Source organism: Amphiura filiformis, unplaced genomic scaffold (assembly GCF_039555335.1).
Source record: "Amphiura filiformis unplaced genomic scaffold, Afil_fr2py scaffold_25, whole genome shotgun sequence".
NCBI classification, from domain to species: Eukaryota; Metazoa; Echinodermata; class Ophiuroidea; order Amphilepidida; family Amphiuridae; genus Amphiura; species Amphiura filiformis.
Genome location: NW_027305489.1, coordinates 161,337 through 233,425, shown reverse-complemented (window position 1 = coordinate 233,425; position 72,089 = coordinate 161,337). Strand labels below are relative to the sequence as shown.

At 36.9% G+C, this 72,089-nt stretch overlaps 1 long non-coding RNA gene across 1 annotated transcript; it reads right to left on the bottom strand.

Moving 5' to 3' along the window:
• Positions 1 to 39,898: 39,898 nt before the first annotated feature.
• Positions 39,899 to 51,151, bottom strand: LOC140143682 (uncharacterized). The gene is made up of 4 exons (XR_011857783.1): positions 50,266 to 51,151; positions 46,269 to 46,368; positions 41,505 to 41,590; positions 39,899 to 40,017 (listed from the first exon to the last, which is right to left on the bottom strand). It is a non-coding gene; the product is annotated as an uncharacterized lncRNA (long non-coding RNA).
• Between the last annotated feature and the right edge of the window lie 20,938 nt (positions 51,152 to 72,089).

Genomic DNA, 72,089 nt, shown 5'->3' with positions numbered 1-72,089 from the left:
AGGTATGACCCCCCCACCCTCCCCCCAAGTGGTGTCACATGAAAGAGAAAAACGTAAAGAATATAATAACAATATTTCACCACCGGGGTGACATTCATTTTCACCGGGTCAGTATTCATTATGCCCTGTGGGTCCTTTTGATATCTCCAAAATGTCAAGAATTTAAATTTGACACCCAAGGTGTGTCAAATGTTAATGAATGAGAAAAAGTAAAGAATATAATAAAACTATATCACTATATGACAGTCATCATAAGACCCGGGTTAACTATGTTCATATTTTGGGTTCTTTTCATATCTTGAAATGGCAGAAGGTATGACCCCGAGTGGTGTCACATGAAAGAAAAAAGTAAAGAATTAAAGAATATAAATATTTTCACCATCAGAGGTGACGCTCCTCATAAGACCTGGGTCAATATTCATATTTTGGTTTTACATTAAATATCTCGAAAACATTACTTATGTAGGGGCCTACTTAAAATACTTTAAAAATCTTGACATTTCATATTGAAGTATTAGGCCTATATGCAAACGTTGCTATTCGATCCCTTAAGTACAGTGAATCAAGTGTTTTTGCTCATAGAATAGCCTAACTTTTTTACAAACGAATGCGCACATACTTATTACCATGATTACCAATTCGAAGCTAAAATATGACCAGAAATGGAACTTTTCTTCACAGCTATACAATGTAAGTACATAGGCATAGGCCTATCAACAGATTGACAAAGTTTACTTCGAGGACTGTTTAAATCTCAAAAATAAAAAATATATAATTTGCCAAAAAATTACACAGTCACCATTTTCAACCCTTGACCTTATTTTCAAATTGGCTACTTGAAATGCCCTTTTTTTCTATTCGCCAGCTGTAAGTACCGGGTATATAATTGATAATGGTATAGAGTAGGCCTACATGATATTATGGTACAAAACATTGTCTTCAAAATTACAATGTTGTCCCAGCAAACCCGGGCAGCAAACACAAAAACGTTTCAAAACGTTTCAAACAAGCTATATTTTGGGGTTTGGTTTAGATAAAAACGGTTTTTTTTAATGTTATTAAAGTAACATTATAATGTCGGACCAGGGGTCATGAAACGTTTCGTTTGAAATTCCTATGATACAATATATAGGCCTAGGCCTACATGTACAACAGAGCTTAAATACAACAATGTTTTTAAAATGTTTTCAAAATGTTATGTTATTGTAAAATATTTTTGCAAACATTTGTTGCCAAATATTTTGTCAACACTTAATTAAATAACAATTTTATAACCTTTTTGTGGATGAATTCGAAAATGTTTTGTGTTTGCTGGGATAGGCCTAAATACAACATAATCTAAACCCGACACACAAGGGGTTTCTTCGCGCTCGCGCTGTCGTGTTGTAGCATAGCATACGGGATATAGGCTTACGGCTCGTTTAGGGTACGACTCGTTTGAGTCGTTTCACACAGTGTGGGCTCGTTTTACGTTCATTTCATCAGAAACATACCGCCCTCTATATTCGCGCTACATTAAGTACAGAAAAATCTTGTCGTGTTGCATAGCATGTATACGGGATATAGGTATAGGCACGTTCATTTCATAACGCGTGTACCCCGGGCGTGTGTGAGAAGTATTTTTGTGATTCTAGCATCCTCTTAATGTTTGAGTAGGCCTATATCCACAAAAACGTTTATTCCCAAAATTTCAGTTGAATTATGCATGATGAGTAAGCATATGGCTCATTATTCCTACATAGGACACCCCCGCTGTAAGTTTCTTTGACGTTATTTTGCTTAGTATAGGCCTACTAACATGCTAAATGAATCTGCAAGTAAAGTCACTGAATGAACCCTAAACATAAATTGACTTTGTTTTTAAGAATAGGTAAAACAATAAGTGATAATTGAAAGTTGCTATTAAAATGCAAATTATGTTCGACTCAGGAGCAGTGGTGTAGCAGTATAGTTTTACCTTGTTTAATGGTTTAATTATCAATATTTTGCATAATACGCTGATGGGGCAGGTTCGCCCTCCAGTTTGGGGTAAGTCCGCCCTGGGGAGATATAGGGCGAACATGCCCCATCCTCAAAAGAACGAACGAGCCCCTTGTACTGCACATTTTTGTATTTTCTTCAGGGTATGCAAAACACAAATCGAATAAGGAGATTATAACTGCATTAAATCGTTGACAAATCCCATATGTTCCCAATACAGATTTCCATTAAAACCATCTGTATTTATGTATCAATGATAATACAACATTATGAATGCAAGAAAAAATTACGTTTTGGTGTAATTTTTTTGTTTTTGCTTCAGTTCGATGAACACGTCCCTATATGTCGCGTAGCTAATATGAGAAGTTTATAATGACCTATGTCACCTAATTTTGCCATCACCAAATTCCCTGATAGCCGTAGTGCTGAGAAACAAGGGGTGGGCGAACCTGCCCCTAGGGCGAACACTCCCCGCTCTCCCCTACCCTCTGAAAAGTGCTGGCTTTTCGAATTTCCCGTCCATCCCTTTAGCACTTTTTGTATTAACTTTTCTAATGTAGGCCTATATGGAAGTGAAAAGTTACATATGCCAAGTACACGTAGGGCCTACACATGAAGTAACAAGAAACAAAAATCCCCCGAAACATCCACACGCATTATGCTCTTTGTTATAGGCCTGCATGTAGGAGTTATCAGCGATAATGTCAAATTGCTTCATTATTTTGTGACATTCACTTTTTGTTACATAGGCCTATTTCATGCAAGCATGTAGCATTTTTTCCTTTTTCTTTTCTTTTATACTTTAGTTTTTGCTAAACCATGCAATAGGCTATTCCAGAAAATAGATGCACACCCCCTATAGAGGAGTTCGGATATCCGGACTTTTTGTCCAGTCGTGACTGTTGGAAATCCAGACTTTTAAACTGCCCAAAGGCAAAAAATTCCGGCAGAAAAATAGTTCAAAATCAGAAATCCTCAGTTTGAGAGCTCATTTTCAACATTTCCGTGATATTTCCTTCATTTGATTGGATTTCCAAGCTTTTTCCAGTAACATTGTAACTGGAATTCCAGTCGTTTTCAGAAAGCAGACTTGGAAATCCAGACTTTTCTTTGATTAAAAATTTACTCCTCTATAGAGGGTGTGCACCTATTTTCTGGAATAGCCCAATGGTCTTAGTCTTTCTCACGTCCTTACTCAGCAATGCCAATTAGGTTAAGAAAATGGGAGCTGTTCCAAATCTATACCTTACACAGAGTGGGCTGACATTTTTTAGATGTACTAGTTCACCCGTATAGCTGTGAGAGTAATTTCGCACATATATTCCCCTCATATCAAGGATTCCACCCACCAAGTTTGAGTCCAATTGGACAAAGTTCGAAATTTGAACCCTCCGTGATGATCTTTGACCTCGGTTGACCTCAATTTTATTTCGGACATGTATTCCCCTCGTATCAATGATTCCACCCACCAAGTTTGAGCCCGATCGGAGAAAGTTTGAAATATGACCCCTCCGTAATGACCTTTGACCTAGGTTGACCTCAAATTTTATTTCGCCCATATATTCCCCTCGTATCAAGGATTCCACCCACCAAGTTTGAGCCCGATCGGACAAAGTTTGAAATTTTGACCTTTGACCTTGACCTCCGATGACCACGAAAACCACACGGTCAACATGCTTTTTCTGATACCTATCCATATCCGAAATATCGGATCGATGCGTCGAAGCACGGTGAAACGCATAGCCGGACAGACAGAGAGACAGACACACACACAGACTTCGCTCATTATTTTAGTATAGTAGATAATATCTTGGACAAACATTAAAATTGGGTATCGCTACAAAATGTGTCATAAAAACAAAGCGGTAAATGATAATTCCTTGATTTTTTCACACAAGATCACTAATGGATATGTTATTTATGAAATGTTTTAAAACCTAAAAAGTTCAACTCGGGATAAGAATGGATTCTTTCTCTATTGCACTTGTTTGACGCATCCTCTATTTCCCCAACCGGGGGTGACACTTATCATAAAACCCGGGTCAATATTCATAATTATGGGTACTTTTCTTATCTCAAAATGCCAAGATTTTTTTTTTAGATTGCCACCCTGCATGGTAAACTGGCTGCGAGAGTCGAAGCGGTGCCTGACGGAGGTGTGTTTGTGCTCAAATATATAATTTCAGGCAGCTATAGCATTTTGGTATCAAAATCGATAAAGAACCAGTCGTTTTAGGGAACAACCCAAAAGTTCGATGAAGCCCTATAAACGAAAGTCCTTTCGTTAGGGAGGGAGGGTGTCAAAAAGTCCGATTACATTTGTAAAAAAAGTAGTTAAAACATCGGTCAAAGTTGATCTTTTTAATGATTTAATAGGCCCTAGGCCTATATAATTTCTGAAATACGACATTGACATTAACAGTGATTGCTTCAAAATAATTTTGAATCAGTACTCGCAACCTGTAATTTGTAAGTTCATTTTTTAATCAGCTGTACCGCACCTTGATTCTTTTTATTTTTATTTGAAAGTCCAGCAAGTCATAATTTTTTTCGTGCCCAAAAGGTATGAAGAAAAATATTTAAAATAATAGAATATTGGTTTCTTCCATAAACGTGATCAATATCATTGCATTGTTGCACTCCTGCATGCACATCCCCATCCACCATAGCGACGGATGAATCCGGGTTTGAATTTTCGATATTTGAAAACTTACGTTAGACGTGAGGGGGGAGGGTGTTAGCCTTTCTATCGAAAAAACCTTTCGTTTATAGGGGTTCATCGAACTTTTGGGTTGTTCCCTTATGCATGATTAGGCCTACTGTATGGTATATTGATCCATATAAGGTTATAAGCCCGGAGGATATAACTGGCATTCATTTGGCGATTTATCTTGGGAACTAAAGCATGTTTCTTTGAAACTTCAATACACTATGATCCTGCCAAGACTCAACACTCATCGAAACTCATCATCCCTACCATGCGCGTATTTGGGGGGCTTTGCGGGGCCATAGCCCCCCCCCCTCGGGGGTAAAAGCAGGGGCAGCCAAAACGAAAGGGCGGCGGAAGAAGAAGGGGCAGCCAAAACGAAAGGGCGGCGGAAGAAGAAGGGCGGCAAAAACGAAGGGGCGGCAAAAGAATTAGTAATTCTTTGCTCTTCACTTTTCAAACCACCGGGCTTTTCGGAAGCTTTTGGGGAAGGGCGGCAAAATTGAATTTTCTTCAGCCCCGGGGTAGGAAGCAACCACGGTACGCCACTGCCTACGTCAAAAAACAATCACTACTGATGAACACAGCTTTATTAGGAAAATGGGGTTACTACCGGTATTTCATCATAAATGGGTCTTGTCAAATAGTGCACTGCTGAATATAATACGGCCGGTAGCTAAATGATGTCATAGGAGAGTGAGGCTATTTTTTAGCCTGCAAAATTGTTTTACTGAGGACGAAGAAAACGCATGTTAAAACAAATGAGATGCTTGGCTTTTTTAGTAAAACCCCAGCACATTTCACACTGTGCATCAGTCTTGCGTGTATACGCTTTCCAGTCCCGGGAACTTATACGTTATGAATATTTTCTGATATTGGCACGCTATAACGGGACAAGAACAAATAATAATTTTCGACTCGGGAGCTAAAATTCTACCCCCATTGTCCCCAGCACCTTGTATATTAGCTTTTCTGATGTAGGCCTATATTATATGGTAGTGACAAAGATGCTAAGTTTTCAATTATACATGAAATAACAAGAAACACCCACCCCCTCCAAACATCCACACGCATCATGCTCTTTTTACCGTGTTTATATGCTATTAAAGTTATATAAGAGTTATCAACGATAATGTCAAATTGGTTCATTATTTTGTGACATTTACTTTTTGTTACATATTATTAGCATGTAAGAATGATCCTTTAGGGCCTATTTTTCCCGGAGATCTCCCTTGCACCTCCTACATGAAATAACAAGAAACATCCACCCCCTCCAATCATCCACACACAATGCTCTTTTTACCGTGTATATATGCTATTAAAGTTATAAGAGTTATCAACGATAATGTCAAATCATAATTTTGTGATATTTACTTTTTGTTACATATTTAGGAATTCTCCTTTAGGGCCTATTTCTCCCGGGGTCTCCTTGCACCTCCTCATCAAAATATAAAAGGTCATCTTATTAATAGTTCGTCTCAAAACCCTTCCCAAAGTGAATGCTTTTTTACTTTTTTAAACTTTAGTTTTCTTCAATCTGTGGGATGAGCTTATTTTTTATTAATATTTGGGGGTATAACTAAATCTATATTTTTTCCACTATACTCGAAAAACATGTGATATACAGTACCGTTTACGGTCCTTCAGAGAACCTTTAAGGGTGCTCCAAATTAAAGAACCTTATTGAGAAGTTCAAGAGGAGGGTTCTCCTGAGAGAGAAAAAAGGTTCTATTATTTCTTAGAGTGTACACTACTCCTCCGAAGAACTAAGTGATTCCGTTAACTTGATCGTGTTTAGCCAGTGGCGTATAAGGGTGGAGTAACTCGCCCGTGGGTGTGCTCCGGTGGGTGGGGTGAGCGGTGGTGATGGTCAGGGTTTCATTCAGGTCTCTGCAGTGGTTTTGGTGACTGGGGTGCTGTTGGAGTGTTTTTTCGTACTGACCCTGGTGTTTGCCTGCTGGTATGTCTTGGGCTCAGGGATGTTCTTTTTCCATTCTTGTACAATGTATGTCCCTGTACATGTGTTCGGATTCGAAAAACCTGGTTTTCGATTTAAAAAAAACCAGGTTTATCAAATCGAAAAACCAGGTTTTGCAGTGAAAAACCAAGTTTATCGGCGACAAAACAGGTTTATCGGTCGAGAAACCTGTTTTTTCGCCAAAAAATCACGTTTATCGACGAAAATCCAGGTTTTCTGTTTGATATGCAATATACCGGTACTTGCCATATATGTGTGTTTGTGCTCAAATACATAATATTTCAGGCAGCTATAGCATTTTGTATCAAAACCAATAAAGATATCATGTCATAGATATCCATGAACATTTGATTTGAATCCCAAAATTTCATCTGAATTATGCATGATTATATGGCCTATTTCTCCATATAAAGGTTATGTGCAATAATTATGAGCCAGGGGATACAATTGGCATTTGGCAAAATGTATCTTGGAAACAAAAGCATGTTTTTTTTAAACATATGCATGAACCTGTCAAGACTCAACACTCATTGAAACTCATCATCATATGGGTCAAAAACAATCACTACTGATGAACACAGCTTTATTAGGAACATGAGGTTACTATTTCATCACTGGTCAAGTCAAAAATTCACTGCTGAATATATATAGGTAAATGAATCATGTCATGGGAGAGTGAGGCTACTTTTTAGCCTGCAAATCCACCATTTCAATACTAAGCATCATCCTGCAAAATAGTTTTACTGAGGACGAAGAAAATGCATGTTAAAAGCTCAAAAAACAGCACCAATACACTGTGCATGGCGACAGTGCTTGCGTATATCATGTATTGTATCTATATCGTACGCTTTCCAGTCCGGGAACTTACGTTATGAATTCCTTGAATGAAAGTTGCGATATAGGCTCCCTAATTGACATGCTATAATGGTACAAGAACAAAATTAATAATAATAGTAATTTTTGAGTGAATGTTCATACGTGTTGGTGGGCAGTCATTCAACACAAAAATAATTGAGACTAACCTCAATATTTCGACGTGAAGACACACGCTCAAATAGATTAACTTATACGGCCGACCAAAAAGTTTGTAACAATTCACTACTTTTATCTTGGTGTAAAAATTCATATAGTTCTTTAATATGTTCAATTTCTTTCATCATGTTGATCGTTGTTGTTTATAATCTGTCTATAATAGCCGTTTCATAAATAGGCCTACAGCTCTGTGATATGGCCACATAAAATTAATTCGTTTCATATCCATATCTTTTTTGGAAAGGGAGGAGGAAGGGTGTTGTTGTGTGTGCAGGGGTGAGTTAGTTTGACGTTATGACATATTTTTGCCCAGAAGTCCAAGATGACACCCATAAGTGTGTCGTTTCCGCTTATAATCTGGGGTTTGTGTCCCTTATCTGGGTTTAAACTGCCTTATCTTAATTGGGTTTACATCCCTTATCTCTAGGGATAAGGCGCCTTATATATGTGGTTTAGACGCCCTTATCCGGGGTTTACTTTCCTTACCTGTGGCTAAGATGCCTTAACCTTAGCATATCGCAGGCTAAACCCAGATAAGGCATCTAAACCCCAGATAAAGCAGTCCAAACCCCAAATAAGGCGCCTTAACCCTATCCCTAATAAGAACGTAAACCCCGATAATGCATCTAACCCATATAAGGTGCCTTAACTCTAGATAAGGGTCGTAAACCCCAGATAACAGTCGTAAACCTCAGATAAGACATCTAAACCCAATAAGGCACCTTAACCCCAGATAAGAGACGTAAACTCAGATATGGCATAAATCCCAGATAAGGCGCCGTAAGCCAGATAAGGGACATAAACCTCAGATAAAAGCAGTCCCAACCCCAAATAAGGCCCTTAACCCTAAATAAGGAACATAAAGCTATAAGAGAAGTAAACCCCATAAGGCAATCTAAACCCCAGATAAGGCGCCTTAACCCCAAGGAACGTAAACCCCAGATATGGCATCTAACCCCCAGATATTGGCGCCTTAACTTCAGATGAAGGACGTTAACCTAGGATAACACAGTCTAAACCCCAGATAAGGCATCTTAACCCCATACGGCGCCTTAACCCCAGCTAAGAGACGTTAGCCCAAATAAGGCAGTCTAACCCCAGATAAGGCGCCTTCCAGCAGACAAGGGGCGTAAACTTCATATAAGGCATCGAAACCCCATGCCTTATCCGTCGATAAGGGTCGTAAACCGCAGATAGAACAATCTAAACCCCAGATAAGGGACGTTAACCCCAGATAAAACTGAAATGACATACCTATGCCTCCATATCCATTACTGAAATTTAAAGCACGTTCTAACATCCTTCCCTAAATGGCAGAATATATAGATGGAATGAGGGCATGGACAAATCTTGTTCTCTTTGTAAAGGGAGCATTGAAGACCTCAGACACTTCCTTTTCACTTGCAGTTCTCTGAATAATATTCGTTCTGAAGAGTATTTAAAGCTGGAGCGTGACCTCGGTGACCGAAATCTAGAGGCCCTTTGGCAAACATTCATTGCAGGTGATTTAGATATAAAAATATGTTTCATGTTAGGTAGGCCCTACCCCGTAAGTTGGGAAGAAGGTGGTAATTGTTTCGATATATTTTGCAAATCCTTGTTAAAACTTGCGTGGACATATAGATCATCGATTATTAAGGAAATATCTTTTTGTATCTCGAGTGGTGTCAAATAAAAGAGAAATAAAAATAAAGAATGTACCGGTAGGCCTACCCCCCCTCCCGGTATTAAAATTACTTTATAAATTTCCACACGGTGACACTCCTCATAAAACTCTGTTAAAATGCCTATTTTGGGTCTATATTTCAGAATCCCAAGAAGGTTCGACCCCCGGGGGACAGTGGTATATAATCTGTTCTTCCCTGGTATAATACAATAACATGGTTCAGCTATGGTGCGGTAACCGCTAACAACCCGACAGGAAAATTTCATGGATTTAGAGAAACGACTCAGGCAAAGAGGCAATTATTTAAAGATGGATGCTCACGAACCCACACGTAAACACTAACCGTGATGGAATAATAATGCTGCAAAAAGGTGTTAATATTGCAAGAGCAACTACAGTTTCGAATCGAAGGTAATTATTTGATCTAAAATATTCTTAAAATGAATTCGGTTTCATCATCAGCGATGAATATTTCATGAAATTGTACATTACTTTGCACCCAAATCCGACCCAAATTCTGTACTTGTTTCCCGAGCTCTGCATTGCCATTGACTTGTGATTGACCGTCCTGGGCAACACATGAACAAAGGCAGCACCAGCAGTATGAGTTTCAAATCTTTCTGAATTTTTCAGAATTTTGGGCACTTGGTACACCTTCTTTTATCTGGTCTCGTATGTAAGTAAATAAAACGAGACCCGCCATGCATGTACTATTAACTATGCACGGCATGCCGTGCAGACGGGCTGAGTGCTGAGAACAAGATCATGTCAGAAATTAATATTTTGTTCTGGGTCTGATTATTCGGACTCCGGTTCGGACTACCTGCATGTTAACATGGCCGTGGAACCATCTTGCCACAGAGATGCACACTATTCAATATTAGACTGAACAGCTGGTAAGCTTACTGTCTGTGTGTCATTTGATCGAGAAACCTGCTATCCACGATGACACGATAGTTACTGTGTGGACAGAGATAGAGCATGGAACTATAAATATGAGTCACACTGTAATTTTTCTAATGCATTCTTCTTCCTTGTAAGTGCCTCCCTCATGAGTATTATTGCACTGCGTACAGACAAGCTGTACTTATTTTTTACTCGGGAACCTAGAATAGATGAGTGTATTTTTTGAAGTACAGTCAACAGTACCGGGATGATCCCCTGCTCTTTTCGAATAGCCTGTCCATACGTTCTTTAACATGCACACTACATTAATGTGAGAAAATATGCATGTGCAGGACTGACAACAAGTGTACACCCCATTAAAAACATTATTCTTCATTAAGTTTAATGATACAGAAATTTGTTTTGATGACTTATCTTATCTGTATCTTCAGAGCAGTTTGCTCATTTTATTTGAAATTAGGCTAATGAAAAGAAATTATCAGTTTCCCGTCACCGGCCCTCATAACTTTTTCATTTTTTTTCAAAACTTTCATTATTTTCATATAAAAGTCAATTATCTGAAATTGAGATGGAAATAATTAAAATTGAAGCTCTCAAAATGTCTGATATCCCCTGCTGATCATAATCAGCAGTTTTTCTTAGTTGTAGGGGTAGAGGATGTAGTAAATAATGAAAATTTAAGGATTTACCTCATAATGTTTCTAGTGATTACAAAAAATTGCAAATTTAATTCTGTTCATATCAATAAAAAACAAATTCAAATCATTCCTCATTCTGTTGCAAAATGTCTGTACTGATGATCTAAGCATTAATACCTGTTTTGAGATGGTCTGTTATCAACAATAAAGGTAATAGGAATAGCCATGTAAATGAAAGTTTTGAATATAATGAAATTTTCCAAAATAATGAATAATGAAATCATTCACTGAAAAAAATGTGACGGGAAACTAATCATTTCATTTCATTAGCCTTAACCATAATTTGCTGCTGTGTCATTTGACCAACTTTTTGGGGCACTGGACATACCCATCGCCATTGGCATTGTTTACTTGAACAGAATTTCCATTGCTTTTACGTGGTGTTAGGCTTCTTTACAGAGGAGGCTTAAAGGGAAGCCCGCCAGAGCAGTTCTTCTGGGAATTGAACCAAACCTGCCTGGTTATCAAATTAATTAATGACAAGGTTATTGCTGAATTTGACAGGTGCACTAACATTAAAACATCAATTAGCACTTGCCAAATTCTGAGATAACCTTGTCACTGATTAATTTGATAACCAGGTAGGTTTGGTTCACCCAGAAGACCTGCTCTGGTGGGGCTTCCTTTAAAGGCATTCCTACAATGCACTATGATTGGGAAATTTGATCAATATAACCTAATTTTAAAGGCAAAGTCCCCATTGCACACACACAAAATGGTAATTTTAAAACTGCAGCCAACAAGCTAATAGTTGAGACTTATGACTGATATTTGATTTTCTTACAGGAAACATTCATATTGTCCCACTGCATTAATTTCATTCCTAAGTCTCGATGTTTTGAATGTTAAATAATAGGATGAAAACACCAGATATTTGCACACAATCCCAATGCAAGGTATGATCAACATGTATAAAAAAAAGCCAGACATACAGCTCAACTTACCGTACTTTTGCCTAACCAGACAGTCCATGCCAAAATTGTTACTACACCTTTACATTTCATCGAATCTCTTTTTGATGTCTGTCATTTTGAACATCATACTTGAAATATGTATGCTATGTAGAAACTTTATTTTGAATTTCATAATTTGCATATTATTAGCATATTTGCAAGAAAAACATGAAAATCAATAAATACCTATATTTTTCACAAGTTCAATATTTTATTAGAAATTAAGCATGTAGGCCGTTTGTTATGACTTGATGAATGAAACTGTTAGACAGATTTTGATATTTTTGCTTATTTTTCCTTTTTTGCCCCAAAATGTGTAAAAATCACAATTTTTTGGATGACCTATATTTTCTTTGAATATTTATCAAATTTCTTAATTTAGGTATAATACAGTGCAGAAAAAGATGTCAAAAAATCTGTTAAAACAGATTTCCAATAAATTGTTCCATTTTCATTTTTGGGTTAAATACTAATTTTCATGCGCTGGGATATTTGAAACATAAAATGAAAACATGCCCATTGCACTTTTTCCTCAAGATGTACTATAATATCAAGGTTACGGATATATTATCATCCCTTCTTATCTTCACTGATCCATCAGATACATATTGTTATGAATGATCAATGAAAAGGTTCAGAACTGGGCTACTAATGGTCTTGTCAAGTATCTATAGTTATTTTCATGACTGTGTCAACTCAAAAATCATGCAAGGTCGAATGTAGGAAAAGTATGATCAGTTGAGCTGTACAAGGTCAGAAACCCCATTGGGTTATGGGAATGCCTTTAAACATCCTCTGGCTTCTTTATGTGGTGCCATGCTTCACTGATTCCAACCAATTTGAGATTGACCTGGATTGAGGATAGACTTCTCGATCAAGTGTGTTTTGTGTGTGACATGCATCATAATGATATTAAAATCATGCAATTTATTTCAAGTACCCCATCCTTGAAAATGTGAGGCTGTAAGCTGGGAATACATAGGAATTAACCAGTTGGTAGGCTCAGGTGGAATGAATGAATGTGTAGCATTTTGGAACATTGTGTAATTTTCCAACCCCACACAACCCAGGGATTGGCAATGGTAACTGTAAAATAGCTTCAAATTTGTTCACCAATAGCTTTTGAGGCTAGAGTCTTGAGCTATCAAAATCTAGTAAAATTTGATGAAGCATGACACTGTGTTAGCAAGGGAGGTTCTGGTGCTAAAATAATTGCACCTCAACTAAATTATAGACTGAACCGGGGTTCAAAATAGCTAACATTTGCTCTAAATCATAGGCTGTTGAAAATAACCGACCTTTGCTCAATACTGGATACAGTTGATTCATCAAAGTAACTTTCATCCAAATTTTACATTTTAAATGGAATTTAAACGTGCGTTGCAAAAATGTCACCGCTGATCAAAGAACACGATAGCTTGAGACTCTAGCCTCAAATGGAAGATGGATACTTGTACTGGTCAGCGTGAGTATTAAATGCATACAGTTGTCTCTTGAAATAGCTGCTCACCTATAGTGTAGGCCCCTATTTTGATGAAACTTAGTTTCATCAGTTTTTGGGTGAAGTAATTGTAAAATTTCGTAGAATTACAATGAATGCAGAGTCTGTGTCATGATGTGTAAGGCCCTACATCATACATGCCCTACTGGCAAATGCTGGGGAATTTCAATTGAATGAACACAGCTCTGCAAATGACTGTATGAGATCCAACTGCATCATATCTGTGCCTATTTCAAAATACAACACAAACACATAACCTTGGAAAATGCTAAAGCAAGTTGACATGGTCGAATTATGTCCATGTGACGCACACAGTGTACGCGGACGCTGTTGTGCAACTGTGTTCATTCAATTGAAATTCCCAGTAGCTACCCCTGGGTAGCTACCCATGCCAGACATGCATACATCATTTTGTATGCCTTGCCCAGAAGAATGGCAGTCCTTACTCAGTCAGATTGACACAAGTGCCTGTAAAATGAGCGACATACGTCGAGCTTTGTGTTTCCGCCAAGAGCACAGATCAATACCAACAATTATTTTTATTTTTGAAAAATAGCTCTTTAGCAAGTTATTTTGTGTAGCATCATAGCAAAATATACTTGTAAGAGAGTATAAAGAGGCTGTTAAAAAACACTGAAATGTATTCATTGTTAGGCCTACAGTGTGGGGGTGGGTGGGGTGTGTGTGTGTGGGGGGTGCATGTTAAATTGCATATTAAGCCTATGTTGAACATAAGTGTCCTATCCTACAAAAAAATTGCTCTGCATCAGATAAAATTGCACCACAACTTCCAAAATGAGGCTAAAAGTGCACCTAAAGGTAAAAACAAAACAATTTGAACACAGCATGTTGCTCATAAAGAATATTATTTTATTTTTGCTTGATTTTGACAGTGAACTAAAGCCAAGGACAAATATGTTAGTGAAGAAATTGGAGGTGATGTCCCAGCTTTTCTGCAAGCCATTTGGGTGCAAGAGCCAAACATTTTAAGAGAAGATTGAGAAAATGGGAGGTAAGAGCATTATACATTCATAACGGTACAAATATACAAACTAACAAAGTTCTCTCTCACAAGTTAGGTCTTCATAGTATGAACTTTCTTTCCTGAAGGAACCATGTCAACAACTCCTAGAAGAATTGCTATCTGCCTTGAAAAAGTACATACTTTTTGCCATTCTCTGTGATTCCTTTTCTTGGATTGGTACCAGATAGAAGTGATATTACCACCAAAAAGTGACATATTAATAAGTGACATATTACCACACCATGATTACCACCAACTAGTAACTAGTACCATATGTGACAGTGTTGGAGGACTCCTGACAACCTTGCCTGGGGGGCACTCACATGTTAAGGTGGCACGGGTATGTGCGGCGCTCAAGGGTCCCTTTTTCAGGCTCTCCGGCAGTTCCTTAAGCCCCACATTTGGATCTGCTCCAGTTCTTTGAGCCTCAAACTGACAATTGTAGCTCATAAAGCTCAAATTTGAAATAATTTAGAAATTTTAGCTCAACAGCCTATAATTTGGCCCTAATTTCAGTTCTTCAAGCCCCTATTTTGCCTGAAAATCAGTTCTTAGTTCCCAAGTTATTCAACGCTACCGCACACCCCTACCAAAATTTAAGTTGAGTGCCCCTGGCTTGCACTGGCTTCCAGTTTGCCAATAAGTACTCATTAGTACTGTTTAAAATCTACTGTTTATGTTCCTGCTCGTACCTTCAGCTCGCTTTTCTGACAGTAACTGGCTCGCTATTCCAAGACATAGCTACAGAATCAGTGGCAAAAGCAGATTTGACATTGCAGCTGCTACGGCATGAAATTCGCAACATGTGAACATAAAATCTGCCACGACTCCATCCCTGTTCATGTGTTTTCTTGAACTGTTCCCTTGTTTTTTTACTTTTTTTTTTTTTTTTTTGTAAGCGCCATGGTATTTTCTGGTAAATGACACCATAAAATACCTGTAAATGTAACTGTAAATGTAACCAAAGAAATGTTTGATATAAAACAGGGTTTCTAGCCATTCAGGAATTTTCAAAAATGGGAAAAATCAGCGGATTTGGTTGACCCAAGAACATGCAATTGTTTTTTACCCTTTAGCAGAAATTGTTGTGCAGAAAATAAAGTGTCATGCAGAAAACGTGATATCATAATTTTGCAACACACAAATTGAATGCGATACAGTGTGCATACAGCGAGATGCACCCAAAATGTGTCACATCATAGTGAACCAATTTGACATGTTTGTAAAAGAATAGTACATCATTTATTGATATGCGAAGAAAAGTGGTATGACTGAAGAGGATGAACCTTAAATTGTATAGAAGTTCAATTTAATTGGATATTCACTTGTAGGTGTCAAGGATATACACAAATCTTATTCCACGCATTCATACACCTCAATGGCAACCATTGAAGGGGCCATCCCACCTAAAGTTTGAAATGGTGCAGGCTTTACGGGAATTTTAAACTGATCTATCACCTGTGCGATAAAAGGATGTTGAAAGTTTACAATGCAATACAATATATAATAGATGACTATTTTGAAGCAGCGCTTTTCCACCCAATTGGGCAGTTACAACATCAGTTTGGTGTGAATGGTCCCCTGTAATGGCGGAATGAATTCTGACCATTATTTGGCTCGTCGGAATATTGTATAATTGGAGGTTAATGAATGTAATGATTCCATAATACATGGAATGTTGGGGAAAGGTTAAAGGTCATTGTGCAAGGTGACTTTCAAAGGGGGTTGAATTTCCATAAAGTAATCAAAAATACACAAAAGTTGTGGCGATCAGAACAATCATGAGAATGGCAAAAAGATGAAAAAACAATGTAGGATATTGGATCGCCTATGGGATCTGTGGCATGGAGGGCAAATGACCCCCCAAGTCAGAACTCTTTGTTTCAAGCCCCCTGTTGCTTATAGCCCTTGAAGCAAAAAAACTCCAAAATTGGTATCTCCAAAAATTTGACACATGCTTTTCACAAAGGTTAAATTTTGAATGCATAGCATAACTTTGTTGATCCCTATAAGCAGTGTTGGAAAGAAGTAATAAGTCGCAGTGTGCAAAGGGTCTCTCACAGCTAAAACGTTTTGATATGAGTAATCAAAAATACACAAAAGTTGTGGCGATCAGAATACTGGAGGCAAGAAGGGGGAGGGGGGAGGAGGCATGGGGGGGGCAAATGCCCCCCAGTAAGAACTCTTGCCCCCTGTTGCCCCCCAGAAAAAACCCAAAATTAAAAATTTCCACTTTTTACGGTAATTTTATGAAACTTTGTTGATTTTGCCCCTGAAATTCACTTTGGCCCCTAATAGAAAAAAAACACTAACCTGTCTATTTTTTTGTTTGCAGGAGCAATGTCTCCACTGACATCTTGGACAACAATAATGAGTTACCTTTTGAAGATACCACTACAGATGGTCAATAATGAGAGTTCAGAAAGTCTTCACATGGACCTCCAGGCTCAACGCACCATCATTCAGTGTGAATGTTCTGTTAAACTCTTGGTGAGTGCACTGTGTGAGTTTGATGTTGCCAGAAAGATAACCTCTGGTGCGTTTGTAAAACCCTATGAATAGGGACTTTTGTGTGCATTTTTCCCACTAATTGGGGACTTTGCTACAAGTGGTGACGTCCCCAGTTGTAAAACTTGGGCTAGGGCTCCATGGGTGAAAATGTAAAATAAAGCATTACAACTGGGGTCTTTTTAGGGATAGGGTGAGGTCCCTGTTGTACTAAACTTGAAAACACACAGGTCCTGATTGGTAGGAGTTTGGCACATAAAAGTCCCCAGTTGAAACACAACTCATAAAAAAGTCCCCGATTGTCAAAAAAAGTCCCCAGTCGGACACACATGTATGGGGTGTATCTGTGTGTGTATCTGGTTTAATAGCATTCATACATTGGTCTACCAAAAATAACCATAGAAGCTCATAGTCAACATTTGGATACATAGAAACAATTCAAATCTTATGTTGCAACCAAAATTGGGCAATAGCTGCATTATGGGAACTTTCATGTATTGAGGATTTCTCTGTATGTATTATCTGTATTGTTTAATCATTTCATTTCATATTTCAAGCAGTAAATTATGTATTTTAAGTTAGATATTAGAAGATTCATTTACATTTAACAAGAAATGTTGGCCAGATTCATCTTGTCTTTGATGTTGTGAGCAGGCTCAGTTTAATTAATAGAGTTCTGCATATTACTTATACTCTGTTACATATGCATGGAGAATATGTACCTTGCTTTACAGTTTATTCTTTACATTTAGGTTTAGTTTCATTTATGATATTTTACTGTATTGTTTTTGTAGAAAAGTCAAGACTACAGGTGAAAACAGCCTTGTTTGTATTATGCATCTGAGAAGTTAATGAGGACAAAAAACACACCTTGATTTCACTCAAGTGATGGCCTCAGGACCAAACTGTGCAACCAGATAACTGAGTGTGCTGAATCTGTAAGTAAAGTTAAGGGTTACCACTATGTATACTTTCAGTCATCTGGGATTTGATCAATTAGTAGATAATTAAATCTGGTCAACCAGAAAACTCACTTTTGATTAGATGGAATCATCAACGCTATGGCCAAAACCTTTGGCCTTCAGCTGGGTGGATGATTTAGGGTCATCCGAGGTCAATCGATGAGGAAGTTGCTTGATGACCTGATCCCAACCATGTGACAGATTAACTCTAATGCCCCCGCTCCTGTTGAGGGACGGTTGTTCGCCTCGCACTCCACACTGCTTCTTTGACTCCTCGTTCAAACCAACGGGTTCATGGTCCAAAATAACAACGTCGTCAATGTCAAAACTGTGCCCGCTGCCATCAGACAGCTGAATCGTTGCCACTTGAAATGGCACGTCTTGTTGGGACATGCGACTCTGCAAGGTTAGTGATTCCATCTAACCTAAAGTGAATTTTTCTGGTTGACCAGATTTAATTATCTACTAATTAATTAATTAAAGTTAAGGGTTGGTAATTTACGGTGAATATCATAATTTAAAAAATGGGAAAAATAAAGAAAGCAAATATTTTGAGAGATGTTGAGCATTGGGTTATTCCAGCAATTAAGTGCACACCTCCCAAGCTTATCCCTCCACAAAAGTCTGAATTTCCAGTCACGAATAACCACTGCAAAAACCTTGAAATCTAAAAGGCTTTGTTAAAAGTGCAAACATCCAGGAAATTTAACCACTTTCATCTTGAAATTGCATGGAATTCCAACCACATTATTCTACACAAGGGTATATGTCACCCATCACATAAAAAAGCAACCACTTGGCTTCAGAAATGAAAAACGGAGATTTAAACACTATAGGATAAACTTCAATTTTAAATGACACCTTGTTGAAATCAGATACATTAAACATCTAGGCTTAAGGATGTCACAAGGATCATTGCATTTAAATTTCAGCTCAATTGAAGCAATTTGAAAACTTGACCTTTGACCCCTTTATTGCCCCTTAATGACCTTAAATGAATTTTAAAATATGTTCAACATGTATAGAATGTCATAAGGATCATTGCATTTAAATTTCAGCTCAATCTGAGCATTTTGGAAAACTTGACCTTTGACCCCTTTATGACCTTAAATGAATCTTACAATGTTTTTAATGACCTTAAATGAATCTTGACAATGACCCCTTAATTTTTCAAATCAAATTTAGAATGTCATAAGGATCATTGCATTTAAATTTCAGCTCAATTGGAGCATTTTGAAAAACTTGACCTTTGACCCCTTTATGACCCCTTAATGACCTTAAATGAATTTTAAAATATTTTTAAAATGTTTAAGATGTCATAAGGATCATTGCATTTAAATTTAAACTCAATTGGAGCATTTTGAAAAACTTGACCTTTGACCCCTTTATGACCCCCCCTTAATGACCTTAAATAAATTTTAAAATATTTTAAACACGTTTAGAATGTCATAAGGATCATTGCATTTAAATTTCAGCTCAATCGAGCATTTTCGGTTAAAATGACCTTTTTTGACCCCTGTGACCCCTTGGATGACCTCTGACGTAAAACAACCAATAACTTTTGTAGCCAGCTACCCAATACTGCTTGTGACTGAGTTTGATCAATTTACCCACACAATTTCCCTTTTTTCAGGAGAAATACACATAAAAAAAAAAAAGTGTCAACTTGTAATGTAATAATTATTCTCTTCGAATGGAGATAAACTTGTTTTTGCAATAGATCTGCCCTTTAATTCACAATTATATTGCACACAAGATCTCATATCTGGTTGCCAGTACCGAGATGGTCGCTCTGCACAATGCTCTGAGAATTGCATCATGTTTTGTTGAATATTTTGACTTTTTAATATATATGTGACGGTCATGTCAAAAGGAGACACTTTTGGGCAGGATTGAAAATGGAGAAATAGCCAAAAATCTGCCCGGGGTGATTTTTTACAATTTGGGTTTGTTCTTGTAATTTGTGATGTTATTAATGTTAAATATATTGTCAGATAGTTTCAGATCGAATATAACTGGCATCTTGTATTTTTGAGACATTTTCAAGGTAATTCCTACTCTCAACATTGTCAATAATATTTTAAAAGGCCGATATCCCAATTTCCAATTTTATAATACCATAACTTACATTTAACTCAGCATCTTCGCTTAGGAATGTCTGATTTCATTGGGGAAAACGGCATTGTGGAGCAAAATATCTCTATATGTAAAAACCTTAAAATTGATAACCTGCCCAAAAGTGTCTCCTTTTGACATGACATGTCACATATATATTTGCATCATGAACATAGTATTATACTCATACGAGCTATTTTGTGCAACTTGGGAACATATTGCATTTAGCACCCATGTATTTCGAGATGTACTCAATGATAGCTGGTTCAAGTTTGCGGTGCCACAAACCACTCTAGTATATACATAGCAGATAAATGCAGAAGTGCTTTTGCAAAAGATTTGCACATCAAGGGAAAGAAGGAAGGTTGCTATGTCTGCCAAGCAGGAATTTATCCAATCTGAGATAATGATCATTTTCTGCCCAAGTTTTGTTTCAGTTCTGTGAATCAAGCAGGGCTCAAAATACTTCTTGATGATGAGGGCTATTTTGATCTGATTTCATTCAAAGTCCACTGGCTGGTAAAATCACGTGAATGTACTATTATGTGAACAATTTGATTTCATTACTGCATTTTTCTGTATTTTATTGCAGTGCCTCAGACTAAGGAAGAAAATGATTGGCTAAACGGGCAATGGATGACATTCAGTAAACTACCAGAAACATAGCAGGTGACATCATGGTCTGAAAAAAACTGAGAAACTTCACACACAGAAAATTACACACACTGCGTTAAAACAGTTTAACTTTAGAAGATGACCTATTTATAAAGTCAATGACTGTGCAGTGTGCACCAATTGTTTGAGGGTATCGTGAAAAATTAAAACCTGAATATAATGCAGTCTAAAATGCCAGATTTATTAATTATTAATATATAAAACCAGAGCGGTTACGGTACCACAGCTGAACCACAGGCCTTTGCAGTATACCACTGTCACCCGGGGGTCATACATTCTTTGGATATCTATTATCTAGATATGAAAAGGACCCAAAATAGGAATATTGACCCGAGTCTTATGATGAGTGTCTCCCCACAGAAATTATTTTCACATTCTTTACTTCTTTCTCTTTCATTTGACACCACTCGGGAGCTCATACCACCTTGGCATTTCGAGATATGAGAAGGACCCAAAATATGATTATTGACCCAGGTCCTATGAGGAGTATTACCCCCAGTGGGAAAATCGTTTTTATTATATTCTTTACTATGTTCTCTTTCATTTTACACCACTTGGGGGTTCATACCTTCTTGGCTTTTGAGATAGGAAATATGAATATTGACCCGGTCTTATGTTGAGTGCCACCCCAGTTGGAAAAATATTTTTATTATATTCTTTTTTTTTTTCTCTTTAATTTGACACCACTTGGGGAGGGGGGGGGTCATACTTTTGTGGCATTTAGAGATATGTCCATTTCAGACCAAAAGGTTAGTCAGTCAGTAAGTAAGTAAGATACACTAATGTATGCTGATACTATTTCATGGTTCAGCAAAATATGGTACAGGGTGTATCAAAATGATTGGTACCCATAAATATCCAGTGAACATGGCCAAGTCTGCTACATCAAAATGCATCATTACATCTACATGTACCTTGTTTGTAGATTTGTGTCATTAAACAATAAATTGTAGTAATTTCAAGAGGCTCTAATGCTGAATGTGGAAGAAGCAGGTATTTGATTAGACTAACAATCTGATGGGTCCCAATCATTTTGATACACCTTGTATGGATTTCTTCATAATATTAAAACAATAACTAGCTAACGAGGAAGAGGAGGGCCATGTTTAATTGTTTTGTCTGCATTTCCACATTTACGTGCAAATTTTTTGCAGACTTTTAGTAATTAACTGCATGACTCTATGAGCTGGTAAAAAACCCTGGTAGCCAGGCCCCCCCTCCGCCCTTTGCTTAACCCTAACACGCCTGCGTACTACAGAATACTACTTGATATATGCGCTGTTTGTGCATGCATCCCATGTGGTGTGATGATAGGCACGGTTTTGCTGGCCAGCGAAGCCCAAGACCCATGGCAAAGTGTCGCCGACCCAGTGATTGGCATGCGAGGGGGTCTCGGGTTCGAATCCCACCCAGAGCAAACAAATTCTTTCTTTCTTTTCTCTCTTTATATCTTCCTTCTTTCCCTTCCCGTTGTCAAAAAGCCCCTGGCGGGTTAGGGTTAAGCTACCAAATTGAACACTGATGTTTGAAATGTATAAAGCTGCTTTTACATGGAGAGTTAAAATACGCAGGGGTTTTTCACGTCTGGTCTAGATGAGTTATGAGTGCTGCGTTGAGTCTGTTTCACATCTGGTCTAGATGAGTTATGAGTGCTGCATTGAGTCTGTTTACAAGGAGCAGTGAAACCCATGGTTAAAGTTTGGATGAAAGTTCAAAGTAGATTAAGGGACAACCATCAAAATTTCCTTTTTTGTTAAGGGGGTACTACACGCCTGGCCAATTTTGAGCATATTTTACATTTTTCTCAAAAATTATAGCGCATTGGTGACAAGTAAGATATGTATATTATAGGGACAAGGACTACAACTACTGCACTGAAAATTCAGCAACTCAAGGCAAGTAGTTATTGATTTATTGATCAAATATTGGTTTTCCCTCATTTTTGACTGTAACTCCATAACTGTTGTCTGTGCTGAAATAAAATTTCCAGTGCAGTAGTTATAGTCCTTGCCCCTATAATAAACATATCTTACTTATCACCAATGCGCTATAATTTTTGAGAAAATGCAAAAATAGGCAAAATTGGGCAGGGTGTAGTACCTTAAAGTAGAAAATGATTATTAAAGGAAGGTGACCTGAAATAAAAAAAAAATCAAATTATTTAAAACTTGCGTATAACATAAAATGTCATCCCTTTCAAGCACTCATGCAAAAAGAAAATGTAAATGTTTTTTGTAAATGTGACTAAAATGGAATTACCAACATTTATACAGTGTGATACTGGTAGTCTACAGTGTTTTTATTAATGTAATATAATGTAATATACAGTGGCAACTCGTTAACACAAACCCTCTTAACAAGAAGTTCCTGATAACAAGAAGTATGTTTTACATTCCCAAGCATACATTTCACATGTTATTAGAACTGGATAACACGAACTCTTGATAACAAGAAGTAAAATTTGAATTCCGCACAACTTCGTGTTAATGAGTTTCCATTGTATTTATTTCAAGTAAAGGCCCTATTTTTCTCAGAAATATTGAAATTAGAAGTTCCAACTGCTGGATTTCGAAGATAGACATCATTAAAAACTGCTGATGGATTAGTTGGACTAATCAGCACCAATTTGGATATACAATTTGAATGTTAAATTTCAATGTCTATGAGAAAAATATGAGCTTTCATCTCATACCAAAATTAGCATTTTGATGAGGTAAAGTGGAGGATGAGATTTTCAATCAGGTTACCCACCTTTAAAATACTGTTTACTTTGGACTGAAATTTTGGCCCAAAAATATCAAAATTTTTGAACTTTCGTTGAAGGTTCGTTGTCTGTGTGGCAGGTTACATGGGAACAAGTGAACACGGAACAAGGGCACACTCCACAAGGGAACAGCCTATGGATACTGGGCCTAAGCAAGTAGGCCTATTCACTTCTTGTAAGGTCTAAATAAGATCATTGTCTGTATTTTACTCTACATTATATACCGGTAATAAAGTAACTTGATTGTCCTATGAACATGCATATGGGATATGAGTACTCATTTAGAGGTCATGTCTTTCAAATTCAATGATTTAAATAAGAAATATAGCCTATATTCATCCTTACTTTTTCTAAATAGACCAACGTGCTATGTTTGCCATAATATTACTACTGTGGGTGTGATTGATAGCTTGTGAAATATCCTGATAGAAAATTTTGAAAAACAGTGTGAAATTGGGCTAAATTACCCCAAAATGGGCTGAAAATCAAGCAGAACAATTGTGTAAATTTTTGCCATTAAAAATTATGAACTCAGGAAAAATCCAGAAGAACAAACACATGTATGCCCTAGCTACTCTCTTATTCTTGGGCACATAATCAGATTAGTGCCCTCAACCGACCAACCCTAATTTTGGAAATAAGAAAATGTGCCGAAAGAATACCGACCCTATTTTTGGAAATTCCTGAAAAACTTCCCTCCAACTTGGTGGTTAGGTGCGACTTGGTCCAAGCCAGAGCAAGTTTGCATTTGTTAGGTTGTCCAAGTCAAATGAAATTTAAAGTTCAGATTGGGCTGTAACTCGGGAACTGCAAAGATCATCCGAGGTCAAAGGTCAGGTTAAATTTATAGTTGCTTCGATTGGCCTGTAACTCAGGTAAAATGAACCCAAGACTTGGGGAAACTGCAAAGGTCATCTGAGGTCAAATGTCAGGTCGAATTTAAAGTAGCTCCTATCAGCCTTAACTCGGGAAAATGATCCCTGACACTTGGGGAGTATCCAAGGTCAAATATTAGGTCTGCTCCGATTGGGCTGTAACTTGAGAAAATTGATACCTGACACTTGGGGAGTATGAAACCGCAAAGGTCATCTGAGGTAATTGGGCTGCTAACTTGCTGAAAATGATCCCTGACACTTGGGGAGTATGAAACCGCAAAGGTCATCCAAGGTCAAAGGTCAGGACAAAATTCAAGTTGCTCGATCAGGCTGTAACTTGCTCAAAATAATCCCTCGACTTCTGGGAGTATGAAACTGCAAATGTCAACCCAAGGTTAAGGGTCAGGTAGGGCTCAAACTCGGTGACAACAAACCTCATGACCAGGGGTACATTTTGGAACATTTTGCAGGAGTCAGATCAAAGGTCATCTGGGGGCAAATCTTAGAATTGCATTTTCAGGAGATCTGTATGGAGCCCATGGCTCAAACTCGGTGACAACAAACCTCATGACCAGGGGAACATTTTTGGAACATTTTGCTGGGATCAGATACCTCCAAAACACCAACATGCCCCAGCTAGGTTTGTTTTCTAGTATGTAATAATATATGGAACACACTTATGGGTGCCATTTGAATAAAAAGCTTATGAAAATAGTATGGAAACCTTTAAACATGCAAAATTTCCTGCTCGCTGCGCTCGTAATATATCAAAACCATTAACATTTACAAACTGGGATATCAAAAACATCTCAAAATTTGTGCAGTATTTTCCAAGCGTTTGTTATGAATGAACTGAAGGACACAGGTACTGCTTGAGCTGGCTTCACTGCTAAAAATGGTCCAACGTATGGATTTTATGTGTAAAAAGTTCGTGTTTGATCCATGTGTTAGTTGGATGCACACATTGATAAGCTTTGATGGGAGGATCATACAGGCTGTATCAAAATGATTGGTACCCATACGTTTTCATGTTTATTGACAAGCCTGCATCTCCCAAATTGGATCACAGTAAAATGGCCTTAATTTGTAGTTTATTATCGCTCACATTATTTGTCCACAAATTAGGTACATCTATGTTGCATTGTGTTGCGCAGTCCTGTCCATAATCCCTGAAAACTGACGGGTACCAATCATTTTGATACACCCTGAGCAAGTCGCTGCTTGTCTAAGGAACTGATCACAAAAAGTAGGGTTTTGGGAACTAAAACGTCCCAAGAACTCAAAAATGGAGGTCTTCAGAACTAATAAATATAATTATGGTTAATGAAATAAAGCACTGGACACATTCTTTTGCTTTGATCTACTTTATATTCAAGGCACATTAAAATCAAGCTGAAATACTGAAATGCTATTAGATGATAAGAATTTGACTTTGTCAAAACATCATCTTCATAATTTCAGCTTCAGACTAATGTTTTATCATCATCATCATCATCATCAAAACCCAAAATAAGCAAATCTCTTCATACTTTATTTATTTCCTTTCCTTATTTTGTAAACATTAGGCTTTGTAACAAGTAGCCTAATCATGTGTAAAAAAATAAGTACATATTTAGTAACTATAATTTACATGAGGAAACACATTAGAACATATATACATACATATTTCAAGTATTTTATTTGATAAGTGCAATTATACAGGGTGGTCCAAAAAAACTTTACCCAATTTGAAAGGTTCAGTTTTCGAGTTTTGAGCAGCTATTCTCAAAAATGTTACATATCTTAAAAATATAGCTTTCTAAGAATATGTGGAAAAATGAGAAAAAGAAGCCAAAGTAACAAAATGGCAGCAGTTTTATGTCAGAGGGTCGAAAATCACCTTGTCCACACGAAATTCAATGGGATGTATCCGATTACCAACAGGGATACACTAGGCATGCATATTGGTAAACAACCTCCGCTTGTCATTCAAAATTTTACATGCATGAGCTTAATTTTTATAATCCAAGATATTAATCCTCACAATTTGATTGCATATTGTGACTGTGGATTTCTAGACGGGCTTTCAAGGTGTCAAGATATGGCAATTTACAATACAAGACATGATTTTTGGCAGAAGTATACTTAATAACAGATATATTTTTTGACTTGTCAGAATCCCACCCAAACCTATCATAAGAAGTACATGACTATTAGTAACTATTATTATGTTGAATAGATGTGAAGGACTGAGTGGACGTAATAGAACTGGCGAACTACTGCCTAATACTCCATACTCAAGCTATATAATCATGCATATTTTTTTTTTTTTGGGGGGCTTTGGGGCAATAGCCCCGGGGTCAAAGCAGGGCGGCAAAATCGAAGCGGACGGTGGGAAGAAGGGCTGCAAAAGAGTCGCCCCAGACCAAGGTGGGGTTTGGAGGCCAGCTCCCGGGGAAGAAGGCGGCAAAAGAGGGGTGGAGGCAGAAGAAAGGCGGCAAAAAGAATTAGTAAAGAAAAAAGGTGGAAAATGTGAAAAAATTGTACTATACATCAAAATGTGTTGCTTTTGAAGGTAGCGCCTATAAATCCTTTTTTTTTTTTTTTTTGGCTCTTCACTTTTTCAAACGACCGTAAAAAAATTGGGGCAACCTTTTCGGGCTGTTGAGGAAGGGGCTTTTCTTCAGCCCCCCGGGGAAAGGGCGGCCACGGTACGCCACTGATAATACGCAACAGTTTGCCTCGCATGGCGTTTCAAATTGTTTTTGCATATTTTATGAAAATCTTTTTCAGAGTATTGTGATTGATTTTTTAATTTCATATTTCTTTGTCAATCACGGAATTGAAGTTCGTGTACATTATTGTATCTAGCATGAATAGTAAGGATTAACATCTTGGATTGTAATTTATTCATGCATATAAAACATTTATTACTTTTGAATGACAAGCCGAGGGTGTTTACCCATTAGCCCTAATGCAATGCGGATAGTAATTGGGTACATCCCATTGATTTATTGCGTGTGGACAAAGTGATTTTCGACCCATTTTTAGACAGATATATATTTAAAATATGTAACAATATTGGGAATGACTGCTCTGAATTCTGAGAAATTAAGCTTTCAAAGTGGGTAAAGTGCTTTTTGGACCACACTGTATGCAAAATACAGAACACCACATAAAGCTCGCAGAGCAGGCAGCAAATTCAAAATCTAATTACAAGCAAAAAGTGAGAAACCATGGAAAGCACATGAAAAGCAAAAATCCAAACCATGGCAAAGAGCAAAACCCATAGCCAAGCAAATGGCAACCAGAAGAGCGAAAACTAGCTCTGTGCACAGACCAGTGGTGTAGCGTTATAGGGGCACATGTCCCCCCAATCAATCTGAAATTTTTAAAATCCCATAGGAAAATTGCAGAAAGACGACTTGTACCCCTAATCAGATCCGTGCCCCACCAATCATGGTCGGTGCCCCCCCAATGTGATGGCACACACTACGCCACTGGCACAGACATGCATTTGCCACACAAATTTTGAGCCAATGGCAGCACTGATGCTCAAATACTTAGCAATGGCTTTGAAATTCAACTATATATGCCTTTTTCAATTGTTCATGAAGGATGTGTAAGTCCGGTTTTCTATGTACATAATGACATACATACACACATACACACATACGCCACTACAGTAATATTGAATTTTAAAAAAAAATTCCCCAAATATATTATTGTTATATTTAATTCATCCAGTAAAAAATATCAGCAGACCTGTAAAAAGGCAGGCAAACCTGCTTGGCCACTTAAAGGCACACTATAGAACATCTTAAATTGTGATATGATCTGGTCCATGGAGGCCAAACACGGCAAATTTGAAATTGAGATATGGAGTAACTAGAGCAGTTACCGCACCATAGCTGAACCATGGGCCATTGACAGCGGTTTCTGAGAATTGAAAAACAAGAAAAACATGAAAATTGAAGGAAAAAACTGGGGGAATCCACATTGTCATCCACTACCTTGATCTCAAGGGCTTAACACCCAAGCAGGTCCACTAAGTCGTAGTGACCACACTCGGAGGTTCCTCTTCGTACAGCATGAAGTGGGCTGTCGAGTTCAAACGTGGAAAGGAGAGACTGGAATACAATCCCTGCCCAGGAAAGCCAGCCACCATCCCCACAGGGTCTAAATTGACAATTCTTAGAAACTGCTGACTGTCAAGGTTCAATTGTCTCTAACAGAAAAACTAGAAAAAAAAAAAATTACTTCAAACTTTCTGTGTAATCATTCAGTGAACTGCAAAGAATATCAGTTAACAACTGTATAGCTCATCTTCTACCTTAGGTCACAAACTTATCAATTGCCCTCATATCTACTGAAGATAGCACATGAATACAAAACAATCAAAGTGCTCTTTAGCAGACAGCACCTATATGGCATACAAACCGATCCAAGTGTTATCTTCAATAGATAGCATATGTGAAATACAAAACAAACTATGTGCTATCTTCAGTAGATAGTATTAGGTATGTCACAGTGGCTGCACAATAATTCTGCTACACTGTGCATGCAAGCATAACAGTGAATTGAAAAGGGCGCGCTTCAAATTTGGCAAATTTTAGAAAACATCCATGTCGATAAATGAATTTATTCATATGCTTCATTTATCCAAATTGTTTAAATTTTTAATATATGATGTGTGAAACCTTTCCGAGGCTAACATCGGGTCCTCAAAAATTAAAAATTGTTTTGTTTAAGAGCTACTGCCTGTTTTTATGGATTTTTGAAGATCGCTCATAAATCAGTAAATATAGGCCTATTGAAGTAAAGGAACTACCACCATTTAGCTGAAATACTAATCTTTCTTAGCATGTAAATTAATTCCGTCGACAACAAATGAATCACTTCCCTTAAACCAGTTGAAGCAAAACAATAATCAATGTTTTTTTTAGGGAGTAATTTTCCAAACCACAATAGCTCTAAGCCATTGTGTGTGTCCAAGGCCATACTATTTTTTTTTATTCTGTACAGTAAAATTGCTGTTCACTTTACCGATTGTCCTCCCATGTTAATCCAGATGACAAAATGTTAATTTAAAGTCTCATTGCAACTGAATTTTAATTTTTACTTTTCGGACTTGGCTTTGAGTAATGGTGACACATACCATGTTTACAGTAAAAATGAAAATTATATTCTAGACACCGTCAAAATGTCAAACTTTTTATTTTTTTGTATTGTTTTAAATAATTAACTGCAGTTCATTTATTCAAGCTCATAACAGGATCATACTTAAAAAATTATGATGAATGAACAGACGTTCATTAAATATTAAAAAAAAACCTAAAATTACTCATGCCTAATTTACATAATAATATCATAAATACATAATTAGCTGTAATTACCTAATTTGCATAATTAATTACTTTTTGTGTATTTTTGTTATCAATTGAAAGAACGTTGTATACATATGTGCAAAAAACCCGCACCTTTATATCATGTACGGTTTTCTATTGGCATCAATTTTGCATATTAATTAGCTGAACTTAGTCATTTTTTGAGATTTAATTTGTCTGCAGATTGGCCAAAATTGCTAAAATAGTATATTTGGTTAATTTATTATGATTATTCAATGATAGATTTTTTAATTTTGTTTTCTGTAACGAAGTCAGGAAAGATAGGCATTTAACATGTGATATTTAAATTAACGCTGCTTTTTCAAGCAAGCGTCCAAATATACCTTCAAAATCTCGAAATGTGCCAATTTTGTCATTACAGCCATTTGTGGCAGGATTTCATTCCATCTCTACGAGCATCTTTAAATTGACACTACATCACAATGCATTGACCGATTTTAATTCTGTTTTTTGATTTTGATGCTTTAACCCTAACAGAACTAGGACTCACTAAAGCTCACTATTGCTCTGCGTGCACGGATTCCACGAGACTTGATTAGACCAAGTCATATATTCACCTGTGTAGCTACATGCTGGGGATCTTCAAGCGTCCACCGAGGGCTGGGGGATCGAGGTTCGAATCCGGGGGTGACTTTTTCTTCATCTTCTCTCCTTTTTGTTCCTTCTTTCCCTTCCGATAGCCAAAAAACCTCGGGTAGGGTTAGGGTTAATAAAGCTCAATAATGTAGGAACATTAAATAACGTGTTTCTGCTGCATTATTTTTGAGGTGATATGCCTAATAGTATGCATGTAATACAAAACAACAATCTAAGTTATGATCTTCAGTAGTAAGCACGTGTGTAATACAAAATCTACCTGGTACGTTCTATCTTCAGTAGTAAGCATGTGTGTAATACAAAATCTACCTGGTACGTGCTATCTTCAGTAGATAGCACATGTGTAATACAAAACAATGTAAGTGATATCTTCAGTAGTAGATTGCATATGTTTCACACAAAACAATTTAGATGATAATATTAAGTGCTAGTGACAAACCAGCAGTGGCGTAGCAAGCACATTTTCAGAGGGTGGGCAAATAGGGGGAAAGGGGAGCCAACTTTTAAGGGGGGGCAAAGATTGACAGAAATGGTCAAAATGAAGGAAAAACTTATCTTCAGTAGATAGCATGTGTAAAATACAAAACAAACTACAAGCTATCTTCAATATATAGCATGCATGTAATACAAAACGACAATCTAAGTTGTGATTTTAAAATCTTATCGGGGATATGTTCATTCAAGTGAAATGTTTACTAAAAGGCCATGTGTCGTGAACTAATAATAGCAAAATTATACATTTTCTGAAAGAGGAAAGTCTAATCTTTCCCAAAATAAAAGGCAAAAATATGGAGTAACTAGAGCGGTTACCACACCATAGCTGAACCATGGGCCATTGAGAGTCAGCGGTTTCTGAGAATTGGGGGGAAATTCAGCCAATCCGCAGTGCCATCTACTACCTTGGTCTCAAGGGCTTAACACCCGAGCACATAATCTACTGAAGATAGCACATGTATACAAAACAATTGAAGTGCTATCTTTAGTAGACAGCACCATTATGGCATGCAAAACGATCCAAGTGTTACCTTTAGCAATTATTAATTGAGGTGTGTGATAAATAAAAACTTGTGAGGAGTGCTATTTTGTGAATCATGAGTGTTAAGCTTAAAGATTAAGGAGTGTGATAAATCACACTCATTTAAGGAGTGTTGTGGAGTGAGATCACACTCGCACTCCTTAAAACTCAAAACCTGCTTTAGTAGATAGCATATTTGAACTACAAATCAAACTATGTGCTACTATTCATTTGTAAGCACTCTTTAGCAAAGTCATAGCTCATTGAAAATAGTAACCTTTTGCACAAGATTTGCAATTTAAGAGCCAGTCTTCCTTATTATGTACCAACTGCGATACAAAAAATAATTAAATTTTCTCTACAAAATTATATTGGTACATATTAACACCAACAACTCACATGTACAATATGAGCATGCACAGCACTCTCATTCAGCTTTAAAAAATCTTGAAATTTCGGCCTCTCTGAGCCTAATGGCAAACTTTGAGGGGCATAACATCTTGCAAATCATCATCCCAACCTGCGTTTTGCATTTTTTGAAGTACCAAATGGTTACATCACAAAAACCAAGAAAAAAAGTTCTTGATGGCGCATAAAAACAACAAATCCAATGTTTTGATGAAAAGCGCCCTCAGGCAAACTTCAAAGCATCATAATGGGCCGCGCCATTGAGATCCCAAGTCGGAACAAGTTTGTAATTAAAGACCTTCATGGTAAGTTTCATTTTCCAGGAGAAACTTTTTTGGCTTTTGTTGTCGCACAGCTTTTATACAGGTAAAGGGTCAAAATTCCCTATTTTCGGGCATTTTACGCGTGCCTTTATTTCTCAAGGCGTCAACATCACCTGACTTTCAGAATAGCAACTCATTAAAGAAGGCATAATTTCTGTCAATTAATATAAAAATTAGCTTGGAATCTCTTGATCTTCATATTTTAATGATTTTTTGAAAATTGACTTAGCCTCATTGTGGAGGTCAATTTGACCTCAATTCCTTTGAACAATGATGCGCAGCGTAATGTGGGCTTTTTACTGCATTACAAAAAGATACGCCAACAAGATCCCAATTTCATTTTTCATGATCTAGCTTCTTAACTGATATAATAGAGGTCAAAGTTCATACTTTGTGCCAAATTGGCATTATATTGCCTTATGTGCAGCATAATATGGTATAGATGATAAGAATTCTGTACAGACTTTGTCAAAACATCATAAACTGTATCATCTTCATAATTTTAACTTCAGACTAATGTTTTATCATCATCATCAAAACCCAAAATAAGCAAATATTGGGTGTATCGAGGTGGAAACTGCATAGATGCATTTATAAGAGAATCGTTTTCATAGTCAAACCTGTCTTCAGTAGATATCATGCATGTAATACAAAGCAACAATCTAAGTTATGATCTTCAGTAGTAAGCATGTGTGTAATACAAAATCTACCTGGTATGCGTACTATCTTCAGTAGTAAGCATGTGTAATACAAAATCTACCTGGTACATGTGTAATATAAAACAATGTAAGTGATATCTTCAGTAGTAGATTGCATGGGTTTCACAAAAAACAATTTAGATGCTAATATTAAGTGCTAGTGACAAACCAGCAGTGGCGTAGCAAGCACTTTTCAGAGGGTATGCAAATAGGGGGGGCAAGGGGAGCCATCTTTTAAGGGGGCAAAGATTGACAACAATGGTCAAAAATGAAGGAAAAAACTAATCTTCAGTAGATAGCATTGGTAAAATACAAAACAAACTACGTGCTATCTTCAGTAGATAGCATGCATGTAATACAAAACGACAATCTAAGTTATGATTTTAAAATCTGATCGGGGATATGTTCATTTCAAGTGAAATGTTTACAAAAGGCCATGTGTCGTGAACTAATAATAGCAAAAATTATACATTTTCTTTCAAAATAAAAGGCAAAATATGGAGTAACTAGAGCGGTTACCACACCATATAGCTGAACCATGGGCCATTGACAGTTAAGCGGTTTCTGAGAATTGAAAAAAAATCATGAAAATTGAAGGTAAAAACGGGGGAAATTCAGCCAATCCAAGAAAGTGCCATCCACTACCTTGGTCTCAAGGGCTTAACACCCAAGCACATAATACCCTTGTATCTACTGAAGATAGCACATGTATACAAAACAATCAAAGTGTTATCTTTAGTAGACAGCACCATTATGGCATGCAAAAGGATCCAAGTGTTACCTTTAGCAATTATTAATTGAGGTGTGTGATAAATAGCACACCTCAATCTTGTAAGGTGTGCTATTTTGTGAATCATGAGTGTTAAGCTTAAAGATTAAGGAGTGTGATAAATCACACTCCTTATGATCATTTAGGAGTGTTGTGGAGTGTGATCACATTCGCACTCCTTAAAACTCAAAGCCTGCTTTAGTAGATAGCATATTTGAAATACAAATCAAACTATGTGCTACTATTAATTTGTAAGCACTCTTTAGCAAAGTCATAGCTCATTGAAAATAGTAACCTTTTGCACACGATTTGTAATTTAAGAGCCAGTCTTCCTTATTATGTACCCAACTGCGATACAAAAATAATTAAATTTTTCTAAAAATTATATTGGTACATATTAACACCAACAACTCACATGTACAATGTGAGCATGCACAGTGCCTTCATTCAGCTGAAAAAATCTTGAAATTTCGGCCTCTGTGAGCCTAGTTTACAAATGGCAAACTTTGAGGGGCATAACATCATCATCCCAACTCATGCTTTTGCATTTTTTTTGAAGTACCAAATGGTTACATCACAAAAAACCAAGGAAAAAAGTTCTTGATGGTACATAAAAACAGCAAATCCAATGTTTTGATGAAAAGCGCCCTCAGGCAAACCTCAAAGCATCATAATGGGCCACGCCATCGAGATCCCAAGTCCAAACAAGTTTGTAATTACAGACCTCCATGGTAAGTTTCATTTTCCAGCAAAAACTTTTTGGATTTTGATGGCTTACAGAGTTAAAAATAAAGGTAAAAGGTCAAAATTCCCAATGTCATGAACAAAGACAAGGATCCACTTTTATAAGTCATGTGAATGATCCACTCCTGCCTAATAACGACACCATCTTCAGTCAGGATACATCCAAAATTAGAACATTTCCACTTTTTGCAGCTATTTTGCACAAAATTTGTTGATTTTGCCCACCCCTCTTACTGAAATTCACTTTGCCCACCCCTGAAATTCACTCCCCCAATAAAATTAATTGTGCTGTCACTGACCATGATAGGTGAAACCTGGCTCAAGAATCAATTTTGATCAGAAGACAAGGACCCAATGTCATGAACAAAGACAAGGGACCCACTTCATAAGTCATGTGCATGATCCACTCCTGCCTTATAAGACACCACCTTCAGTCAGGATACATCCAACTGGAGGAATCACCAATCATCATTTTGATGATGCCCATCGATCATGATCAGTGGCGGAACTACAGGGGGCAGGACGGCATTTCACCAAAATTAGAACATTTCCACTTTTTGCAGCTATTTTGCACAAAATGTGTTAATTTTGCCCACCCCTCTTACTGAAATTCACTTTGCCCACCCCTGAAATTCACTTTGCCTCCCCCCAATAAAATTCATTGTGCTGTCACTGACCATGATAGGTGAAACCGTCAATGGCAAGTGAAAGTTTTGGTTTTGTTCAAAAGAAACCTTTCATATTGTCTACCAATAACCTTGATGAATTTATTTATATAGCTAGCACCTGTGCTATCTTCAGTAGATAATACCTGTTTAATACAAAACAATCTATCTATATATATATATGGTCATTTTCACGGTAAAGGGTGCAACTTTAGATTTTTAACATTTTGATCCGTTGTGTTCTAATAAAGCCACAGAATTCCATGATTTTTGGCCACATAAGTCATCTAGTTAGCAGCTACCTTGGGTAGCATAATCATCTTCGGGAGTTACTGCGTTCAGTTTTAGCAGGCTTAAATGTACCTAATATTGCCATTTTGAAAAACTATAAAAAACAGTAACATTTTTTTTTTTTTTTGTGTTTTCTTCAGTTAGTTCATGGATAATTTTTCTTATCCTGAAAGTACGGTCATATGTTCAGTAAACACTGCCACATTAGATTTAATTGTGAACAGCCCTGTATTTTTGAGAACCGGCTTTGAGATTTGTCGCTTCGGAGGCTTCATTTTCCGTCAACAATTGTTAACAAACTTTGTGGGTATAGCTTTGGTTCATAATTCTTGGTTATTTCTTCACTTCTTGATTCATAACAGTTGATATCTTAACTTGAAATGGGTAACAAAAATTAGTCGATTTGCAAGCTTTTAAAATTTTTATAAAATCTTGACTTCAAAGAGCCAATTTTCCGTTAACTTTTTTGAAGCCTCCGAAACAAACTCTTCAGCAAGCTTGGGCAAATATAAATAAAAGAGCTCATCCAATCTATTTATCAAAATGTAGCAAAGTAGATCCTCAAGTCACTTGTTTTTAAATCGTGGAGATATATATCACCGCTTGAAAATGGGACCCAATACAAACTTTCCGTTAACAATTGAAGCCTCCAAACAAATGAAGCCTCCAAACAACAATAAGGTTAATTATCATCTATGCATATCTAAATTGGTGTGTTCCATATTGATATCTGCATTGTAATTGTTACATGGTATGTGCAGAATGTCATAAATTTAAAAAAAATTGATATTATGGTTAATGTTTGAAAAATATACTGATATTGCATGTGTCTAACAGGAAGAGAATCCAACTCACTCGTGATTAGCTAGTGTTTTTCATTAAGTATGCAAGGTTGTGCATTTGCATTGTATTTTGAAATAAGATGGGGGATATGTTCATTCAAGTGAAATGTTTACTATAAGGCCATGTGTCATGAACTAATAATATCAAAAATTATACATTTTCTGGAAGGAAAAATGGTATCTATATACAGTAGTAGGGCAAGTCTTAAGCAGTCCAAGCAGTATTCTTGTACAGTCCTCATCTCTAATGAAAATTTTGTGTATCATAACGATACATCAACTTGGTGCAACCTTATCAAAGTTTACAATTTTAGATGAGCCATTGCCCCCACTTTGCACCAATAAGGTTGTTTTTCATAGGTGCTATGGTTTTGATGCTACATATTTTGATGAGAAGCTACTTTGTGACAACTTTGTGATAAAGTTAAAACTTTATTTTGTTTTCAAATTTAAAAGAAGAAAATATGATGCAAAGTGAAAAGTGGCAGTTATGAATGTGGTTAATGACTTTGCATCAGGTATTTTGAGGGTATTGTAAAATATCTAAACATTGTGCTTTGCACTGCTCCTGATATTTTTTGATTCCAAAGCACAATGTTTTAAATAAAATTATTTTACAATACCTCAAGATGAATGATGCACAGTCATTAACCTCTAAACAAAATGGACTATATTCAGTAGCACCTGTGTAATACAAAACAATTAAGTAGATAGAATCTGTTAAAATAATAACATATGTGATGCGATCAAGCAAAATCAGTCGGAACTCGAAATATCGATTTTGAGATATAGCCACACAAAGTAAATATTTCCTTTTGTTTCTGGTTGCTTTGGAAACTCTTTAGTTGCTCATATCTTTGGAATTGGTTGTTCAATTTCAATGCTGTTTTCTGCAAAATCCAGATTTGTAAATGTTTTTACTATCCTATAAGAAACAGAAAATTTAATATTTCCAAGTTCCAACTGATTTTGCTTGATTACATCACATATTAATAAGAAATTACAATATTGCTATGATCTTCAGTTGACAGCATGTGTGGAATGAACTACTTGGCATAGCTTCAGTAGATAGCATACAGACTATCTTGATAGCATATGAAACATACTTAGCATTAGCTTCAGTAGACAGCATGCAGACTATCTAACTGCTACTTTTAGTGGGATAATTTTGAGGAGATGAGTTTACAGGAGCTTGCAGTGATTATAGTTCTGTTCTAGACTATTTTAGTCTCAATTCCATGAGACTATTAAAACCGAACTACCAAGCAGCCCTATATGAATATTCTTATGAACGCTTCCTTTCTTCCGTATAAGGTAGGCTAGCAAGTGGATGTCATCAAGCGCCCATCACCTCTATGGAATTCTCTCTTTTGAGACAAACAGCTGCACCTCTTGTGTTCGACGATTGTGATTTTGGTATGGCTTAATATGATCACCTGTGATAAAATGAAGATTTATGGAAATTAAAATTAATAAAATAACAGCTCAGTGGTTAGCCCATCTTTCTTGGAATCATCAGGCTTTCAGTTCAAGTCTATCACATAACACAATACATAATATAGGTTTTTTACTCTTGTTACTCTCGTTAAGAGTTTAAGTAATGTTGTTTGTTTAAACTTGCATTTAATTAACAAAATTAAGTTCTTGATTTGAGATTAATGACTAGATATGATTTTTATTGTAGTTCAAATGACAAATTTCAATGTAATGCTGTTTATTTTTTTCCTATACTGATACAACCTCAAGGTGGAGTGCACTGTGATGGAAAAAAAAATAATGTGCAAGGGTTATCAGAGTTTGATTGACTGCTAGTGTTAGAAGTAGGTAAGCGCAATAGCTGCCCTGTGAACATTTTGGCAGTTTACACACAGTACATTGTACTCATACTTCACATGGCAGCTATTGCACTTACCCACTTCTGGCACTGAGCAGTCAATTTGGCATTTGAACATCAACAAACTTGTTTCAAACAAGCCCCATACTAAATAGGGACAGGTACTAGGTACATGTAGCAATCAGTAACTATTGATGTGACGGTCACATATTCTTTATATTTAAAAAAAGGTGAGGAATGGCATCCTGGGCAAGTTTGGCAAGAAATGGTGAGGTACTAAATTCCAGCACATTTTGTCTGGAATATAAGTAAAGCACCCAATTAACATCATTGTTATCATGTTGACTCAATTGGTCATAACCTTCCTGGGCTGTCTGGCAGGAATTACTGTAATAAAAATTAAAATTGTTAATGACCAGTCAAGATTAATAGGAAAATATTCACGGGAAAATTTTCTGGACATGTGATACCCATGGGCGCAGACATATTAGCATTATGGAATGTAACCCCGAGCACAGCGGGTGGTCTTCCAATGTATTTGAATAGGAAGAATTTAACTTCTCCTTGGATGCAAAATAAGTTACTTGTCCGAAGTTTATAATATATTATAACAAGAGTTTCCGTAGATAAATATTTTTTTCCGTAGGTAAATATTTTTGAAATTACGTTTTGATGATATTGTGAAGAAATCAATAATTTTGCAATGCTCTAATTTCTATCAAAATCGTGCCAAAACTAATTTTTTTCAATTCAAAATAACTAAGACTTGAATAGCGAGGTCACAGCCAGGGGTCAGAGTCAGAGATCAGGCTCAAGGTTACACTTACATTGATACGCATTGGTCACGTGTCCAATTTTCCCGTGAAAATTTACCTATTAATCTTGACTGATGACCAATTGAGTCAACATGATAACAAAGGTGTCAATTGGGTGCTACTTATGGGTGCACACCACCAAATAGATTTCCTATTCATTTATGTGTTAAAAGGTATGGAGGAATTGATGCTTTCTCATTGTTAACCCTCCTGGTTCATTCAAAACACCATTTTACCTAATGTTTATGATATCTTCTACAATATAACCAACAAATATTGGGTAGGTAAGCAGCTCAATGGTTCTTACAATAAAAACACTGATTTTTTTTTACCAGCCATTTACCTTGGTGGTGTGATTTGGTGGTGTGGAATCTGCAGGGTTAAAATTTTTTTCTTAAAACCCCATTTTACATGATCTGCAGCCTTTCTCAACATATCTTGACCATTAAAAGTGAAATTATTCAAGTTTAAAGCCATATTATAACATTTTCAAACAAAATAGATTAGCATTTCTTTGCCATAAAATGTTAGCTTTTACCATCAGATATATCCCCTTTTATGTTTCAGCCGAACAACTACGGCAAAGCAAAGAAAATTGAATTTACTACCAGCGCACATGTCGCTTATATACGTATTCACTCCTTCGGTCGTGGTTGTGGTACGACCCTTTGTTGTGTATATCACCGTCCCGCACGCCGTGTACGTAATGTGTGTTATGAACATTGTGTATGCGTTCGACTAATAATTCCATCGTAATAATAAACCGCCGGTTCCGGCCTTTTAATCAAGCTCTCTGGTTTTGAGAAAACTACAGAGTCTTGATTTTTGCAGGGTATATTGGTTTAATAAAGTACAATTTAATCGTGTAAAAAAGGAATTTTAAAAATTCAGTGAGGGAGTCTTCCTCAGCAAATGTTATAATATGGCTTTAAGTATTGATGCCGACTCAAATTAATGCAGCATGTGTATTGCTAACCATGTGCTATCTACTGAAGATAGTAACATTAAGATATGATAATCAGGCAGGGCCTAATTTGTTGCTTCTCAGCCTTTCAGATGTTTTTAATTGAGTCACAGAACACATGTTAAAGTTGAAACAAAGATTAATATAGCCATACCTATTGTCAAGTAGGCAAAGTGATAGTTCAGTGAGTTGGACTTACCCATGAAACACAGCATCCCTTTTTAAAGGCTTTTCTTGTTTTGGCGGTTTTCTTGTAAATAGTCAAAGGGATTTTTTCTGTAACTTCATCATGATGCCAGATGGTCACATACATGGTCATATCTGAAAAAAAACAAAATTGAAATCAGACAGATTACTGCAGCTGCATTAATTAAACCAAACTCGGTCATGTCTCAGAGTCAGTAACTAGCACCTGGCCAGGCTACTTGACAAAACCCCAATTTTTCAGGTTAGGCTTATAGGCCTTAATTAATATCTTGTGCAAGAAGAATGGTCTAGACTAGCTGATAAATAATTACATGTACTTGAGCATGGTAAGAATACTTTTTCAGGTAAGCTTAAAGTTTTAATGTAATGATTTCCTTCAAATTTTAAATTTGAAGGAAATCTTTAACTTTCAAAATTCAATCTGAAGCCATTTTTGAGCATATTTCCAAATCCTCATATCTAGCCCCCCACCCCCATGTAATGCAAATTAGCAAAAAAACTTACACCAAAACAGACAAATCTGGTTATATACTATTCCACAATTTGTATTTTATCTTGCTCAGTGATCTACATGTACATGTAAATATAGTGCATCCCACACAGTGTTTCTAGAGTGTCTGTCATACATGTCAAATACTATTAGTTATCCCCTGTTTGTTCATGCAATACGAATGCGGCCTCGTGTGATACGACCTCAAAACCAGTGATATTTTTCGTCTTGCATTTGAACAGACAGGAGGTAACAAATTTATCATTCAGTATACATTTAACACAAATAAACACAAATAAATACATATAAATACAATAAATAAATAAATAAATAAATAAATAAATAAATAAATAAATAAATAAATAAATAAATAAATAAATAAATAAATAAATAAATAAAAAAATAAATAAATAAATAAATAAATAAAAAAATAAAAAAAATAATAATTAAATAATACCACAATCATAAAGTGATCAAGTTATAGGCCTACTCCAAACTCTTCAATGCATGCTTTACAGTTTTCTGTCATGCAACTACCGCCAGGCCATGTAATACAGTGCGCTTAGTGCCAACGTAGACGACACTTAGCACCTGACGTGAGGTAGCACGTAATTGTTGCCTCTACGCATACTGCCGATCAGCACAATACAACGCGAGTATGCAGGCCCGTTAATTACCGGTACTGATTAAGAGCTGAATAATACGGCTATATATTGTACGGTAATTTATGAACGCTGAACAATACGAAATTATATTATTTGGCTATTAACCGATGAAATGTTGTTATTCATGTCTACTGAATGATAAAGGGTCATACATGATCTGTAGCCTTTCTCAACATATCTCGACCATTAAAAGTGAAATTATTCAAGTTTAAGTATTGATGCCGAGTTGCCGACTAGAATTAATGCAGCATGTGTATTGTTAACCATGTGCTATCTACTGAAGATAGCAACATTAAGATAATTATGATAATCAGGCAGGGCCTAATTTTTTGTTTCTCAACCTTTCAGATATTTTTAATTGAGTCACAGAACAAGTTGAAACAAACATTAATATAACCATACCTATTGTTAAGTAGGCAAAGCAATAGTTCAGTGAGTTGACTTACCCATGAAACACATCATCCCCTTTTAATGGCTTTTTCTTGTTTGCGGTAGGTTTCTTGATGGCAGATGGTCACATACATGGTCATATCTGAACAAAATAAAATTGAAAGCAGACAGATTACTGCAACTGCATTAAACCAAACTCAGTCATGTCTCCGAGTCAGTAACTAGCACCTAGCCTACTCCACAAAACCCCAATTTTTCAGTTTAGGCTTATAGGCCTTAATTAATATCTTGTACAAGAGGAATGGTCTTGACTAGCTGATTAATAATTACATGTACTTTAGCATGGTAAGAAGACTTTTTCAGGTAAGCTTAAAGCCTTAATGTACGATTTCCTTCAAATTTTAAATTTGTTATTATGCACTTAAAATGCTAAAATAATGCTAATAATAATTATCGGGAAAGGTTTCTGTCCATTTGAGCTGAAATAACAAGGTAAAGTGAAATAAACCCTGCTGGTTATTATGGCCGTTTAACATGCAGTTATATAGGAGGACATAATGTCATAATTCTTGAATTATGACATTATGTCGAACTTTGCTCTGATGACCTACAATTACAAACACAACAAATGTGGCTGATTCCATTTAGGTGCAAGTTGGGACATGTGTAAACATGACAAATATGCCAAAAAATCAGGTGTTCCACTATTCCACAATCATGACAATTTGTATTTTATCTTGCTCAGTGATCTAAATATAGCACATTGCCAGACAGTGTTTTTAGAGTGTCTGTCATACATGTCAAATACAGGGTACACACGGCCAAATAGAGTTCCTATTCATGTATGTATTAAAAGATATGGAGGAATTGATCGTTTTCTCATTGTTTTCTCCCTGCTTCATTCAAAACACCATGTTACCTAATGTTTATGATATGTTCTTCCATATAACCAACAAATATTGGGTAGGTAAGCAGCAGCTGCAAGCTTGATTTTTCACAGTGACATGTTGAAAACTATGTACATCCTGTCAATCTTACAGCACACTGATTATATGTAGTGACGTCATCTGGTGAAGATCTCGAGAACAAAAAACGTGCCTCAAATTTCATAATTGTAACAAATGTAATCTTTTTATGCTTAGATATTGAGAAAACCATCCACAAAGTACAGCTATCACAAAGATAGGCACGTGAGCCTTAATTCTTTTGAAATCAATCCCGTGTGGTTCTTACAATAAAAACACTGATTTTTTTACCAGCCATTTACCTTCATGGTGTGATTTGGTGGTGTGGAATCTTATATTCCAGACAAGGGTATGGATGTGCTGGATGTACCTTGCCTTTCCTGCCAAACTTGTCCAGGATCTGAGCAAGACTTAATCTGAGCAATTCCTCGCCTTTTTTCAAGGTAGTGAAATGATGCCACTTGCACCCACATCTCATATGCACAGTTTGTCCCTTACATACCCTGTGTCTTGAATATCTATAGCCCACCAACCATGTGCTTAAGAGGCTAGGAAATATTTCCAATATCTCATACCCTAGTTTGTATGCCTTTATCTAATCTTGCCCAACATGACAACTTACTATTAGCACTTAACCTAGCCAAGAGTCTATCCAGCGTAGGAATTGTTTAGCCTTTTTAGAAACATGTTTGTAATTGGCTTATAGCCATCACATGCTGACAATACACATAACTGATTTGGTTAATCAAAACTAGCAGGTCGAGGTCAGGCCTCATCACAAAAGGCCTCATCATTCTGTATAGAAAACTGTGTAGCATGTTATTTACTTCAGATAAAGTTCAATATAACTACATTGCACAAAACTAAGTCTATTATCTATAGTTAATTGAATGTTTATTAACGCTTGTAATAACCCATGTGTATAAACCTGTATAATATTGACAAAGACAAATATCCCTGACACCCTGACCCTAACAAAAGCTAGCAATGAGTTAATAAAATTCCTTTTAAAGGAATTTTTATTGGGTCCCAATGTGAGCTTGGTTGTGATGTGGTGAATTTCATGGTCTTTATATTTGGTATTATTATCTCTTGCAAACCTGGTGACACCTCATTACAGAAATCAGACCTGTTGATAGGTTGTAAGAGGGATAGCCTTTTCCAGGCAACGGATTGGGCCATATATAAAGAAAGTTTTGCTACTTTGCAACGCAATAAAAACCTTATGCAAAATGAGATCCTGTAGGTGGCTCCCGCACAGTGTCATCGACCCTATATCTTCATGGCAGAAATCGCCATGGTAGGTTGAATCCACAGCCACGATTGGCCATTTGGTTCAGACCTTTGAAGCTCTTTGAGACGAATAATTAGTCGAGGGACATGACTTAGGCTACTCACAATAGCCGGGTAATCGATCTTGGCTGTGCGTGAATAAGCTTGTATACCCCATTGAGGTCAATGGTCATCGACTTTTATACTGCCTAGTAGTGAGTGCAGCTGTACTACACGTTGTAGTCCATACAGGACCAACGCAATATAAAATTAGAGTTTTGGTCCGATTTTGAGTTCAAAGCGCACGGCCAATTTTCAAAGCGCATTCTAGCGACCATCATATCTGTTCAACACATATTTTCAAGTGTATGAGACCACATCTGGTTTCTTGAGAAAAATTCATTTACGGGAGATATTCATCATTTTCTAACTCGGTATCCGAAGATTTTCGTCTGATATCAAAATCGTGCATAGCAATTCACGTGTATCGATCACGTGTATTCATTTTAATGTCTCTGCTGAACCAAATAATTATTAGCCAGGCTGTGTCGGTGTGTCCCGAGGTGGCTTAAAAAACTAAATGCAAAATGATGTTTTTAAAAATATTGTTTTCCAGAGTCAAGACGCAGGTATCATTATTAAGCCTCATATCACTTATTTATTGTCGAATAAGTGCAGAGTAGGTTAGATGTGAATATTAAATGTTAGATCAAAGTACATGTACTATACACTTGATCCGTGAACTTGTCTTTTTTAAAGACAAATTCTTGTATGGTACCTTGTCTTTTACCTTTTCTCGCCTAGCCTCGCCAAATATGAGCACTTTCTTGTCTTTGTGGGTTTCTAGTGTGTTTGGTCTGTACTGGGTCTGTAAGCTGTAGCCAGTACAGTATTTACTCGTGGTGATGTTGCATTTTCAAAGAGGGGGCATTTATTAGGTCTTTTTCACAACAGTAAAAATAGGTAGGCTTAAAAATCACACCAAAATGACTAACTATATTTGGACTTCTGGTTCAAATGTTTGGTTGAAACAAATGATGGGGCATTGATGGGGGGGCAAAAAATAGTGTAAATACGGTCTATAATATGTTCAATATCTAGTTGGAGCAAACATCACTTTTGTGCAGGTGGTGCCCGTGGAATGGAGGGGCTCAATAATGTTAAAATTGTAGTGGACTTATTATACTGCAATAAGGCCAAAAAAAATAGGTTGTTTGTTTGTCCTCCACTGCCCGCTCCTCAGATCAAGGCCTGACCAATTTTTTTTATAATTTTTTTTTTATAAAAATAAGTAAAATTCAACTTCAGATTTGGAGTATCTCTGGACCTAGCTAGAGCTAAATACTAAGATCTTTCATGGTTGAAAGTAAAAAAAAGCCCCCAAAAACATGTTGTGTCTTCAATATGCAAAGTTATAGCTTGTGTTCATGTCATAGTCTATTATTTTTAGTGACTTCAAAATACATTGGATATGAAATCATTAAAAGACTATGTCATGAACACAAATTATAACTGCATATTAAATACACAAAATGTTTTTTTTTTAAAGTCTCTTTCAAAGCTGTGGAGGACAAACAAACAGTTATTTTTTTTTGGCCTAACAATTGATTTATGTTAATATACGCTAAATACCGGATAATCTGGCTCACTATAAACACGCATTATAGAGTAGTGAAGTAAAAATAGTCCTATAGTAAAATAATAAGCTAAGCACAATTTTGATTTCATCATCATCATCAGCCGTATTCAGCCCACTGCAGGCCCGGTCCCGCACTCCGTGCATCCGCTGGGTATTCATGCTCGTCGAAAATTTCGTGAAATAAGGGATGTTTTCAGATGAAGAAACGCGATTCGCGAAACACACAAAAAAGGTGTGCTTTTTCAAACCACTTGTTCGCGAAATTGAAAAAAAGGGTATTTTCGTCGAGAAGCCTATACGCGTTTTTGCCAGAAAAGGGCATATTAGAAATATCGTTCAGATTTTAGCGAAAATAGGGTATTTTGAAGGGCAAATAATTCATGAAATCGCTAAAAAAGGGGTGTTTTTCCTTCTAAAAACTTCGCGAAATGAGATGCAAAGGGGTGTTTTAAAGTTCACCGACAAGCATGAATACCCATGGATGCACGGAGTGCTTGGGGACCGAGACTGCAGGGCTAAAGCCTCCCAAGTTGGCACCAAAGTTTCCTGTCATTTGACTTTCTGTCTGCCTTGGTATCATTGCCCAAATCAATATAAAATTCAAATAACATGGTGAATTTTTTAACATGGTGAAGTACATGATTTAGGCCTATAATTATGTCAACAAAAATTATAGTTGATTGTATGAACAACATAACTCCTTTTTCTTTCATGGCAAGTTTCTTTGAGACGCGAATCAGAAATTGATAATATAAATCTTAATGACCAATAGTCTTAATGACCCATTTTCCTCTTTTTTGGACAATGGTCGAGGTCCAATGACCTTTAACCTTTTCCCATCGCTCCAACATGATATGGAATCTACATTAGTATCAGGGAGCACAGAGATTGCCCGGGGAGAGATTGCCCCAACTGCAATACTGGCTTGCTTTTCAATTTCTTACCTCTGGAAACCTCGAAGTCTGTAACTTGTTACTTGTGATATACTGCCATTTCGGAAAAAAGCTCTCTATATACTTTCCTTCTACATTAAGGTTCTTCTAGCTGTAAAATCAAAAAATACAAATTAACAAAGAATAATGAAGAATTAAATTTTACACTCCTGTGTAATAAAATAAAAGATCTATTCCTATTACTTGGCAATTAAAGCAATGTTCAACAGTTTTAGTCACAGGTTTTAAGAGCCTATGCATATGATCCTAGTCCCAATTCTGCTACTTAAAAGGAAATATGTTACTCCTGCTGACCCCTATAAGGCCTATATACATGTACTGAAGTTGACAAGGACTTACAAGCATGTCCACTAATTCAACGTGTTCCCGGCGTAAAGTTACGCTAACAATGATAAAAATTCCACAAATATTTTCGCTACTCCTACAGCGTGTCCACACCTAGCCTACTCCTAGCACTACCGATCCACCAAGCATTCACTTCTGGTCGGTGTAAACATCGACTACCACTTCCAGTGTTTCTGTGACCTTTTTCAACCACGCAATATGTAATGTCTTAGTGCCGACCAACAAAAGGTGAAACTTACACCGGGTGTCAGGAGTAGCAGTGTTTACATTGCAACTTACACCTGGCGGAGGGTACACCCAGCTTGCTACTCCTGACTTTTGTCAGGAGTAAATCGCCGATGTACGCGCTTGGCGGAACTTACGCTGACCATCGCTCACACTGCCACTACTCCTGGCAACGCCTACCGCTACTCGGCCAAGTTCCGCCGGGCGACGTCGGACAAAGTAAACACAAGTAATAATCATCCTTTTCAGCCTATTTACAAGTTGACCTCAAATGACCTTTGACCTTGAATACCACCATTACATGCAAGCTCTCATATTGAGATTTGGCTCAAGTTTGGTTGCTTTTGGATGTAAACTATTCATTAGATACATGTACCAGATTTTTTATTTTCAGCCTACAAGTTGAATTGTCAGAGCTAAACCAGATGAATTTTCGTGTCTTTCTTGTTCTTTACTCACATAACTGGGTATTAATCAAATCAAAAAGGGCAGTGGTTCAGCTCTTCTTCTTCTGTAGTGCAAAATGGGGCAATTTCTTTCTAGCCATGTTATAGAAAACTGGTGAAACTTTGATGACAACATGGTGTTGTTTTTTTTCTGAAAATTGTCCTTGCTATCCACAGCCCGTAGCCAAATGTCTAAGGGCGCACCACCAACTTGCTATTATGTAAATTGTGTAAAAATCGAATTTTGACAAATAAAATGGGGGCTAACTCATCATATTTTACAATATTGCTATAACAAGTTTAGCCTACTTTTATACAAGTGACTAACTTTGGAATTTAGAGTGCTCAAACCCATTACATAAATATATATATTTTTTTTTATAAATAATATCTAACTTTACGAGTGCATTTTTAATTAATTTATTTTTTTAATCTTCCAAAATTTGAGAGCTTTAAATAATTAGCAAAAAAATATTTGTCTTTTTTAATTGTCACTGTGCGTGTCAACTTACATTAAAGGAGGATTTTGTGATCCTAGCATCCTCTTTTTATGACATTTTTCAATAGATATCTACGAAAAAAGCTTATTCCCAAAATTTCAGTTGATTCCAATTTTGCGTTTGCGAGTTTATATGCATGATTTAGTGTATTACACTGCACTGCTCCATAGGCCACTGTTGTAATTTCGTTCTGGTACATACCAGTTCGAAGGAAATTCAAATTTGGTGATATTTTGGCTAAACAAATTAATCTGCAAGAAATTTTTGGTACATAAGGGCTGTGCAATCCCGGTGTACAATAATTATGAGGCCGGGGTAAATTTCAAATGGCTCGCCAAAATCGCTTGCCCCTCTCTCGGCCTGCCAAAACTTGCTTGCCCCCTCTCAGCCTGCCAAAAATCTTTGCCCCCCTTTAAATGGTCTATGTACATGTTGCGGCGTGAGCGAAAGCATGAAAATTTGCATATTTAAGCGTTTCCAGAGTGTCCCCACGCCTTTTTAGAGCGTTTTATTTAAAAGGCGCCCCAAGCGCGTGTACAAAAATCTCTTGCCCCTCTCAGCTTTGCCAAAATTGCTTCCCCCCCTTCGACTCACCAAAAATTTCTTGCCTCCCCCAATTTTACCCTCCCCAGGGCTCATAATTATTGCACAGCCCCAAACATGTAGCCAAAGGTACAGTGAGTGGTATAAAATCACAACTTTTTTGAGAATAGTGGGTGGATGAGGCTGTGGATCACAAAATGCCCTTTTAATGCGCTGTTCTCTGCACGCCATAAATGTATCAAGTAGGCTGTAGGCACAGCACCTGTCACTTAATTGTGCTTAATTGCGTGTTGTGTAAATGCGCATACTTTGGTGAATTTTACACTTCGCACACATAATGTTAATCGCACAGAGCGCATATGCACACATCAAGGGTGGTTTCTCAGCGTGCTTACAGCGCACTGTAACGACATCACTATCAGACGGACGTGACATGAACAGTGTTGAACATGATGCACATTAGACTAGTACCGTACTCAAAACCCCACTCTAGGCCAGGCCTACATACAGTATGCATACGCACAAGGCAAGCTTGAGTCAGCAAACTTTGTTTATGCATGATTGATATAATATATTTCCAATTATCTCCCTAAGGTGAAAAGTAGTCCCTATAATATTTTTGCAGTGAACCTTTGAGCGAGCACATATTTTAACCGTGAGGCCTACATGGCGATGGCGTAATTACTGCATTGAAATGCACTTGCCCTGTTTGCTGCTGAGGCAATCTGCTGTTGCAGAGTGGAAATTTATGAATGAACTTTGCACCGTACACGTTTTTGGCTCTGACTCTGCAACATCATGGTTGGTAGTACGTGCTCGTCAAATGTTTACTGCAAAATAGGCCTATTATATACTAGGTCTAGAGAACATGACATTTGTGTTGCTCGGGCCTATTAGCCTTCATGTGCTTTACAGATTATTCCAATTGAATGAACACAGCCTGACATAGGCATAGCGTGACAAATTTGTGCGTACACTGCGCGATATACGCCACCATGTACGACTGTTCATGCCTAACGCGGACCCATCCATGCCAATGCACTCATGATTGGTTGGTATTGTATGGTAATTTTGGTATCCATTGTGCGCTTCGACCGCTTTCGTGTTGTAGTTTGAAATACGCGATATAGGATCGCAGTTGGATTGTGTACAGCTGTTGAAAGCTGCATTCATTCAATAGAGGCTGTCAGCGTGACGTCATACTCATCTATGCCGCCATATTGTGGGTACATGCTGCGATGGTCCTTCGATCTCCATGCGTGATGATGCATGATAACAGTTTCATGGCAAGCTGCGCCCTGCGCGTAGTGTCCGACGCATGAACACACGTATCATTTGTACCCACAAGATGGCGAAAGGCTGACGGCCTTAATTCCCAATGACCAATAACATGAACAAGTGGAATAATTTGAGATATGCTTTTAAATCTCAACTCCCTCAAACAAATAGCTTAGCCTTAAATAATTGCCAACTGCATCGAGACGACGGCACTAGTTTTCTGTCGCTTGCCACTGCGACAAGCGGCAGGCGTTTCAACCATTGACAAGCCTTGATTGTGTCCGTTTGTTTGCAATGCTTGGCGTCAGGCGCCACGCCTCTCAGCGGCAAGCGGCAGGGTAGTATGAAACCAGCTTTAGCGTGGTTAAGTTGTGTGCACATAATTTTATGCGGCACATTGATGCCCGCATAAAAGTATGTACACGCAAGTAACGCTCTGACGCGGAACACGCTAAACTTCAAAGCTAGTGCCAGTGTCTCGAGGTAGATAGACTATGACGCATGCATGCCGGTGAAACTAAAACCATGAATGATGAAAACAATTATAAGTAAAGCCATACTGTGTCTGTGGTTATTCCTTCATCATACTGTACACACTGGTGCAGTTCATGTGCAGTGTGTGTTGCTGTTATTTACAAGGTGTATACTTACTTTGCTTAAATCAAATCTATACATGGTTACAGATTTGAAGTCGCCATGTCCGTACATACACATGTACATGCATGATGTATCCTGGAGATATTTATGCCACTGAGCAGCGACTTCTGAGGTGTGTAGAGATCAGTGCTTCTGATTCAGAACGTGACGTCGAACGGATCTATCCAAATAACATGGCGGGTGCGGGTTGACTATTGTATACGTTCTTAATTGATTGAGGATTTCGCTGTTTAATTTGAAATGAATTCTAGATGCTTTTACAGCCATTGCATATGTTTAAAATTCTACAAAAAATGTTTACAAAAAATAAATTTTATAAATGATTGAAAAAAAAAAAAAATGTTTATGCAAAAACATAAAAATTAGGCCCCATGAAAATATTACGGCAGTACGGGGAATTTCGAAATCATCAATTTGGCGACACAAAATATCGGGAGTTATTGATAACAACATCATCCCAAAGACAGACAAATAAAACCTTTTTATAATCAAATTTGATTTTTTTTGTGACATTTTTACACACAATTAGTATTTACAGTCGCTCAAGTTAATATATTGTATCGTAGTTTCTCAATAATAAAGGCCACTTTTAATGATATCATCGAATTTCATATGAATGCCCTAAGTCGCCGTCTATACTTTGAACGTAAATAGTATTTAATACGCATTTTCTAATAAAACATTCTTTCTTCCTAATTTCTTGAAAAAAACCTTACAAATACAAGATAAAATCTTCGAAGATAATGACATTAGTTGGCAGAAGTAACATGAATGAAAAATAATAGAGATTACGTGAGATACACGGAAGTGAAAATTAGGGCATATGCCTTAACTGCTAGTCAACTTACAAATCGCGAGTTAAGGCATTTTTGAATGCCCTAACTCGCTATTTATAATAATAATGATAATAATAATAATAATAATAATAATAATAATAATAATAATAATAATAATAATAAAAATAACAATAACAATCTTTCAACATTTCTGTCAAAATCAATTGGACTTTTTGGGGGATTAATTTACATGACATAACGCAAGCTTATAAAATGACATTAATTTGACCTTTTTCGATAGTCGCTCCTAGTGAATTTGACACAGGCTCAATAATAGCATGATTGTTAAAGGGCCTTTGTGCACTCTGTTCCCTGTGAGCCATCTTACACTCAGAACACTATTGGCACCCTTGATATTACAGAAAAGAAAAAAGGTACGAGACATTTCTCTCCTCTGTATCCTACACAAAAACAGATATGCCATAATTAGAAGTACCAGCCAATAGCTGTCTCGTTTATCTCGGATTTAATATCAAAAAATAAGAAAAAGAAACGTTGATCCAACATTCAAAAGGATTATATTGTGCCAATGGATGCTCTATTTATGTGTACACAAATCGTTCCCGAAAACTAGCGCCGCGCTTTCCATTGACTAGAAAATGCAACTTTTGATATCGTTTTAACAAATGAGGTCTTAAAGGGGGGTAAGGTAACCCTATTGGTTTTGGATATGGATTGTCTTTAAAACTACAGAATAATATCAAATATCGTCCCCTTTATGCTGCTGCGTGAAAAAACGAGAGCATTTTCAGCGTAAATGTAAATAAATAGCAACATTCGCAATCCAATACCTTGGTATGCGTGAATTGCATTCTGGGCAGGCAAGCAACAACAACATGTGCCGTAATTCCCTTCGTCATGTGCCGTGCGTGTGTGGTGCACTTACATGACAATCAAGCTCCACTAGTCACGTTCCGATACTGTGACACTAGTTTTAATAATTATAATAGGCCTACCACTAAACACAACCAGTTTCGTCTTTATATCGTTCATGATAGATTTTTGTGTATAAATGATGGCAATAGCCATGCCATTATCGACGAAAACAAAACAGACCTGACGACAATGCTGCAAATGCACGTATTGAACGGATTTTTTTGTTTTTAACTCTTTTTCGTACCATTTCAGAAAAAAAGGAAACAAAATATATTTCCTCTTGCAATATGTACATTTCAAATGAATTAAAAAAACTTTTGGTTACCTCATGGGTAAAACATAACGCGCTAATCAACTGAGCTATTTGTCCCGCTTCGTTCATAATGGAATTTTTTGATCTAAATACTACCGCCGCGCCGTAAAGCTGGAGTCTCCCGGGGAGTCTCCTCAGCAGTTAGTGTGGTTCGCTCTTTTCACAGAATGTGAATGACGCGAAACAAAAGTAGCTGTTGAGGAGACTGATTATTCGTTCATAATTCCCTACCCAGAAATCCGACGTACATTTTAGTATTTAGAAATTGGTAGCCTGTACTGTAAAGGCCGATGTTTTTCATGATTTCTCCGGAAATAAAAATAAATAAAAATGTTGGTATTTATACAGCGCCTTTCACATGTGAACATGTACCAAAGCGCTTTACATTTATTCCGCCGTCGTTAGAATATGTCAGCTGCCATACAATGCCCAAGGCATGCTCATACCTTTGGGCGGCGCTCAATGGACAGTATTCATAACAGCTCCCCATTTCACACCTGGGTGGAGAGAAGTGATCGAGATAAAGTGCCTTACTCAAGGGCACAACACAATGGCGTCGCCGGGGCTCGAACCCGCAACCTTCCGATTATGAGTCGTAGCCCGTTCCGCTCGGCCACCGTGCTCCCTAATACATCGACTTGGGGCGTCAAATTTCAGGATAGTAATGAGAAAAATAGTATCTATTATGTGATTCCAAAACCTCATCAACAATGAAAAATATCGGGGGGATGATATACTGTCGATCGGGTTACGGACCTTTAAGTGAGAGTTAATGGGTATAGGTATCGACTGCTTATTTTGATTTTGACATTTATGTCTATTTAGGATATACTAGGATGAACATAACTGGGGATGACATGATTGAGCCGGCAACTTGTGAAACCGCCCTGCCGTATGGCATTTTCCAATATAGTCGGTTAGTTTTGTGGGGTTCATTATCGAACCCCAACGGTTTTAGCTTGTATTTATATTATTTATCAACTGTTTGTTTGTAATATTTCAAGCGTTTTAAAATTTCAAAATAATCCCATTCAATTACACGGTTGACGATGAAAATTTACTGAATTTAGAGAATGCAATGCGGCCACCACCTGGAAGCAGGTTGAATTATAAATATTAGCACAAATCCGAATTACAGCTTTTTACTTTGAAATTCATTTTCTTGGCCAAAAGAAAAGCATTACCAGTAATTGTCACAATTTTCATAGCGACTGATTTTACGTAATAATAACAGCCTGAACAAACTGCTTCCAACAAATTGCCTGAACTTGACCAGTGCTCATTTTTGGTTGATTTGCGTACCAGTATGATTGGATAATTTGAAAGTACACGTTTAAAATGTGCCTGCTTTCAACAGAGTTGAACAGCGGCCATTTTGGATTTATGGAAATAAGGCACTGTTCCATTACGGGGATTTTCAGGGACTTTTGATGTGTTATTATGTATGATTTTCTGAAATGGTGATTACATGGATTCTGTTGCAATTAGTGGTGAGTGAATGCCTACATTGACCGGACTACTAAAGGACACAATGGAAATTATCTGCATTCCTTGGATTAACCGTTCTGGCGTAAAACACGCAATCAGTTTGACATTTGGAAGTAAACTAAGATGAAACTAAAACAGCACTTTTGACAAAACTGTCATAAACGAAACACTTTGATTTTGACCACGGAGATGAGATAAACCTTCAATTACTTATTTTTAGGGTGTAGAGCTAATAGTTTGTCCACATATTGTATCCTGCACCAAAATATGAATGAAAAGTTGCTGAGGTCAACTGTCTTGCAACTGAAAGCACAGGAAGACCACCAGGGGTGACTCTCCAGGCATACTGACGCATAATGGCGACATCAAGTAGTTTTGTATCCCTCACGTTTTATAAAGTCGAAGGAATAAATATAGTGTACGTGGCTGGTTTATTGTGGAACGATACCTTTTATGTGCAGTTTATGGTCTTGAACAAAAATATTGAAAGAGAAAAAGTTTAGGTTTTACTCACTTAGTCTGCCACTTTGGTTACATCCCATTAGACATGCATGGCAAGTTGATGCATTTCCTAAAAAACAAAGGAGAAGAAGAAAAAGGGAAGAAGGTGGGAAACAAATGCGAATATTTTTTTTCCAACATATTCATATTCAATAGAGGCCTTGCATGTGACGTATCATCCCGTAAATATGGCGGACTCATGCATTCACCAAAAGCATGATTGCAATCTACCGTGACAGTTCGTCTCACACACATAACCCTGCACTACGATCAAATAGGTTGATGACAACATTTGATTGAATGGACTGCACTCCGCCATAACTACGGTGAAGGACACCGGCTCAAATTCTTTGTTTGGAGCCAATCGATAATTTCATGCAGGGCCTCTGTAGAGGTTGTGCATATGACGTATTATATCATACCGTAAATATGGCGGAAAAATTCGGATGCCATTTTTGCAAAATGGGCTTAAAGCGTCAAAACAAATGCGGGGTTGAATATAAAAGATAGTCCGATCAAGTTGTACCTCAAACTCTTTCTGTTATCTTCATCTAAACAAACATAATCAAAGGTCGCACATCTTGATAATGATTGGTTAACGAGTTACATAGTAAAACAGGTAAAGGACCGGTAGCATAGGGTCAACTTTCAAAATGCTCCGATTCAAGCCAAAATTGTGTCAAATTATTTAACTTGACCAAGGAACAGAAAGAAAAAGGTAGTTATGCATTGCTATTGACTCTCAAACATTTTAACGCCAGTGGTATATAGGGTCACGCTATTAGCGTCACATGCTGTTTGGTATAATCCCCAGAATAACGGAAAAAAATTCTGTCGCTTATACATGTATTAAATAATATGTATGATTTTAGCTGCATGTTAATCGGCATAAATGTATCATAAATACTTTCTGTAGGCAAAGGTATACGTATTTACCATGATCTCATAATAAAATGCAGCTTATGTTTTGGTTATTTCCACACTGTATCAATTGATACAAACTTTGGTATCAACCAAAATAACCAAAACTCGATTGTTTATGACATTTCTCATTGATGAAAAGCGTGCAAAATACCGATTTTCCACTATTAGTTGTCTCAAAAATCTTACCAGATTTAAAGGTTTGTAAACAAATAACAAAATTATGACATGTCATGTGACTCACGTCACTGAGCAGTGTGATGTGCCCTGAGTAATTTAATTTAATGATTTATCTTTGTTTACAAGTTACATGAGTGATGACATTTTGGGGGAATTCCCCTCTCAAATTGAGCAAAACAAGTTGAATCATATCTAATTTGGAATATTTGGAAACCCCCCTGAGGTTGTAAAGTGATGTAATGGGATTTCCCCTCAGGAAGTGATGCAATGAGAAAGGTGAATGTTATAATTAAGGCTTGGGAATTCCCAGTCACATTTGGCTATTAATATTTGGGGATTTCCAACTGCTTGGTATATAAGAAAAGGTAAACATATTTCTTCACAGTTGATAGTGTTGATCTGGGCTAGCTAGCTAATATGCTTACAGTCCAATTCCTTCAAAGAAAGGAAATTGCTAACCAGAATTAATTTTATGTAGTCAAAGTACTACTATTTGCCGGTGTTGTCGGAGAAGATCTAGAATACGTCAAAGAACGTACTTCTTCCAAGAAAGGAAAATATATTCTTCTGCCGATTTGCTGAAGTTTGGTTAAAGGAGCAACACAACTGTCAAAATAAGTGGGGACAACTGCATAGCAGTCCTGCTTCCTGAAGATATAGTGTGAAAGGTGGAAATAGCACCAAGTTTGGAGAAAGCAGCGCAAGGATTAAAGAGATTTGGAGCAAGCAGCTCAAGGAGTCAAGTTTGGAGGAGAAAGCACCGCAAGGAGAAAGCAACGCCATTTTTGTGTGAGGATTTCATACGCGAGGATATTCATAAACTCAAGTGTTCACTGGACTTTACTCATTTTCGCAGGAGGATATATATATACATCAGCCGTCCAGAACATTGCAAGAACTTTATGGTCACCAAGAGGAAGAATGCTGGCTAAGTACTAAATAGTTAAAGAGTGATTATATTTGATTATTGTGTATGTGCATTTGTTATATATTGTACCAATAATAACGTGCTTTCAATTAAAGACTTAGATTTTGTTAGCTTAACCAAACAGTGTATTTGTGTTGTGCATTCGTGTGAGTTCGGGTAAAAGGTGATTTTGGCCTTGAGTCAAGTACGACTCGTAAGAAAATTGGGGCTCGTCCGGGATGTACACTGTAAAAAAGTTGACATTAATATACTGAGTCTTGAAAGTGAAAGTACAGTATGGCAGAGTTCAAAGCAGAAGAGTTTCTTGAAACCATAAATTGGGAGAAGTTTGATGAGTTGAAGAAGCCTGATTTATTAGCATTTGCCAAACATTATAACTTGAAAGTAAAGCAAGCTACAAGAAAGCAGGCAATCAAAAATGCCTTGATTGATGTTTTGGTCGGGGAGGACATTTTTGATGAATCCTATTTGGAAGAGAAACTTGAAGTAGAAACTGAAATTGGTGGGGACTCAGCATTTAAATTGAAAGAGTTGGAAATTCAATTAGAAATGAAGAAAATTGAAATGGACCAAAAGAAAATAGAAATGGACCAAAAAGAAAAACTGGAAATGATCAAGAAACTAGAAATGGAAGAAAAAGCACGACAAGAAAAGATGGCACTTGAGCACCACAAATTAGAAATGGAACAAAAGGAAAAACAAATGGAAGCACACTTGAAACAAAAAGAAATTGAAGAAAAGTACAAGTTTGAACAAGAGAAGTTGGCAAAGCTAGGTGACAAAATACTCATCAAGTTTCTCCTCAAAGTCAGGGTTTGATGTTACAAAGTATGTAAAGCTTGTGCCTAAATTCAAAGAGAAAGAAGTTGACGAGTACTTTCAACATTTTGAAAAGGTAGCTACAAATTTGAAATGGCCTCCAGAGCATTGGACCCTACTGTTACAAAGTAGTTTTGTGGGGAAGGCCAGGGAAACTTACTCAGCTCTACCAATAGAGAAGTGTAATAATTATGAAGAAGTCAAACAAGCAGTTCTCAAGGCCTATGAACTGGTGCCTGAAGCATACAGACAAAAGTTCAGAGATTCAAGAAAGGAAGCAGATCAAACCCATGTAGAATTTGCTAGAGTAAAAGAACAAATGTTTGACAGGTGGCTTGGTTCAAAAGAAGTCAAAGATGATTTCGGCCAACTTAAGCAATTGGTTCTTATAAAAAAGAAAAAAAAATGTGTCCACGCTGACATTAAAACCCACTTGGATGAAAGCACTAGCAAAATTAAGACGCTAAGTGACGCGGCGACAATGGCGGACGACTATGGCTTAACTCACAAATTGAATGCGAGAAGATTTAGTCAGAACAGAAGTTATTCAAACAGGTTCAGCCATAATCAACCTAGAGCAAATCAGGGTGGTACACAAGAAGGAAGATCTCAGTCTAATCACAGATCCTGGTCTAATTCACAGCATAGTGCTGGTGGTAGAGGGACCCCATGGAGTTCAGGTACCAGAGCAACAGGTGGGACTGAATTTAAATCCCAATTATTTTGCAATTTCTGTAAGAAACCAGGACATACAGTGACCACGTGTCGGACCTTAAAAGCCAAACAAGATGCACAAAAAACAGCAGCAAACTGCTAGTAATACTGTAGGATGTGCAGTGTCACTTGAGTCAAAGAAACAAGTCAGTCAAATCAAGAAACAAGAATTCCCACAAAAGGGAGGTGACACAGACAAGGTGTGTGAGGAATCTGAACCATTTGTGTTAGAGGGAGTGGTATCACTAGGTGATAATGGTAGTCCAAAGCCCATTAAGATTGTGCGAGATACGTGTTGTGCACGGTCTATGATTCTGGAAGGAACTTTGCCCTTCAATGAGGATAGTTCAGCTGGTAATGCTTTGATCCAGGGTATTGGGATGGAAATACTTAATGTACCTGTCCACAAAATTAACTTGACATCTGACTTGGTTTCTGGTCCGGTAACCATAGGAGTTAGACACGAATTGCCAGTCAATAGAGTGTCCATGTTGCTGGGAAATGATTTGGCAGGGGGGAAGGTTTTTCCTGACCCAATAGTCACAGATAAGCCCTGTTTACAGGATGTTAGTAGTGAGGAAAAGGAGATATTTCCTGCATGTGCCGTTACACGGACAATGAGTAAGAAAGCCTCATTAGAAACCATTGAGGACAACCAAATTGATGACTTAGGCTACAATTTGGAAGACACATTTGTGTCAAAGTTGAATGAGAAAGAAGATAAACTTCCTTCTCCAGGGGATAAAAATACCCCTAAAAATGACACAGCCTCTGAGCAAGAACAAATTGGGGAAACATTGAGAGACCCATTAAGTCATGGCAAGCTAATTCTGGAGCAACAAAATGACCCAGAACTCAAAGAGATCAATCAAAGGGCATTGACCCTAGAAGAAGCAGAACAAAATTCTGTCTGTTTTACAAACAAGATGATGTGCTAATGAGAAAATGGCGGCCCCCTGATGCACCTGCCGATGAAGAGTGGAAGGTAGTGCACCAAATTGTGGTACCAAAAGTATACCACACTGAAGTTATTAACATAGCACATGATAGTCCCATGGCAGGGCATTTGGGTGTTAAGAAAATTCATGAAAGAATTCTGAGACATTTCTGGTGGCCCACTCTCAGAAAAGATGTGTCTGAATATTGCAAAACATGTCACATATGCCAAGTAGTAGGGAAGCCAAATCACAAAATACCTCCTGCTCCATTAAAGCCAATTCCAGCCTTTGATGAACCATTTAATAGGGTTATTATTGATTGTGTAGGCCCCCTACCAAAGACTAAGTCAGGTAATCAGTACCTTCTGACAATTATGTGTGCGTCAACACACTTTCCTGAAGCCATACCCTTGAGAAATATTAAAGCAGTGACTATAGTGAAAGCTTTAACCAAGTTCTTCACATTTGTGGGGCTCCCCAAGTCCATACAGTCAGACCAAGGATCAAACTTTACTTCTGGAGTATTTCAGCAGGTCATGTATCAATTAGGTATAGAACAGTATACTTCAAGTGCGTACCATCCAGAATCACAAGGTGCACTAGAAAGGTTCCACCAAACTTTGAAAAACATGATCAGAACATATTGTTTGGAATTTCAGAGGGACTGGGATGAGGGAATACACTTGTTGTTGTTTGTTGCTAGGGAAGCTGTTCAGGAAACCTTAGGATTTAGTCCTTTTGAGTTAGTGTTTGGACACACAGTGCGCGGGCCCTTAAAGTTGTTGAAAGAAAGTGGCTCAATGAGAAATCAGATATCAATTTATTGGATTATGTCTCCATTTTTAAGCATAGGCTTAACAGAGCAACTGATATCGCCAAAGAAAACTTGAAACAGGGTCAGGCCAAAATGAAACAATGGTATGATCAACATGCCAGAGAAAGAGTGTTCAAACCAGGTGACAAAGTTCTAGTATTGTTTCCAATTCCAGGACACCCATTACAAGCCAGATATCATGGCCCATGTGAAGTAGAGTCAAAAGTGGGTGAAGTAGATTATATTATCAAGACTCCTGGTAGACGCAAGAGCAGGCAGTTATGCCACATAAATATGCTCAAAGAGTATGTTGAAAGAAGTGACAGTGGCATTCCAAAACCTGTGTGTACAGTAAAACATGCTGATAATGTAGATAAACATGCCGATTTAGACAAAATCGCCAATCTAGACAAGAGTAAAGATGACAATTCTGATGTCACATTTGACCAGGATAAAGAGCTGGAGCACAAAGAGTATAATGTAAAATTGAACAATTCTGATGTGCTCACTAATTTGGACTCAAAGTTAGGTCATCTTTCTCAAGATCAACAAAGTCAAATTGCAAATTTGATTCACAAATTTGACAATATATTTCCTGATACGCCAAGTAGAACAAATGCTGCATTTCATGATGTAGATGTTGGTGATACAAAACCAATCAAGCAGCATCCTTACAGAGTCAATCCATTGAAAATGGAACATCTCAAAAATGAGATTAATTATATGCTAGACAATGATATCATAGAACCAAGTAGTAGTGAGTGGAGTTCACCATGCATTCTTGTTCCCAAGCCTGATGGTTCATACCGATTGGTGGCAGACATGAGAGCTGCAAATGTTCATTCAAAGACAGACTCGTACCCAATTCCAAGAATTGATGATTGCATTGACAAAATTGGGAATGCAAAATTTGTTAGCAAATTTGATCTATTGAAAGGGTACTGGCAGGTTCCACTCACAGACCGTGCCAAAGAGATTTCTGCCTTTTGTACACCATTTGGTCTTTACCAATACAAAGTCATGCCATTCGGTTTGAAAAATGCACCAGCAACATTTCAGAGAATGGTAAATCAAATTGTGGCAGACATAGAGGGATGTGAAGCGTATGTAGATGATTTGATTGTTTACAGTCAAACTTGGGAACAACACATTGAACAACTCCATCAATTGTTTAAGAAGCTGTCTGAAGTACAGTTGACAGTCAATCTGGTAAAAAGTGAGTTTTGCCATGCCACAGTCACATACTTGGGATATGTTGTAGGTCAAGGTCAGGTGAAACCTATCAAAGCCAAAGTTGAAGCAATTGAGCAATACCCCAAACAAGAAGGCACTCATGAGATTTCTAGGAATGGTTGGCTATTATAGAAAGTTCTGTCCAAACTTTTCAGAGATAGCAAGTCCTTTGACTGATTTGTTGAAGAAAGATGCAACATTCATTTGGTCAGAACAGTGTGAAAATGCTTTTCACAAAGTCAAATCTATACTCATGAGTTCACCAGTACTTACTGCACCTGATTTTCAGAAGCAGTTCAAGTTGACTGTTGATGCCAGTGACATAGGCTGTGGAGGTGTTGTGATGCAAGAGGGTGAAGATCAAATTGACCACCCCATTTGTTTCTTTTCAAGGAAATTCAACAAGCACCAGAGAAATTACTCAACAATTGAGAAGGAGTGTCTAGCATTGCTATTAGCACTGCTACATTTTGATGTGTATTTGGGTACCACAGTATACCCTGTGCTTGTTTTCACAGATCACATTTCTCACCTTCATCAACAGGATGAAGAACAAAAACCAAAGACTGGTGAGGTGGAGTTTGACCTTGCAAGAGTACAATCTGGACATCAAACATATTAAGGGAAAGACAATGTAATGGCTGATGCCTTGTCCAGAATTGCATAAAAAACTGACAAACAAAAATTCCTTTAAAAAGGGAACTTGTGTGACAAGTAGTCACTGTGTATGTTGAGTTAAGCACTCAAAGTTAATATTATGTTGAAGTTGATGTAAAAGAAGAAAACATTTAAGAAAGTTTTCATTACATTCAAACTTTCTACTTTTAAGGGGGAGGGTGTGATGTGCCCTGAGTAATTTAATTTGATGATTTATCTTTGTTTACAAAGTTACATGAGTGATGACATTTTGGGGAATTCCCCTCTCAAATTGAGCAAAACAAGTTGAATCATATCTAATTTGGAATATTTGGAAACCCCCCTGAGGTTGTAAAGTGATGTAATGGGATTTCCCTTCAGGAAGTGATGTAATGAGAAAGGTGAATGTTATAATTAAGGCTTGGGAATTCCCAGTCACATTTGGCTATTAATATTTGGGGATTTCCAACTGCTTGGTATATAAGAAAAGGTAAACATATTTCTTCACAGTTGATACTGTTGATCTGGGCTAGCTAGCTAATATGCTTACAGTCCAATTCCTTCAAAGAAAGGAAATTGCTAACCAGAATTAATTTTATGTAGTCAAAGTACTGCTATTTGCCGGTGTTGTCGGAGAAGATCTAGAATATGTCAAAGAACGTACTTTTTAAAAGAAAGGAAAATATACTCTTCTGCCGATTTGCTGAAGTCTGGTTAAAGGAGCAACACAACTGTCAAAATAAGTGGGGACAACTGCATCGCAGTCCTGCTTCCTGAAGATATAGTGTGAAAGGTGGAAATAGCACCAAGTTTGGAGAAAGCAGCGCAAGGATTAAAGAGATTTGGAGCAAGCAGCTCAAGGAGTCAAGTTTGGAGGAGAAAGCACCGCAAGGAGAAAGCAACGCCATTTTTGTTTGAGGATTTCATACGCGAGGATATTCAAAAACTCAAGTGTTCACTGGACTTTACTCATTTTCGCAGGACAAGTGATTAAGGATATATACATCAGCCGTCCAGAACATTGCAAGAACTTTATGGTCACCAAGAAGAAGAATGCTGGCTAAGTACTAAATAGTTAAAGAGTGATTATATTTGATTATTGTGTATGTGCATTTGTTATATATTGTACCAATAATAACGTGCTTTCAATTAAAGACTTAGATTTTGTTAGCTTAACCAAACAGTGTATTTGTGTTGTGCATTCGTGTGAGTTCGGGTAAAAGGTGATTTTGGCCTTGAGTCAAGTACGACTCGTAACACCAGTAACAAGCATCTTTCACCAGTCCATCTACCGAGTGAACAAGGAATAGTGCTACATTCAGGTGAGCTAATTTCAGCTTTCAGTAATAGTTTACTTTTTATTCATCATAACATTATAACATGTACTGATCTGACCCATGGCATTTCTCACAGATAGTTGGTCCAGGCCTTGTGTACTTTTTAACATGGGCTAACCTGAAAAACGTCGCTAGGGGAACCTTTACAAATTTCATTTATTTAACTGTTTAACAAATAATCAAGTTCATTGCTTTTTAAAGAACCATTGGCTGCTACATGTGTGATCTTACATATAGCTAGGAATAAATGTTGGTCTCAATTCAAGTGGCAGTCATTTCCAGTTGTGTCAGGAATCTGTTCCAGCCGGCTTGTACTTCTTCGGGAAGTCTTAAGGAATCGGATAGCAACGTTTTTGTGGGATATGAGAGCACACCAGACACATCAAATTGCATTCTGAATACGAGGAATGTCTTTTGATATAAAATAATTACTATTTTTTTTAAATTTGCGATATAATACAAATTTTTATGCCAAAGTATTAAAATTGATATTTTTCATATTTTGTAATTTAACAGTCCTCGAAATAAATTTTACATAATTTGCTATAAGATTTGTATTATATCGTGAATTTCGAAAAATGAAAATTATTTGATATATTCTGGTCATTCTTCGCATTCAGAATGAAATGTGATGTTTCTGATGTGCTCTCATGTCCCACAAAAAATACTGTGCAAATGTTGGTATCCGATCCCTTAAACAATCTACTCAATACTCGGCCATATATTTACTATAAAGCTTATTCGCTGTCGAAATGACATAATAAATCGGATTAACTACCATAGCAATGGATGAACAAAATTTGATTATATCGTCCTTCACTACACCACATTTCGCCATAATACATTCTAGAAACGCTTGCTGTTAGAATAAGAAAAATTTTAATGCTAATTTATTGCACATTCTAGGGAAGCGTGGTTACCTTTTAAAATAACCGAGTGAGAGGGTTTTCAAGAAAATATTTTTCCTGTCAAAACTGAAGCATCCTCTGTATAAAAGAAAATATGAATATTAACTGCACATCATATATAACGATTCGTGATACCCAATTGTGGCACATTTGATGTCGTTTAAGAAGCAGAGAATTTTATTTCAATTTTATATACGCCAAAATATTTTTTAATTGAGCAAAAATAAGGATAGAAAAACGTTGAAAATCCTATGTGAATATTACATTAGACCCGGCAAAAGATTACTGTTTCGTTTTTATGGTAATCTAATCTTTTATTTCCTGAAAAAACATTTGGGGTCTAAAATGGATTTTTTATGTAATTGATAAAAACATCGAACGTGTATACAAGAAAATGGTAGGTTTTCCTCTATAGTATTTTACTGACCATGGAAATGTACTGAGACACAAGCACGTGTCAAAATCGATATAATGTATTGTCCATACAGACGCCCGGTTATCAAGTTTATTATTGGATTTTTTGTATAAAACACGCAGTTAACAATAATTGAGCGCTAATAATACACATAAATGTTTTTAGGCAAATAAAATTCCAAAATATTGTACGTTTTCTGCCTTTGCTTGTCACGTGGTAGGCCTATGTTTAAGTTGCGATTATATCTTCAAATAAGTTTCAAATGAATTCCAAGAAGACAAGTGGTCGAGTGGTCTAAGGCGCTGGGTTCATAGTGTATCCAAAGCAGTCCGCCGCCGTGAGTTCGAACCCCGCCTCCGCCAAACTTTAATGAAGTAAAATTAAAATTAAAATTTTACTTTAAAAAATTTCATATTGGGGAAATGTGACTGGCAGAATTTATGTATGGCGTGGAGTGGTGTGGTCCTTCACCCCGGTCCTTCACTACAAGCAGATTGCACTCATCACCTGTGTATGTCTGCAATTATAGATTAAATACAATGCCGCTCTTTTCAAGGATACTTATCTTAAGTCGTGTTCACACGGTCGGACTTAAGACACTTATTACCGGTAATAAGTCACTATTACCGGTTATAAGTCGCTTATTACCGGTAATAACTCACTTATGTCTGACAGTGTGAACACGACTATACAGTTGCGAGTGATCAGAATGATATTGTTCAATGCATAGGTACTGCGTGAACGTTGTAGTGCAAGGCGATATAGTCAAAAATTGTATTCATTGTTATGGTAGTTAATCCGATTATTACGTCACTTCGATAGCGCGAATTGTCCCCTTCAACAATAGGATTCTTTATTGGATCAAAATCAACCCACGATGATGCGCACACTCACCCTAAAGTCATAATTACGAACTAAATCCGAACTGCCACTTTTTTAAGTGACCTAAGCAAGTATTTCCGAAGAGGTGGTGGATTTTGGCAACTTACCAAAAAATTATAGTCGCATTTAGACATTTTAGCGTCTTTTCAGTCTTCATTTGAACAATTTAACACAAAACTAATAAAAACCTCTTCCTTCTTATGGGATGGGGTATGGACGTTTAGACAGTTTTTTTTTTGTGGGACATGAGAGCACATCAGGCATATCTAATTGCAGTCTGAATACGAAGAATGTCTTTCGTATTGAAACTGCAATTCGATATCAAAATCAAAATCATTTGAAATTCGCGATATAATACACATTTTATGGCAAATTAAAAATTGATATTTTAGATATTTAACAGTCCTCAAAGTAAACTTAATCAATCTAATGATATGCACTTTAAGTGTATGTAGCTGGGAAGAAAAGCCGACGATCAATTGAAAATGTTGACCTCTCGTATTGAAGATATGGATTTTTTTCCCAAAACGCCCCCAAAAATTAGGTCTTTTACGTCCCAGTTACATACACTTTCAATACATAACATCAGATTAAAAAAGTTTACTTCGAGGACTGTTAAATATATATAAAAAAAAAATGTCAAAATTTTATAATTTTATAATTTATCATAAAATTTGTATTATATCGCGAATTTCAAAAAATCAAAAAATTATTTGATATCAGAAAGACATTCTTCGTATTCAGAATGCAATTCGATATGTCTGGCGTACTCTCAGCTCCCGCAACAAATACGTGAAAACGTCGCTAAACGTTAATATCCCATTCCTTAACGTTAGCAACTATTTTAAACTGTTGCGATTTGGTAGTTCACAGCATCTTGCGAATGGTAGTGAGGTTTGGCAAAAATCGTATTGATCATTAATAGCGAGCGTGTAGAAGAATTCAGATATCACAAATATACTTTTGTAGGTCCTGTGGTTCTTGAGTTGTGATGTAAAGAGGGCTGAAACAACAACACTTTTGTAAAACGTACATAACTCATTAACAACAATAAATTAAGCAAGTTTTCAAAGTATGTGATTTGTAGAATGAACTTTTGCAAAACATTAATTATAAATTGATTTAGACAATGAAAATCGATTGTTTGGTTGCTTCGACCAACAAAAGATCGCGTCGCCTTAACGATATCAATTCTGATTCGGATGGGTATCACAAATTATTGTAAAGATGTACAAATAATATCTATATATTCTTTTATACATCAGATTCTACAGTTTAAAATTACAAATATTTATTTGAACAATCTCCTGCTCGGCGCTATTCCTGAAATGTATCAGACGTCCGTAATCTGTGCATTAAATTAGCTTTATTTTATTTTATGCCAGCTAATACACAGTTTTCAAGTTATGGAAACTTATATGTATTTGGTATGAGGACAGGGTATAATCACTCACATGGCTTACCAGATTCCTGATGAAGATCAACGTTCAATGACTGATAATTTGAATTGAGAACACGGGTTAAAATTAAGAAGTTTATGGTCGCTTAAAGAAAGTTTAGTTACCTGTTTTTTCATTGCATTGATAGGTACATGTGCAATCGTTTGTTTTCCCAATTTGATTCATTTCTGCAAGAAAAGACAAATTGTGAGATTGTTTCGAAATAAGTATACAATTCTTATTATTTTTGTTATTTATTAATTAAGAAGCACATAGAAAAATACATTCCAAAAAGGCCTATATTATATAAGTCCTGGGAATTAGAAAAATACACACACACACACCCACACACCCCCCTACCCAAATTCAACTGGACACATTTGTCAACACTCAACAAGGGACATGTTTTGTTTGTTTTTGTTTTGTGAAGCAAGCTTATCGACCGATTGTTCGTCAATGACTGTGATTTAGCTTGTAAGCGCTGAATGTCATGACATTAGTTCCTACATTTTATAAACACCGAACATTTTAATGGCTATGTTTATGTTTTTAACACGAGATTGCGTTAAAAGTGTGCTTTTTAACACTATCTTGTGTTAATGGTAACATAAACATCTGGGAATTGTTTTCTTCGCTACCTATTAATGCGTCTTCTGCTCGTCTGTTTTTCCATTTTATAATGTAGGCTACTTTATAAGGCTATGCCAAAATGCAATACATTTGGCTATGCCAGTTGAAATGCATATACCCCCTACAGATGACACGACCCTAAACTTCCACACAGGGAGTGTGAATTTCAAATGGGGTTACCTGAATGGTTGACTACATTTGAAATCTACAAGCCTGTGTGGGAGATTAATATCATATTTTCCATATGGGTGTATGGATTTCAACTGGAATAACCCATTCTCTCTTAAACCACTTGATATTTTATTAAAAATTTAAACACAGAACGTTTTTGTTTTGTTTAACGTTGCAAACGTTTACTTGACGAGTTTTGCTGCTGAAGCTGAGCGGACATAATGAGTTCTGTATCGTATTGTATTTTTTGCTAAGTTATTCATCTCGCTGGCCAGTGATCAAAATTACCACATCGTTATTATTTTCAAATTTTAAAATAGAGATGAATAAATTTCAAAAAAAAAAAAAAGAATTTATTCAGAAGTCCGCTTAATGCGTAATAAGTACATGTAAATAAATAAATTATTTTAAGTACAATATGGCGTAATCCGACAAAGAGTATATTAATATTTTCATATTAAGATAAAACTAAAGGGATATTGGAAATCAATATAATCTGTAATTATTTATACACTAGAGGCAAAAGTCTGAATGCACACGAGAGCGGCATCTGAATTAAAACGCAACAATGCGAACTCCCGGGATTCGCATTCATAATAGCTAGTGTCCATTCGCCGTAGAAGTGATAATGTAATATGATTAACTACCATAGCAATAAGGTTAAAACTATTTTTGAATATATCGCCCTGCGCTAAAAGCAGGTTGCACTCACCACCTGTGTATGTCTGCAATTATAGATTGAATACAATACCGCTCCTACTACTACTACTACTACTACGGCAGGTATAAAAGACTGGTCACTGATTACTGATTGCTGATCACTGACTGCTGATTGCTGATTGACCAGTTACTGATTACTGAATGGTTACCTGATTACTGATTGTTCAGTCACTGATTACTGATCGTTCAGTAGCTGATTACTGATTGTTCAGCAGGTATATGACTGATCACTGAAAACGCTGATTGTTCAGTAGCTGATTACTGATTGGATTGGAAACTTGCTGAATGACTTGTTTAAAAGGGGCATTCGCAAATTTGAAGTTATAAAATCTAAATTAAAGGAATATTAATCAAGTTATTTAGGGGCATACTTTACAGTTATTAAAGGATCATTTAATGAGCTGTGGTTGACAGATTAAAAGGGCATTCGCAATTGCAGGGCTATAAATTGAAATTTAAGGAATATTAATTGAGTTGTTGGATAACTTCTTTCAGGGGGCATATGTAGTTCAAAATCGTTTGGTATTTTGCACGAGTCAATGATTTTTAGGGCATAAATTAATAGTAATCGTAATTTAATACTTGTTTTTTTGGTTAGTCCAATGCAACTAAGGGGAAACCGTTCAAATTCTCATCTTTTGGAAAATATCAACATCACGTTCTTCAAATGAGCCCAACAGTTGAGGCTAAGTTAATGCAAGAGACTTACACGAACAAAATGTGCTACAAACAACAATATTCAAATAACAATCATTTTATTACTTGTTTCGCATGAAACTGCAAATAATTTATACAATAATTAATAGCTAATAAATAAATCTTTATCCCCGCAAAACATTTATGTATCAATTTATTTACTTTTTATTTCATTAGAGACCGTTCACAAAGACATAGAGGGGGCCCGATGTAAACAGAAAAAGACACCCTATATTTGACCAAAATAGAGCTCCGAAAGACCCTAGATTTTGATAATTTCAGCTCTGAAAGGTTTTTTCAGGCAATTTTCAACCATAATGCCAAAAAAGACCCTTGATTTGGACTGTTCGCAGCTCCAAAAGTCCACATTTTACTTGTTCGCAGCTGCAAAAGATGCCCCCCTTATCGGTACGCCGTCAGCTCCCAAAGACCCACCACCTCAAAATTTTAGGGGGGGGGCATACCAACCAAAATTTTTCGTTGTGCCCCCCCCCCCCACCCCCAGGTTTCATAACTTAAGCAGGCATGAGAATGATCATGCATGAAAAAAAACCCTGAAAAAGTATGTGAAATTAAGCTAAACGGGCTGAAATTAAAAGAAATGGCCAAAAAAAGCCTTAAAATTCTCATGCCTGCTTAAGTTAGGAAAATCGGTTCCCACATGTCGGCAAGGAAAAATTATAAAAAAAATATTCCCCTTCCAAGTGCACACCTCTCGATTTGTATGAGTACACATCCCAATGCTTGAAACCATAAAATATTTGAGTCACTAATTTACATTAATTAATATCAATGAATTAGTTTAACCTTAATTTTAGGACTAAAAACTTCCCAACTGATTCCAACTTTTACCACTGTTAAAATTGTAAATGAATATTATCCAAAATCTCTCGCTAGCTTTTTCGCCTAATAGACTGGTTCTTTTGGCAAAATCGCGTTCCTAGCGGCAAGTCGCAGATGTTGTCGCAGATCCTCGAGATGAGAGGAATACTTAAGGGGTACCCTCGATAAATTTGTGTCTATTTTTGCATTGTTCTCAAAACTAATAACACACTGGTAACAAAAGTTATGTATATTGTAGGGCAAGGAATCAATTACTACACTGGAATTTCAGTGACCCAAGACAAGCGGTTCGTTATTTTGTGATAAGAAATAAGGTACCGCTAGGATGTACCTCATTTCCTATCATATATACTGAACCGCTTGTCAGAAGTCACTGAAATTTCAGTGTAGTAGTTGCAATCCTTGCCCCAATAATATACATAACTTTTGTTACCAGTGTGTTATTAGTTTTTGAGAAAAATGCAAAAATAGTCATAAATTTACCACAGGGGTGTAGTACCCCCTTAAATATGGTTAATGTGAACAACTTTTGGGAACATCTTAAGGATATACGAGGTATTGTTGGTCGAAGCAGCCAAAAATCGACTTGCATTATCTGAATCAATATATTATTGAAAAATAACACTTTGGTGTTTTGCAAAAGTTCATTCTACAAATCATATACTTTGAAAACTTGCTTAATTTATTGTTATTTAGTTATACGTTTTACAAAAGTGTTGTTGTTTCAGCCCTCTTTACAACATAACTCAAGAACCACAGGACCTACAAAAGTATATATGTGATATTTTAATTCTTCTACACGCTCGCTATGAATTGAGCAATGTAATTTTTGCTAAAGCTTACTACCATTCGCAAGATGATGTGAACTACTTTTTCTGCTGCTTTGACCCACATCGTATATACCCTTAAATGTGCTTTAAATAGGGGTAGGTTAAACAGCCTTTTAAAAAGGGTGATGTTTCATATTTCTTAGGGAACAGGCTTATTTGATGCAGTATGATCTCCTGAGCATTTTGACACCATTTTCATCCGAATGTAGTTCTTAAAGGAAGGTGGCAGACCTGATACTTTTGGAGCATCAAATTCTTGAAAACTTATGTATTACATAAAATGTCCCTTTCAAGCATTCATGCAAAACGATCATGTAAATGTTCCTTGTAATGTAAATGTGACTAATTCTTTATGGAATTACTGACATTTAATACAGCGTAAAACTGGGAGTCTTTGATATCATTGATATCAAATGAAATATCACATTTTTCTCATTAACATACTGAAATTAGGAGCTCCAAATGGGTTTCTGAAGATATCAAAAAACTGCTGAATTTGTCGAAAACGTAGTGGTATACCAGTTGCAATTAAATCAACAGTTTTTTTGATATACACCGATTTGGAACGCCTAATTTCAATGTTATAAATGAGAAAAATATGAGTTTTCACCTGATACCAAATCTGCATTTTGATAGGGTAAAGTCAGGTTACCTACCTTTAAGTTACAAACGGTTCACAAAGGTTTAAGCAGATGCAAGTACTATGAGGTTGCACCATGCTACCCTCAAACAAAATGTGCAACAGTAATTTGCCCTTAACAATAAAATAGGGGAGAGCAGGGAGTGTTCGCCCACCCCTTGTTTCTCAGCACTACGGCTATCGGGGAATTTGGTGATGGCAAAATTAGGTGACATAGATCATTATAAACTTCTCATAATAGCTACGCGACATATAGGGACGTGTTCATCGAACTGCAGCCAAAACGTAATTTTTTCTTGCATTAATAATGTTGTATTATCATTGATACATAAATACAGTTGGTTTTAATGGAAATCTGTATTCAGAACATACGGGATTTGTCAAAGATTTAATGCAGTTATAAACTCCTTATTCGATTTGTATTTTGCATACCCTGAAGAAAATACAAAAATGTGCACAAGGGGCACGTTTGCCCTTTTGAGGATGGGGCATGTTCGCCCATTATCTTCCCCGGGCGGACTTACCCCAAACTGGAGGGCGGACCTGCCCCATCAGCGCATTATGCAAAATATTTATAATTATACCATTAAACCAGGTAAAACTACTGAAAAGCATGTTTAGTAAAGTTATGTGGTATCAGTATTACTCATACCACCGTTTATGTCCCAATCCATAATCATAAATATGATACGTTTAAGCTCACTTTGGACCCGTCCGTCACCCCTACATTTTACTCTGACCCGATCCCTGCAACAAATTTAGTCATTCCACCCCCACTGAGCACAAAACCGGACACTTAGCCCTAATCGCTGTGTTACCACTATCAATTGCTAATACCAGTTTAAGCATAATATGTTATTGTCCAACCGCTTTACCGTTTCAACACCCAGGAACAATTGCTTTAGTTGAGGTGAAATTCTGCAAAACTTGCATGAGGATTAGAATAGCTCAGGTCTTTTGCATATGTCATTGGATGACTACTATATAAAGAGAAGAGAGTAGTCTTTGTTGTCCAGTCATCCGTGCATAATAGCGGTTGGGGAAATCATATAGGCCTATTCGAATTTCAAAGTACTATGTAAACAAGAAGCTAAGCAGAAGCTAGCAGAG